This window comes from Megalops cyprinoides, chromosome 1, assembly GCF_013368585.1.
Source record: "Megalops cyprinoides isolate fMegCyp1 chromosome 1, fMegCyp1.pri, whole genome shotgun sequence".
Taxonomy (NCBI): Eukaryota; Metazoa; Chordata; class Actinopteri; order Elopiformes; family Megalopidae; genus Megalops; species Megalops cyprinoides.
Window position 1 is genome coordinate 33880418 of NC_050583.1, and position 60948 is coordinate 33941365.

The 60948-nt window shown below is 41.2% G+C and overlaps 4 protein-coding genes and 3 long non-coding RNA genes across 9 annotated transcripts; all 7 read right to left on the reverse strand.

The window, feature by feature from the left end:
- Window positions 1-22494: 22494 nt before the first annotated feature.
- On the reverse strand, window positions 22495-24964 carry crp1 (C-reactive protein 1). Of its 2 annotated transcripts, none has more exons than XM_036534509.1 (3): window positions 24877-24964; window positions 24380-24455; window positions 22495-24033 (listed from the first exon to the last, which is right to left on the reverse strand). In XM_036534509.1, the coding sequence occupies exons 1-3, from the start codon at window positions 24877-24879 to the stop codon at window positions 23429-23431; spliced, it is 684 nt and encodes a 227-aa protein (XP_036390402.1). In that variant the 5' UTR covers window positions 24880-24964; the 3' UTR covers window positions 22495-23428. The 2 variants fall into 2 exon arrangements, with proteins under 2 accessions (XP_036390402.1, XP_036390395.1); XM_036534502.1 differs by having other exon boundaries at window positions 22496-24036.
- A 6802-nt stretch (window positions 24965-31766) lies between these two features.
- LOC118792501 (STIP1 homology and U box-containing protein 1-like) lies at window positions 31767-36917 on the reverse strand. Its single transcript, XM_036550371.1, has 8 exons — window positions 36619-36917; window positions 35341-35581; window positions 34861-35059; window positions 34364-34529; window positions 33872-33959; window positions 33466-33522; window positions 33148-33264; window positions 31767-31913 (listed from the first exon to the last, which is right to left on the reverse strand). The coding sequence occupies exons 2-8, from the start codon at window positions 35452-35454 to the stop codon at window positions 31788-31790; spliced, it is 867 nt and encodes a 288-aa protein (XP_036406264.1). The 5' UTR covers window positions 35455-35581; window positions 36619-36917; the 3' UTR covers window positions 31767-31787.
- Window positions 36918-39571: 2654 nt separating this feature from the next.
- Window positions 39572-40655, reverse strand: LOC118771789. The gene is made up of 3 exons (XR_005004625.1): window positions 40513-40655; window positions 40208-40288; window positions 39572-40016 (listed from the first exon to the last, which is right to left on the reverse strand). It is a non-coding gene; the product is annotated as an uncharacterized LOC118771789 (long non-coding RNA).
- Window positions 40656-43508: 2853 nt separating this feature from the next.
- LOC118770648 lies at window positions 43509-44595 on the reverse strand. Its single transcript, XR_005004563.1, has 3 exons — window positions 44453-44595; window positions 44148-44228; window positions 43509-43954 (listed from the first exon to the last, which is right to left on the reverse strand). It is a non-coding gene; the product is annotated as an uncharacterized LOC118770648 (long non-coding RNA).
- A 2853-nt stretch (window positions 44596-47448) lies between these two features.
- LOC118772851 (hepcidin-1-like) lies at window positions 47449-51790 on the reverse strand. Of its 2 annotated transcripts, none has more exons than XR_005004712.1 (3): window positions 51761-51790; window positions 48088-48168; window positions 47449-47894 (listed from the first exon to the last, which is right to left on the reverse strand). XR_005004712.1 is itself a non-coding variant. In XM_036521488.1 (3 exons), exons 1-3 carry the CDS (start codon window positions 48468-48470, stop codon window positions 47805-47807), a joined length of 249 nt encoding a protein of 82 aa, XP_036377381.1. In that variant the 5' UTR covers window positions 48471-48537; the 3' UTR covers window positions 47449-47804. The 2 variants fall into 2 exon arrangements, 1 of the variants encoding a protein (XP_036377381.1); XM_036521488.1 differs by lacking the exon at window positions 51761-51790 and adding an exon at window positions 48393-48537.
- Window positions 51791-54929: 3139 nt separating this feature from the next.
- On the reverse strand, window positions 54930-56088 carry LOC118772862 (hepcidin-1-like). Its single transcript, XM_036521504.1, has 3 exons — window positions 55927-56088; window positions 55622-55702; window positions 54930-55427 (listed from the first exon to the last, which is right to left on the reverse strand). The coding sequence occupies exons 1-3, from the start codon at window positions 56002-56004 to the stop codon at window positions 55338-55340; spliced, it is 249 nt and encodes an 82-aa protein (XP_036377397.1). The 5' UTR covers window positions 56005-56088; the 3' UTR covers window positions 54930-55337.
- Window positions 56089-58986: 2898 nt separating this feature from the next.
- Window positions 58987-60126, reverse strand: LOC118772891. The gene is made up of 3 exons (XR_005004716.1): window positions 59983-60126; window positions 59679-59759; window positions 58987-59484 (listed from the first exon to the last, which is right to left on the reverse strand). It is a non-coding gene; the product is annotated as an uncharacterized LOC118772891 (long non-coding RNA).
- Window positions 60127-60948: the final 822 nt, after the last annotated feature.

The following is a 60948-nucleotide window of genomic DNA, read 5'->3' on the forward strand; positions in this document are numbered from 1 at the left end:
TTATAATAACATATACAATACATAAATATATAATGAATATATAATGAAAATGTGCTCTTAAGGCTTTGTGTTCATGCTGCATATGGGAAAATCTAAGGCAAGAGTGATTTGGTGAAGGAAGACCAAATTGTCAATCAGGAACACATGGATACTCTGCACATCTGTCAGTTTACTTGTCAGATTGTTCCAGCTGAGTTGGCTGGCTTAATAAAAAGCCTGGATGCAGACTCCCCCACTCTGGGGCTTGTAAGACAAGCAGACAGGAACATATTTTCACTCTTTTCTGTACATTCAATGTTTGAATCTTCACCCTTGTGTCTCCACGTGGGAATGCACTTCACCCTTGTCAAACAATCGACCACACCTTCTGTCTCTAGGTGAATTCTTTGTTTGCAGTCCCCTGAGTGGCACTGCCATTTGCTTCTTGGCACTTCTCTGCACCTCCATCAAAGCCCTTGCAGTCTGTGACAGGGTGCTGTGCTTTCTCACTCAGGTGAGGAAACGTCACTCATTGAAACCAGCTTTTACAATGACCATAAGTAGTTATGGAATGCTTTGTCTATAGTTTCCCCTTATTTGTATGGTACATATACAGTATCACAGCAAAAGGACAGCAAAACCGTTCTTTGATGTATCCATTGGGCATGTGTAAACAAAACATCTTGATTTCTTATTCCACAAGGTCACAATAGACATGACGAGTCTATGTCTGTCCCAAAGTTTCCCGAAGGTAACGTGAACACAACATATCAGTACAACTGAATCCAGACTACATACCAAATTAGGTCCAGAGTGTTATGTCCGGTGCTCAACCCACTGCAGCACATGCAGGTTAGATATTGGTCATAGGCTGGTATCCCACTATACAAAGCTGAGATGTGTAACTTTCCTTTGTTGGGGCATAACGGCATCATAGATAATGCTCATGTTCTATTCTAAGGATGTCTTATTCACTTCTCTTTTTTATTTGTAAGCTGCACCTCTTACACTGTTGTCACGCATGGTCTTCTGACTCCTCTTTCCACTCGATCATTTAAAAGTTTCCCCCTCAACCAACCCGAGAGAGCATGCAAACATTTTAAAAGGGTGCAGTTTTTGACCCATTTGGGTGCAAGCAGACGGAAACCCTGCAGGGCCTTACATGTATAAATGCAACAAACAACAATTATTTGTGTAGCTGTCGAATCTCTGTGCACCTGGGTAGGTAGTGTGTGTGCGTGTGTGTGTGTGTGTGTGTATGCGGCTCTCTACTGAGTTGTGTCTCACAGCACGGAGCCCCACACAAGGGTATGTCAGGTGGAAGGGAAGGGAGATGTTGGCTTTCTGCTCCGCTTGGGCTGACAAACACTGCCCTGCCTGCCTGGCACAGGACCCAGCCCTGCAATCTCCCAGGGATGTGATTAGTGCAGTGGCACTGGGGCAGTGGATAGGTTACTGACATGAGCTGCGAGATCAGAACCAGAGGCACTGACTGATGCGTGTCTTATAGTTCAGCCTCACTATGTGCCTATCTCTCCCTCTCTCTCTCCCTGTCTCTCTCTCTTCCTCTCTCTCTCACTCTCTCTCTCTCTCTCTCCCTCTTTCTCTCTCTCTCCCTCTTAGCCTCTGGCTCGCTCTGGGTCGACTTCAGGTTCTTCATTTCTTTCCTCTGGTCCAGTAGAAGGCGTCTGCAGGGCCCTTTGGGAAATGTCAGGGTCCATGTGCTATCGAAGTCGGGCCTTCAGAAGCGATCAGGCCCGCTGTCAGACAGAGAAGAGGAAATGGGGAGTGACAGGCTGCTCCATAGGGCCTAACCATCTGTACTAAATGTGACAGCAGGGGGAGCGGGCCGAGAAGATGCCTGACAAATCAGGAGAAATAAGAGTAGTGAGAGCGAGATGGAGAGGGGAGAGCGGGAGAGACGGCCGCTCCAAAGACAGGGCACCAGGGAGGAGACGTCGGTTTCCGTGCAAAAGTTTGACAAAAGGAAAGTGGAGATGGGAGGCTACGTTTCGCAAGTCTTAACGGCGCCGCTCAAAAATCTGTCTTCCTTCCATTCACCCTGCCCAGCATCTTCATCGCCACGTTGGCTATGTCTTGCGAATTGCAGAGGTCTCTTGTCTTCAAGCTCCACAACATAGACTGGCTAAAAGCCTCCCCATCTCCCTTGCTGGACTTCACTCACTCACTCGGCTGTAGTGTACAGTGGACATGTTTCTACACCCAAACCACAACATGTATATACCTGATTTGATAGAAGGAAACTCCAGACAATGCATTTAGATTTAAAGATAATTTTTCTGCCTTGCAGTCCAATGGAGGGGGGTATGCCAAAAACCACAAACACAGAAGAGAGCATTCATTTGGGATCTACTCTCTGTTTTGTTTGGAAGCTTCAAAGAACAACTATCATGATCAGTGCCATGTAATGTTATAACATCATCTCCTTAAAAGCCTCTGAGAATTTAAAATAACATAAATTGTACTGTTTAGGCATATTTGGACCCGACTGCATATATCCAGCTACTCTTTTCAAAAACATAAATAATCTAATGAAGAAAATACATTATATACTGAAAGCATTAAAAATAAAATAAATGATTTTGGCCCCAAAATTTTAATTGCAAATAACATTGCCAACAGAAACAACTTAATTTCCTAAAGTAACCATATCTGAGAAACCCTATCACTGTATACTATATGATAGAATGGTTTGCACATGAACAAATCTGGATGTGTTTGGAACAATTTTCATGTTTTTCTGAACCTGTGGACATGGGTACAAAACCTGGGGCCAACTTGCACCAATTATTTCTAATAAAGTGCCATGACTGTCACAAGGTGAAAGAGAGGAGGCCATTGGGATGCTGAAGGCAGGAATGTCAATGTCCAAGGGGTTGCCCAACACGTCAGCATGCACCAGTCAACAACGTCATATCTGTAGTCACAATACAGACAGGTTTGGCTGCTGACCAAAAATGACCAAGAGGGACATGCATTACCACCCCTATGCAAAACGGAAGCACATTGTTGGCCACCTACCCTTAAGTACTGTAGAGACACCTGGACATTGCTGTAGGTAAACCAGCTCCTCCACAGTAGGATGACAAGAATCTACACACTAGGATAGGGCAGCAGCTCATGCCTGGACACACACAGACACTGAAACAGGAACCGGCCCAGATAAGCTGCTGCAATATAGTGTTCAGCAAGGAGTCGATCTGTTCAAATAGCAGATGGAGAGTGAGCTGCAGATGTGGGGAGAGAAACATTCAATATTGAACAAAGGGATTGCTTTGGAGGTTGAAGGTGTGATGGTGTAGGCTGCAATACAGTATGGATGTAGATCTCACTTAGTGTTTTTTGGTGGTTCCTTCACTGTGCAATGCTGTAGAAACAATATGCTGGGTCCTCACATTGCATTTTACTTTATATGAAAGAATGGCCACACAGCGCAAGCTAATTCTGTTGTGATGGACCGGCCCACTCCACAATTTGGGAAAGTGGTCAGCCTCACAGTGATGGATTTTACTGATGTGTAACTGATACATGATGTACATGTTTATTGTGCTACTGTGAACAGGTATGTCAAGAGAAATCAGTGCTGACTCAGTAACCTGACAATGTTGTATCACAGCAAGGTGATACAAACCAGAGTGGTCCCCCCTGATCCCACAAGGTTTACAGGGGCCCTGTTCCATGGCGGAAGAGACTGTGCATGAGAATGTGCACATCATTAAATCCCTGGCGCATGGGTCCCTTGAAATGAAAAAAACATCTCTGTGTAAATACATGTCTGATCATGGGAAGAACAGGATCACTGAAGGCGAAGTTCCTTATGGAGAGGCAGCTGGTGAGGCTGACAGGAGCACTCCATTTTCACAGGGAGAAAGGAAGCTGACGGCTGCTCCTGTATTCCTCCTCCAGGAGCCCAGCTGTGCACCCCCTTTCCCATGCTTGGGGGACCAGCCTGACATAGTGCCCAGAGCCAGGGAGGGACTGAGGACAAACAGACAGGGGGGGGCAGTGACATTGGATGCTACTGGCCTGAAATGAACCACAGTCAAACTGACCACTCCATTTTCAATTATCCACTGTGTTATTGAAATTTCAGGCCTGGGGAGGGATGATAACATGGCAGATTGAATGCTTAGCTATAACAGAAGTCATGTGGAAGTCATAACGGGGCGGCAGTGTAGCATAGTGGTTAAGGAGCAGGACTCGTAACCGAAAGGTTGCCGGTTCGATCCCCGCTGGGACACTGCTGCTGTACCTTTGAGCAAGGTACTTAACCCACAATTGCCTCAGTAAATATCCAGCTGTATAAATGGATAACATTGTAAAGAACTGTAACCTATGTAAGTCGCTTTGGATAAAAGCGTCTGCTAAATGAATAAATGTAAAATGTAAATGTAAATGTGCACGACCGGGTGGCTCAGCAGGGCAGAATCTATCCTGATGTGTTTGTGACGTGAAGCAACTTGATAAACAGGCATATCTCTGGACAGGTCTCACAGGGTCCTTACCCTAAATCTACCTCCTAATGCTGTGAGCCAGGCAAACAGACATGGAGTACTGTGCTAATTTTAACATCCAAAGCATGACAGGTGGAAGGGAATTGAACCAATATTCTCCCAGAGTCCTGGCTGACACTCTAACCACAAGTGGCACAGACTTTAAGTATTAGGGAGGGCTGGATTGAGACGACTCCAGTCAGGATAATGATCAGACCGAGAAGAAGCAAAATAGGGCAGAGCATCACCATGTTCGGAGAGGAGAGGTTGGCACAGCCTCTCGGGACATGTGCTCTCACAGAGGGGAGAGGTGGGCTGACGTGGAGGGGGGGCAGCTTGGACTTCCCAGCTTTGCTTGGGTGAGGTGAATGCTCTTTTAGCTTTTTCCAGCACCTGGGTTCGTGGCCTGAGGTTGAATAGATAGCAGCCCCTCTCTCAGCCAGTGCTCCCAGGCACATTAACTAAACTCATATCGCTCTCAGCCACCCTGAATTATTGAACAGCCCCCCTCCCTACTTCTTCTCTCTTTCAAAGGAGTACAACTCTAACATCCCACCCAGTTTCACCAGCACACTGCCTCACAACAAACAAGAACAGACCCGGATGCAGGCTTTGAAGGCCGTTGTTGCACATTCCTGCCTCTGAAGAGAGAGCCATTAATATCAGCCAGATAATGTTGGCCCAATATTCCTGTGGAATATCAGGGACACTAGATTGCTGCCCTATCTTTGCTCTGCCTCTACACATTTACTTACAAGAGTGTGTATGAGATAAGGTCATCCAGTTTGGACCGTCTTCCCCCACTGAAAGCCATTTTCAGTTCAGGTTAACTGAGACCATCAGGTCTCCTCACTGTTAAAGTTATAGCACATGTTTAAATATATTAGGGATGACATTGAATAGAAATGCTTACAATAAATGAAAATGGCCCACAAAATGTCACATTGTTATTCCCCAGCACAATTTTTTTTTTTTTTTGCATTTCAAATGTTTACGTTTTTAGACACTATTGAGTTCTCAAGCCACTCTGAGAATAGCATGAGTATCTGAACAAATTTTAATTTCAAGCTTCCCTCTTTGTTTTTCATTTTCAGCTTCTCCTCCTGGATTATCTTTTCTCATGACCCTACTTTTATCTCACTTCTCCGCAAATTCAAATCATCTGCAGAGAGGAAAGGAAAAATAAATAAATACGCATGAGACAAAGAGTGAAAAAAAAACCACAAACAAACAAAGAATTCCATCTCAAGATACCTTTATCTGTTGTGTGCACAAAACGGTGGGCCAGCTTCTCTTGATTACTGTTTATGGCCTCAAGCTTTGATTTTCTTTTGAGTGAGAGGATATATACTCAACGTGTACATTTCATCGCAGACCTAAACTTTGCTCATAGCTTCAATATTTTAGACTCTTGAAAATGACACCAATTTATTTGCCACAAATGCAATTGCTTCATGATTTTTTAAAACAATGACAATTTTGTTCAAAGCTGTTCAGAGCACAAGTTTTTTTTTAACAATTGAGCTCAATAAATATGCTTGCTGTTCACTAAACAGGGATACATATAGCAAGACTTGTCATTTCATTCCTAACCATCCCAACCAGGTAATTTTTGGAAACATGTCAATGGCTTTGTCTGTTGTGTCTTCTCCAAACATTCTAAACTGGAGAGATGAGCGCTTCCACTATGAATGGGAAACAGTTTCATCCACAGCTGAGAAATGCAAATAACCCTGAGCTACAAAATAGGTTAGACTCTGACAGCAGGCTGAGTGACTGAAAGGCCACAGCCTCAGAGGAGATCAGAGGAAGATTGACACATTTTCATCTTTCTGCTTGATGCATAAACAGAATTATGCCATGGATGATGGATGAGTTATGGAAATACTCCAAATATAAAAAAGAGGCATGAGCAAACCAATGATAGAAAGGCCGTAAAGTGAGCCTAGCCGGGATGTTTATTTTGAAAAGGCCAAACGTCAAGTCGCAGTCCAGCCTGGGCCATGCTTCACGCACAATTGGTTCATTTCGCCTTATCTCCTCAAGTGCGGAGAGGACAATCACCCACTTTCCAGCTGAGCACTCCTCAAGAAATGATTGTTGATGACAGTTCGCTATATATTTGTGATATTTACAAGTAGCAAGCCATATGGGGTATATTGTCGTGACATTTCTGAACATACGGTAAATATCATAAATATAATATACTGTAAACCATACTGCTTTGAGATACGCACTCAATATCTGTTTTTTTAAAATACAACATAAAAAACATAACATCAGCATTTAACTCTGAAACATTTGCAACTATTTGATGTGACATGAAATTTGATATCATTGAAAATTTGGTGTGGCGATTGGGTGTAACTACATGGACTTTTGATAATAGCTTCAATTTTACTTTCTTTCTTCCTTGTCTTTGCTCATTTTACTCCAGTGGCACATGAACCCTCACAGAAATGAAGTTAGGACTGAACCTCAACCTGTTTTAAACAAAGTTCTATAAATCTTCCTGTTTGACAAATAAAAATCCTAAAGAACAGAGGCAAAATAAGTTGCACATGATCATAATTTGGAGAAAAACCATGAGAGTAATTTACACAGTAAGAGGAGCTACAAACTGCACCCAAAGTCAGTGGCGGCTGGTGAGCTGGAAACAGGGGAAGCTGAAACTTTACCTTTAAATCTATCATTACTTTCAACCTGTTCCCCTTTATCCTCCTTGATTAACAATAAAACAAATAATTCACAGAATAATTGACACCAATGCGTAAACAGAGTAAATGATTATGCTCGCGAAACAGCGCAGATTGTTTGTAGTTTGTGCGCTATTGCGAAAGCTACAGCATGAGGTTGTTTAATTAACAAGGATGTTTGAACAATTAAGGCAATTTGAACAATTAAGTGGCAAGTAATCCCAAAGCTTTCTCTTAAATGTTTCACATTATAGCTTTCTTGTGTTACAAAATTCAAATTACAAAACGGAGCTAAATTTAGTTAGATCGATTTAAATTACTGAGAATAAACTTTTAGGTTAGGTTGAGTGCAATGAGCACTGTGATGTGTCATGAGCATTTAACGTAATTTAAATCGATAAATGTCATCCTTGTTAATTCAACAATCTCGCGTTGTAGCTCTCGCAAGCACACAAACTACAGAGAATCTGCGCTGTTTCGCGAGCATATCACTTACTCCATTATATATAATGGAGTAAATGTATAATATACTCCGATTGGTGTCAATCATTCGGTGAATTATTTGTTTTATTTTTAATCAAGGAAGATAAAGGGGAACAGGTTGAAAGTAATGACAGATTTAAAGGTAATGTTTCAGCTTCCCCTGTTTCCAGCTCACCAGCCGCCACTGCCCAAAGTTTGTGTCATCACAGGTGGACTACCACCACATGCACGAAAACCTTTGACATCCATTCATTCTGGGTCAAGGCATCAGAGCTTTCCTGGTGTACATCAGATTAGGGCCTGTGATGGGTAACATCTGCTGTTGGGCCCGCCCTCACCCAGGCACCTGCGAGTGTCACCTGGCAGAGAACTGAGAGGAGGAAAGAGGGAAAGAAAGATGAAGGGAAACAGAAGACTCTGTCAGAGAGCATCAGGACTACTGCCCATCAGTCCACTGACCTGGAGGGACAGACTGGGATAGCCTGTCTCAACATCACACCGGACATAATGTGTGTGTGTGTTTTACTGGTGGGTAATACTGTGTGAGGACACTGGTTGATGACACTTCACTGGAGTCCTGAGTCTTTGACATTCATTCTCTCATGAAGCATCCCACAGAGGAAGCCTCCATAGCACAGCTGTGACCAGCTCCTGTTTGCATTCTCTAACACCGATGGAGCTAAGACCCATGCCTCAGTAGACAATGGCAGCCTGATGACGCCTGTGCTGAATGGACTCCTCTCACTGGATGGAGTGCAGGTTTACCTACTCCCCACACCATCTTTTTTGCAGAAATAGGGAAATAGATCAGAACAGAAGTAATTCACAATGACACTGTTGTTCAACAACCATCACACACATATCCATCATAGTGATTATAGCATACACTGCAGATACCTCACTTCTCTCTCAGCAGAACACATGAACCTGAGTAATACCCCATTGTTGAACAGCCCTTATTGAATTGCTTTGTATCACAGTTCTTTAAAAAAAAAACACTTGCTATCAGTGTCTATGTTAAATGGCCCTGCTAATATCATGGCCACATAATGTGGGGTTATGATGGGGGCAAATGGGATATGAACAGTGCTGGTCTGTATGGTAGCTGTGCAGCAGCACCAGAGAGCTGACACCTTGTGCTCTCACGCACTGGGTAGTGTTATTGTGTGGCTCAGCTGCAGCCAGTGCTGTGGCACTCAGTTCCCACCCCTCCCCTCGTCTGACCCCCGGCTCTGAGGGCCTCAGCTGGGGAGCAGCGGTCTGGAGGAGAGGCTGGTCGGTCCGCATCACTACCGGGAGAGCCAGCCTGGCTGACCAAGCGGGAGGAATGTGGGCAGACAGGCCCCAATCGCCAGCCCTCATCCCATTCCCCTCAGGTCCCCTGGCCTTAAAAATACAAGTCCGTGTTTTAGCATACCATATGTTCACCCCCACACCCCTTTGGCAAATAAACAAGTCAAGAAGCTATAGCTAGAGGGAGTTCAGCTCTCTCTCTCCCTCTCTCTCTCTCTCTGCTCTGCGCCGATGTGAATTCATGATGCTTCCCTATGCATCAGTGCAGACTGGAATCACTAATTGGATGCTCAAGAGTTGTATCGGTCCCATTACAAACCAAAATGAAACAATGCTTTTACTTACGTAAGCTGCCACTTGCGTACACGAAAGACATCCATGACCTTCAGGTGACATTGTGCTGAGCTGTGGAGCAGGCCCCCTGAAAGAGGGTGAATGAAGGGTAAGCTCAGACAGATGGGCAGTGTGTTGTTCACTCTGGACCGGGGGAAAAATTATTTCCCCTTTGGACAGATAATTGACCAGCAACAGACAGCTGTGCCCTGGGCAGGCGGGCACAGGAAGTGACATCACACACGCTTAATGACTTTCGTTGCACCTCAGGCCTCCTTGTTTCACTGAGCTGCCAAACCACAGCAGAGACAGCTTGCAGAGATAGTAAGGGCAGGGCCAATGGTGATATACCAGCCATTACATGATGACAATATTACAGAATTTCCGTAAATGATTCATCCAAGTCAGTTTTAAATACAAACTAATGGAAATGTCACAGGAACAGAAACAGTCTATATGACAGGAGACTGACATTAAGCACTGTACTGACAGGGAAGCTTAAATCAAGACATCGGATGTGATAGTCTCACCAGATATAAAAAATAAGTGTCTCTACTGACTTTAATAATTCTCTGTGTGGTTCAGCAGATGTAAACAAGATGTTACATTAGTCAGGGCCAGTGAAGCTCAAGTCTAGCAAGCAATAAATTCTTTTAAGGACACTGCATTTCTGTGAGCATGTTGGGTGAAGTGACCCAAAGCCTCATGCCTTATTTAAAGAAATTGTGTGCTTTCCCACTGTCTCCAAAGTGCCTGTATTTCCACTCCTAAAATGTTTATGTCTACGCAATAAATGAAAAAGCAATACAAGATTTATGTGGCTTGCTCATTGTAAACCGCCCAGACTGATCTTTTTATCCTCTTTTCCTTGATCTGGACGCACCGTGACTATGTTTCACAGTACAGTGACATGAATCTCAACTGCCCATTTGAAAACTGTATTATACGTCAAAGCTGATACGATGTCACTGTCACCTTGGTGCAAGAATCAGAGCTAAAAAAGAAAGTTAAGTAAGGGGGAGTGGGTATTTCGAAATTTGGGAGCACGACATGTTGATAATACTCCTCTTTCTGTCCATCCCCTTCTCTCTCCCCCCCTCATGCCTGACTGCCGCGCCCCCCTCCCGTCATGACAGCCTGCCTCTCTGACTGGTCCATTGAGTCATCATTGACCCTCCGTGGGATTGGATCTGCCAGGCCAATTGACCAAATCACTGATCTTTAAAAGCAGCTCTGGGGGGCTGAGAGGTTCCTCCTCTCTCTAATCAAGGAGCAGGCAGGCAGGCAGCCGGGTCGCCCCTCCGACGTTAACAAGAGACGACAGCTCCTCGCCGCTTGGGGCAACGACCAGCTCGGCTGTCGAGACCGTAGAGAGAGTCCGCGAGGCACGCACTGAGGCGAGGCTTGCCGTTTCTGCAGGGGAGGATGGGAGGAGAAAGGGGGTGGTGGTGGGGGGGGGTTGGTGAGGGCGGGGGGCAGGGAATATACGGCCAGCTCCCTCCCAACCCAGCTCTCAGAACCTCCACACGCTCCACCGTAGCCGTCCACCCCCAGGGCCCACTCAGCGAGCACTGAGGCCCCCCCCCCTCCATATCTCCTCTGGAATACAGTTTAACTTCTGTCATTCGGATGAAATGGGTGACTCACTTTCCCTTGCAGGAAAGGATGTGACAGGCTGGTAATGGACAGGACAAAGAGGGTATTTATGAAGTATTAGTAAACCTTAATAATTCAACGCTTGCCGACCTGAGGAGAGCCGGGCTGCCTGTCTGCCTGTCTGCCTGGCTTGCTGTTCGTTCTCGTTTTTTTGGGGGACACGGCCTGATGCAGGTGACATCAGCGCAGACATGTCCCTGGAGCAGAGGATGAGACAGGGTGCCTTGTCAGAGACTGACCCACACACAGCAGGTTAAAGCTGTGTCTAACCTGTCCGCTGCATAAAAAAACATATCTTTTAGTCTTGACTGTTACAATCTCTAACAGTTTATAACATCTACATCTATAATCTTAAACATCTGAATATATTACAGAAACAAGCAGACTCAAGCCAGGACCTTAATAATCAATGGAAAACCCTGTCTTTAGAAAAGAAACTTGAAACTTCAGACCGTGCAATTTCCCTTTTCAGTTTTTTTTTCAGCAGTCGTTTTAACAGCAATTATCTCCATCCTTAACCACAAGCCCTTGTTCTAACTGCAGAGCACCTGCTTCTGCCAATTAACCCCCCAGAGTCCAGCGGCTTGGAGACTCAGTGTCAGATAGACAGGCGGCCCAGGGGGTCTTTGTGACTGGGTCGCTCACAGCTGGTGTGCTGGTCAAGCCTCATATTTGCGTAGCAAAATGTCAGGATCCTCCCTCTACAGGGAAAACAAAACAAATATATCATGAGCCTATCATCGGTGGGTCACAATAGCAGATGAGAAGCTGAGACTTCAGTAATTGGCTGCCCTTACCGGTGTGTTCAAGAGGGTCAAAAATCCCAGAGACATGTGTCAGTGTGATAACCATCCCAAGACAGCACTGCAGTTTTGACGGGGTTAATATCTACCCGCCCTTCGTCCCATTTTATCCTCCCTGACCTCTCTGCCTCCAGTGCCGGGAGAGACATGAACTGTGATCAAAATTGGCACTGTAGGGGCTGGAGTTGCTGGTGCTTTGCTGGTGGTCTCTATGGCCTATTAGTGTCCTGCTATTGGCCTGTCAGGAATTTGTAGCACTGACAAAACAGGCCCTGTCAAATTAGTGAGCTGGAGATGTATATATATATATATATATATAAATATATATAAATAAAAAAACGGAGAGCACCGGTGCTAATGTGGACGCTAAGCGAGGCTGACAGCCCGGCCAGTCAGGAGGAGAGGGAGAGGGAAGAGCGGATTGAGCAGTGGCTGTCCTAAGGAGACTCGTTAGCTGCGACGCCCAGCCAACACACAGCCGCAGCCCGGGCCTCCTTCCAGCAGAACTGAACCCAGCAGGGACGGCTCCTTGTCAGGTCCCAGATCAGGTGCCCTGAGTGGGGCTGTCGAGTCCCGCACCTGAGAGACAGAGGCCTCCGAAATGCTATTTGTGTCCGCTCGGCCTCTCTCCTCAGAGTGGGTGTAGTGCTGTTGTGAGTGTCACGGTGAAATAGTGAGGTTCTGAAATGCGGTGTGTGTTGGTAGGGTCTCCCCTTTAAGCAGGGAAAGTCTGCACTGATCTCTCAAACCTTGACCCTCTCTCAGAGGTCGCTCCCTCTGTCATCATGGGAATCAGTCCACCTGTCCTATAACTGACATCCTGTCTAAACCTCTCTCAGGGCAGAGCTGCAGGAAGCAATTTGTGAAATTTCATGTAGAGAATTTTTGATCCTATACATAAACAAACAAACGCAACGCACGTCAAGATACCATTACCACAAGAAATCACCATGAACCCCACTTCGGTGCAATTCAAAGAGAGCTCTGAATGATCCCAAATCAAACACGGACAGGGTCAGGAAGGAAGATCAGGATTAAACCCGGTCAGAAGCATGGTAGGCCCTTTATTGTGATCACCCACAGGACAGAACATACTGATCATACAATTAATGAGCTCTGGTTGGGGTCACCAGGGTTGTTTCACTGATCCAAAGCTTAAAGATCCTGAACTAAGTCTTTGACAGGGGTGAAAAGAGAGTGAAGCTCCATAAACACATTATCTGCACTGACCTGAACAAACCACGGCATTTTTCTACAGAGAGCAAAGTCTTTTGGTTGATGCATACCAATAAGTGATTAATAGCACGCGGTAGCTCCACCCACTAAAGGGTTCACAAGGCTTCACTCTCCAATCACGACAGACCAGACCAAGGACGTGAAATCCACAGCAACAAAACACTGAGGTAGCCACGATTCCTGCTGGAATGTTTTGGGGCAGGTAGCAAGAGCAGGAGAACTGTGGCCCTTGGTGACAGCCTTGGCACGACCAGAGAAGGCTGCACTGGGACGGGGAGGTCGCAGCGGCCGCAGCGTGGTGAGGGCTGTGCCCGGCGCTGAGGGCAGTTCCCGTGCCGGCGAGGAGCCGGGGCGGCTGCCTGGCAGTGGCTGCTCCTCTCTGTCTCTGCCAGTTGTGGAGACTGAGAAGCTGATGCACAGTGGCAGCTCCCCCCTCGCAGCCCAGAGCCAGCCCAGAGCCACTGCAGATGATAGTTTTAATTGCTTTCAATCTTTCAGGCTAGTCCCTGCCAAGAGGCGGAGAGTGTGTGTTTCTGTGGGTGTGTGTGTGTGTGTGTGTTTGTGTTTGTGGGGGTAATGATGGTAGGGAGAGTAATGAGGGATTGAGGAGTTACTCAGACATGCCCAATCACCATGTAGTTCCTTTGTTCTTTTTGCAATGCAGAGAATTTCAAATGCTGTCAATGAGTAACACAATAGGGGACAATAGGGCATTGACAGAGAACTTACTGTATATGTGAAGTATATGCTGTGCAAAAAAATTCATATATTGTGCAAAAACAAACAGAAATGTATTTTGAAATGACAGAATAAAAAAAAAATTAATCCATTAATTAAAACAAACAATTTTAACAGAGTGAAGAATCTTAAGTATCTGTATTCTCTGCAGCTATGCATAATTAATAAATGATACAATCAAGCTGAGACCTAAAACACACACACATTCATAAAAGCATTTCAGTCCCCCTAAACTACAAAACAAACCACTGAATAATTTAAAGTATCTGTCGGGTTGACATGACTGTCTGTAAAATCACAGTATAATTAAAAAGGACAGTTTCCCCCTTTCCCTCTCAGAATGGAATATATTTACGAGGTGTCTTATTGCCTTACTTCAGCCAGTGCATGGATGAAATATTTGGTACATGTCAGGTGATTCAGACCTGAACCTGAGAGGAGCTTAGTAGGCCACATCAAAGCATGAACATGACAGACTGCAATGAAAAAACCCCACAATGAATAGGAAGTGCATTGGTTATAGAGATGGTTTTGTTTCTCTAAAGGATTTTAGTCATGGGGAGAACTGGGCTGGCAAAATAGGGGAACCAGAGTAAAAGCTTATGGTCATGAACATGTGTGGTTTCTTATAAAGTGCCTGAAAAAAAGGTTTGTGCCTCTGCCCACCTGCCCACACAGACAGACATACATGCACATGGACACAAAAACATATATGTGCTTGCACATGTACACGCATAGACACACACACACACACACACACACACACACACGCGCACACACACACGCGCGCACACATACACACACATGCGTGTGTGCTCTCTTCAGGATGGAGGACCCTGTGGCCCCAGGGCATATTAAGATCGAACATTCCCACAGTGCATAATCTCCATCCATTTAAAAATCTGTAATATTTAATCAGTGGGCTCGGCCTGCCTCCCAGCTCCACAGGCCATGGCACAACTCATATGTTCAGGAGAGGGGGCAGCCTTGGGGCGACTGAGGGGAATTCAGTGCTAAAAGCCACACAGCACTGAAATAAAGTGCTTTCTCCGTGGCAGGGGGGAAGGGAATCACACGCCTTATTTATGTGTTTGTCTCCCCTCCCCACCATAAAGTTTGGGTTCTCTTTTGCTTCTGACTTTATGGTTCACAGAGTAAACCCAGACTGCTGAAGCACTGCAAGAGACTATTCGGTGATTTTGAGATTTTGTTACAACAGCTTCCAAATGAACATCCTCTGCTAAGATAAAGTGTCTTCAAGGCTCTGGTTAGGTCCTCAACCATTTTGCTTGCTGTCCCTCTGTCTACGAACAATTAGGCTTCACTGGGGTCTTGTAATTTGAACCTATTTTTTTCTAAAAATAAAAAAACTAAAGCGTCATCAGCTTAACCATGAATTCAGGATGCCTCCAACCTCACCAACCTAAAAATACAAACAAAAGCAAAACATACACAGGCAAAATAGCCCAATCACATTTTAGAACTGTTGTTCCATTTTGTATTGATTAAGTGCGTCGATGGGGCATCGAAACAGGTGTCAGGTGTCAGAGACATCCATGCAACACAGCAGTACAAATGAAAGCACTGATGAACCAACATGCTCCATTGTCCTGAAGGCTCTTTTCACTTATGACGCCCTTTAGCCTGGACAAACACAAACACATATGCTCACACTGCACAAAAGGTCACCCTTCACACAAAAGGTGTGAAAGGAATGGAAGGGAAAGGGTACAAGAGGCCTGTGGTTTTAACACGGATCGAAAGGAGAGGTACTCAAGCGTGCAGCTGGCGGAAGGAGAGGAGGAAGGTCACTAGCTGGGGAGAGAGAGCAGCTCCAGAGAGGCAGAGATTTTGTTTTTTAAGTGTAACATTTACGTTGCTAAGTTGTGAGTGGCGAAAGTGTCAGACGTAGGAGCCTGTGACAGGCAGGATGTCCTGATTCATTGTGACTCTAATGGGAGCCACTGGTGAATTTTTCATTCAGCCCAGAGGGACAGACCCGGCATATTGTGGAGTTTATACCATACAATTTTGCCTTGAGACAGTAGGAATGGGTTTCTTTCTCTTTCTCCTTCTCTCATTCACTCTCTCTCTCTCTCTCACACACACACACACACACACACACATACACACACAGCTGTCCCGTTAGTATTTTCACCCGTTCTCTATTATGGTATTTGAATAGACACTCTTGGAAATGGATGTTGGAGGCCTAGGCAGAATACTGGCACCAACTTCCTTTCTTGTTCCTGAAAACATGAGAATGCTTTATGCAATCAGAACTACTTGTTTCAAAGACGTGTTTCACTTGCACTTACTTTAAAAACATCTTTCAACATGCAGATGTTCAATCATAGCCAGAGGCATTGTGCAGACTACATGTCAACTTGCAGAAAATTTTTGCTCGATCAGACCTCACCAAGTCTTTTTTAGGTTATGATGTAAGAAGGGATGTACCTGTGCTATTAACAAACCTCAAAATTTTGTTAACTAAACTGTTCATTAAATCTTCCCCTGTAAGATAAACTAAGTTAAAAATGTTGCATAATGTCCTTCTCTCAAGACAGTTACATCAGTGTATCAGATTAACAATGGTGCATCAGGTTTTGTGGGCATGGTCATAGTGGCTATGGAACATTTTTACCATAAATTTCTTTCAATAGAACACTGGCTAAATCAGCCAGACACACTATTGAGCAGCCTCTGGCTCTCTCCCCTTTCACCTCCCATAAGCACAGGGGTGATGTACCACACTGAACTCAACAGTGCTGAATTTAACTACTTTAATTTCAATCAAAATATCATACATGCTGAACATTCCTCTGGGTGATGAGATAATGTCAGTTTGAGCAATTTTTAAATGAAAGGCCTTGAAATGAATAAAGAATCTCTGAAGTATAAAAACTACAACATCATGCCTCTGAATGACTGAATTGCAACTTAACAGTTGCAGATCCAGCAGATTTACAGTTTTTACCATATAAATGTTTAATGTAGCTGCAAAGCAATGGTGGGAGAATTTTTAGAATGAATGGTTTCCACCACATAGAGCATATGTATGCATAGTATGGAACTGAAAGAAAAATTCCCAGTTGCAAACTACTGCAAACCGCTGGACTCTGAATCATACCAAAAATGATCCAAAAATGATCAATCTAACAAATCCCCCATTTGAAATACTCATAGTATTCATAGTAAATAAACATGAAAAATTTGCCCATCTCTAAACTTATATGAGAGTCTATGGTATTACACCAATAGTACATGAATGAAGCTCATGCCAGTAACATATGAAAACAGAAGGACACTTGATGGCTCTCAAGCCCTATGTTCATTCCATCTGAAAATGATTAGCAAATTTTCTATTCTTCTTGAAAGTATCCTTCTTGTCTGGTCAGTGGGCACATAGCTTAGCACTCCACAGAAGTGATGCAGATTGGATCCATTGTTAAAGTGGAAGAATTAAAATGATAACCCATCAAAATGACTGTTCAGCTGCTAATGTTAATTTTACAATAACCATTGTTGGTTGGTTGTTAACCCCCCCCCCCCCCCCCCCCCCACATGTTCCATGTTAATATAACTTGCTGCATAACAACTAGTTATGCTAAATGCTAAACTTTGTTTGAATACAGACTTCGATTACACAATGCATTACTTTTCATTGTGTTTGCAGTACTTCTTTACGTATTATAGTATAGTAAAGATAATATACTGTTGGACATACAACATGGCATAAACAGGCTAGTTTGATAAAGTTGGGGTTATCTGATAGCTAGGTATACATCCACAATTAAGTATTTTTTAATTACTGCTAGTGGTAGTGGTAATTTAAATGGATATTATGAACACATTAAATGCTAAAAATAAAAGCAAAATTTAGGCTTTTTTATAGTAAGGATGTTTTGAGAAAAAGATGCACATGAAGTGAATATACACAAGAAGAATGGTGTTGCACTGAGACTTGCAGAACTGGTGGTGGGACAGTCCAGCATGTCAATGTACTTCGGTGTGTACTACATGTCACAATGTAATTGTGATCCTCCAGCAGGTTTTGCTAGATAGGTCCATAGTTAATGTGTCTAAATCCTTAAGTATAAAAAAGAGGACCACATACTCAGAGCATTAGAGGACTACAGGTATAGTGGCTTATTACAGTTAATAATTTTGTAGGACAGAGTAGTAATGTCATTTTAAAAATGGAATACAAAAGTGAGAAATATACCATTTGGAAAAAACTAAAAAATAATAAGCAAGATGCAATACATGTTACATGTACTTCACTTTTAGTGAAAAGGAGCATGTGCTAAATTAGTAAACAATTAATAGGGTGGTGCTAACCTAAAAGGATGTCATTTATTGATTTCTTCTATTAAGAGAAGCACATATGTGACTTGGAGGTTTACACAAAGTTAATCCAGTCCAATATTTGTTACCAAAAAATACAATGTACATCCACCAAAGACTGACTAAGATTGAATTATGAATGATACAAGGTCTGAATTATAAATGAAATGTAAATTGTGTCACAATTAAGCAATATCCTTAGTATACTGGCAAAAAAGACACCATGTGTTTAATCATCATAATCATTTTCTGACGCACACATATAACTGCAAAAGAAAGATATGGGATATCTTTCCTTAAAAAAATAAAGCGAATGGAATGGAGTGTGTGTGTGTGTGTGTGTGTGTGTGTGTGTGTGTGTGTGTGTGTGTGTGTGTGTGTACTGTATATGTTTTCTACATCATGGTCCTGGGGTATCTGTGTGATTGCTCATGACCCAAAATAGAGAAACTGAAAAAAATAAATTTCAAAATATTATACATATTATACACATATATAGCCTACACATTATACTCATATACATAAGTACATAGCTGTGTTAAGTATGTGGTAATCGTGGTGCATCAAGTTGTTCCTGAAATAAAAACACAAGTAATCCCATCGAGACAGATGAAAATACTTTCACACGTTGGACTTTTTCGTTTTTTGAACCTATGGCTTTATTCAATTAGTCATTTAAGTCAATTTTACTTAAAAATCGAATTAAGGGTTTAGCATATGCGTGGTTATATTTTAAGTTGGCTCCAATCGTTACTCTGGACAAATTGTGTGCTGACTTTAGAAACAGTGTTTTCTGAGGACGAGCAGAGGGCAACTTAATATACAGATTTTTAGAAAAAATAAGGCGAAGTTTCTGCAGGAAAGATAAAAAATTATCCATCTGTTTTATGCGAACATGCCAGAACTCACTCGGATAGCTCGTAGCAGTGTCTTGCGTATGCAAATATGTTTTGCCTGGAAATCTATTTGGAGTTGCTCGAAGGAATCCAGAACGGGCCTCCTTCTGTCTCCCCCACCGGCTCGCGCAGCTCTCTCTCCTCGTCTGTCTCCTTTCGCGTGGAAGACATTTCACCAGCTCTCACACGCAGGCACATGCAACGAGCCGCACCGCCAGAGACAGTTCGGCCATCGGGGATTATGCATAGCTAACAGTCGCGCACTCTTGCCTCGGTTCATAATCACGACAGATTTTTTTTTTTTTGCTTTTGCCAACCCAGTTTCAAGAGTGCATAGAATAATACTATGCCTGACACAAACGTAGTTTTACTACTCTAGAAAATATGAAGTGTACATACTGCATGTTCATAAAACAAAGGATGACTACACAAGCGTACGCAACTCTTGTTTGACCACACAGGCTACAACAATGAGCAAAATATCCGTGTTGCTCTCCGTCAAAGGAAAGAAACACAAAGTTCTGCAGCTACAATCTGAATTCTGAAACGCCTCATGTCCTTTCGTAATACCGTACTTCTTTTGTCTGCAATTTTTATTTGCAGTGGATCAATCTGCAATTATTATTATTTTTTATATAATTATTATTATTATATTTATTATTTTTTTTTTACTTTTTTTTCTAATCTTGTACTATTAGTTAATAGTATTGGGAATGTAAGGCACCAACATAAATTGTTTGCGTTTAAACCACACACAACAAAAGCTGATAACAAATTTATCAGTGTGCCCCCACTGTGACTGTTCAAAACAGGTGTGACTACAGAACAAATCTAATAAATCAGTGAAGAGAGAAAATACAACGTTTACATTGATATGTCACACATTGGCTTTTCCATGCCCAATATGGAGGAGTGCAGCTGATACTACCTTGAAATTTTACCAGTAAAATATAATTTGAAATAAGGACTGCAGACATAAAAAGGTTATTTAAATGACAAAAATTAAGGAGGAAGTTTTCTGACAAATCCCAAACAAACAAATAAACAAACGAATAAAAATTTACATTAATATGTTGTGCTTGTAAGTTAAATATTTTTCTTGTACTTTCACATCAACTGATTCAAAATCATTTTTACAAGAACAAGAATAAATAATTATCAAGGAACTTAAATGAAACCTGGAAAATTTGAATGGTTTGAACATTTTTAATCTCTTACTGTTTCATGTTACTGGTCTATGAATACAATCAATTTACTGTGTGTATCTTGTAGGTAAATTTGTGTCTTTTTAAAAACCGGGCTTTCTGTGTTGTGTTTTGAAAATGCTCCCATTGTGAATAATGCTGTAAAGGCGTCATTGACTGCATAATTTATTGGTGTAGATTGTAGCATTAGACATATAATTAGAGAACCTGAAGCTATATACAATTAGATAACTCTCTCCTTTCCAGGATAGAAAGGTTTCCCCATGTTAAATCCAGTGATGTGTTTTTAGACTTCTGCTAATGAAGGTGCTCCTATAGCAGAAGAGACGTCAGGGGAAAAGGGAAGGGGGGTTCCTAGATGAAACAACTTGTACAGTACTTTTTATTGATATTTTAACTGCCTCCACAATTTCAAAATCCAGATTTTGCTTGTTTGCTTGATCTGCTTGATTACTCAGCTGTCCAAATATGTCTTTGTATAGTTTTGTCTTACCAAGGTGTATATTCAAATCTGTTCATATTTACTCACACTCACCGACACAGACCTATTTTTAGTATGGCCATAAGAAAAAGCCAAGATAGGAGCGCACGTCAGTGTGTGATGTGCGTTCGCTGTATGTGTGTCGGGCAGGTTGCATGTGCTCATGGTCTGGGGGATGGCATACGCCAGAATTCAGGAAGGCAAGAGAACAATCGCAGGGCCCACACTGGACCGCAGGGCCAAGGAGCTTGTATTGGCAGATGGCAGAGAAAGGTGTTACCACACAGTGAGTGAGCATGGAGATTAATGCATTGCAACATTCAAGAAGGTGGAACATTTGGCTGCTGACCTGCAGTCAGAACTCGTTTCCATCCCTTCCTATTGAGATTCTGAAGAGGCCGATGTGGTGATTTAGGAATAATAAACATACACATTCGCAGTGTTCGCTTTTTCCCCCTGCGAGGACTTGGCTGTTTGCAGATTTGCAAAAAAGTGGAATGATTTTATTTTTCTTTTTTTTTCTGGGAAGCAGTCAAGATGGAAGACTACAGTATCAAAACTAATGACTATATACTTTGCTTATCACAGTAAAAAAAAATGGCAGAATTAAATTAAACTGGAGTGCATTATTATTCCCCTTTCTGGCTTTGCTTTCTCAAGAATATCTATGAAGAATGTGGGAACATAGGTTAGAGCATCACAGCACGGGATAAGATTAGAAATTATTTTTGGGATTTCATGAAACAACTCCACAGCATGTTGTGGACACATTACCTTTGCAGGCCATCATGTGAGTGCTATTTAAACTCACCCTCTGCAGGTGCATCAATCCAAGCATCTACTTTACATACACTGAAATATCACAGTTCATTTGACAACCAAAAGTCCACTACTTCATTTATTTATCATATGGCTCTACAGTCTACAGGCTTTTATCAGAAATAAAGTGCCATCAGCATCACTAAACAGTAATCAGTCATATTTTAAGTATTCAAATGTTTATGGGAAATGGCATGTTACCAAATGGCAACATTGTATAATTAAAGGAGTATTTGTCTCCAAAAAGAGGTACTGTGCAACATGAAATACTGTGCAACACGACGGTTGTAATTTGCTTGTAGCTGTTTTAGGTGTGATCACAAAAATTCCCCATAAATTTCATTATAGAACAATGCTGTTATCATAATTATTCGTCTCACGTGTTACCCTCAATACTCACCCAAAAATTTATCCATATTTGCATTTACACTTTCAAAAACTCTTGCATTTTATAATATTTTGAGTCCTTTTAAATTGGCTAAATACTGGTGTTTTCATAAAAACAAATGAAGTGAAAACATTAAGAAATTGCCTTTTTGAAAACGTGCTTCTCCCTCACAGTGTAATGTTACTTCTGGCTGGAAAAAAGTAAATCAATTATGAGAATTTTTAGAACTGTTTTATCTTCTGAATATCTGTTTAAGAAAATCCAAGAAATGATTTCAAAACTAAATTATGAATTAGACTATACTTGCACATAGTATTTGGATTGTGGACACTTACTGCCATCTTGCGGTAGAAATGTGAACAATTCCTTCATCAACGATATGTGAAACTTCACCATTATATGTTATTGTATATGAATGATCTTAGCATCTTGATTTGATAAATCTTTCTTACAAAAACATCGGCATAGTGTCAGAAAACAGGAAACACAGGCCAAGCCATTAGAAAGGTAGTTAGTGTTAGAATTTATTCATTCGAGTGACTTTTTTTTTTTTTTTTTTTTTTTTACAAAGTAACAAATTAACATAACATTCAGTTAGATCAACATTTTTTTTCATACAGTAAGGCATATAATATGCCTTAAAGGGTAGTACAAATGTATTAACCTTAATCTGAACGCTTAATTTTCCAGTCACGGGTCCTAATCCAAAGTGGAGGTCTTCTCCTTACCGCAGGACCACAGAGACAACGCAATACTCCTTTCTGTCCTGCTTTCAAAATATCCCTTCCTATATGTATTCGTGTAGTTTCATGTTTGTAGGATTTCACTCCTTGTCCACGAAGTAGTTATTTGTTACCTTGGTTATTTTGACTGATTATTCAGATGTAATTTTCTTTAATGGTGTTCCTTCATATGCTGCTCATCTTGACTTCTCTGTTCAAAATTCACAAGGTTAACTTGCCCCTGCTTGCTTTTACTCTTTGTTACTTCTCCGCAACCTACAATTTCATTCCAAACACTCATCTAAAATATCATGCGCCTGCACACTGACCTTTTTGGACAAGTCTTCCATTTCTTCATTTCTACATTCTACATTCTGTTCGCTGCAGTTGTGGAAAAAACTAGCCTGAAACATAACTGTGCATTCAAACTTTCTCGTTCAATACCTTCAGATTGCTTGGTCCTTCGTCTTTCAAACAGATATGAAGGTCTACTCCTCTTCTGATTCCATTTGAACAAGTTTAATACTATCGATTTAATTTAAACATTTTTGTGTTCATTTTGGTTGATATAGTTTGTTTTTGCACGTAATAACATAAGCATTGTGATTAAGTAAGTGATTCATGCTATTATTTGTATTATTATTATCTTGCTCATTTTAAAAGGAATATAAGACCTGAATAAAGCAGAAGCACACCCATTTAGTAACCTGGTTTTTCCAAATGGGTAATACCACCTAAAACAAATTCATTGCTGATTATTCTTTACAGGCACAAAACGTTCATGGGCAAATCTTTACAGGTTCATGTACTGCCATCATCTAGAGCATAACTTGGTTATTTCAATCGGAAGCAACTAAAACATTCCCATTGATGTGGTACACAATGGTGTTCCAGTCAAAAATGTTGCCTTTGGTGACGCGTTGACCAGAATGCAACGCCGTAATCTGGCTTTCTGAGAGGACAAAGTCCCACATGTAAACATCAGAAATCTCGCCAACAAAACTCTGAATGGCTTCGTAATCCCCCAGGTACCTGTCGGGGTCCTGGCCGAGAAGGACGACGCCTTTGCCGCGAATCGTGTGCCCGGCTTTGTACACCTGTCGCGCGCTCCTCTTCCCGTCCACCCAGAAGGCAGAGAGGCCCGTCTTCGATTCCCACGTGAGGCACAAGCTCGTCTTGAAGGTGCTGAGCGGCGGGAGGTGAAAGGACGCTCCGCCCCCGCTCAGGTAGAAGGACACGCGCCCGTCCTTCTCGCGCCACACGTTCAGCTCGTCGAAGTCCGCGGTGCGGTACGCGAAGAGGATGATCTCTCGCTCCCCCTGCAGCTCCGTGGACAGCCGCATGCACAGCGTGAAGGCGTTCAACTCCAGGGGTTTCTGCGGGGTCAGCCTGACATAGCTGTAGTCCGTCTCGTACGGGAAAATCAGAGATTTTCCACTCAGACCTGCTGAAAGAGCGCAACCCAACACAGAAACACCTCATGTGAAACACCCGTGCATGGCCCATCAATCTCTGGACAAGAGCGTTGCTTGTATTCCTATAGGCTACAATCCCAGATAACCAATTCAATAATCTATGGATGAGTGAATGATGTCTGAACGAGTGAAAAATTAAAACAAACAAAAGAACATTTTAAGCAAAAGGTATTATTAAACTTTTAAAATTAAGTTCAATTCATGTTGTAAACCATTAGACCGTTACACTATTCTGAGGAATTAAGAAATGTTGAATGAATTTTATTTAAGATGAGATGGCCAGATGGACAATATAAAGGCAGGGGAGTGGTATACCTTCAGAGGCTGAGGAGAAAGTAAAGCCACAGAGGAGAAGAGGGACCACCAACACCCCCAGTTCACTGTAGGGAAGCTGCCAACACAAGTGAGAGAAAGATCATTCTGCGTACTCTCTCAGCATCAAGTGTACAATATGATAATTAAAATTTCAGACTGAAATAAAGGTACAAAATGCTAAGCAGGAAATTTGATTAAAAGAATAGTTCTTAGTATTGCTACAATATCAAATGTAAGTATAAAAAGTATACACACAGTAACCACACTGGAAAGAGGAATAGTGGCACAGTGTGGCACTTCAAAATTAAGCCAAAGAGTGTCACCTTTTCTAAGCAATACAATGATGCCTAAGCATATTGTGGTGCTGCAAATGTGGAATAACACAATAGATCATCAAGAGTTTCGTAGGCAACATTAACTTAAGTATTTAAACTTAAATATCTGCCTTTATGAGGGAGAATTTCTAAGAAAACCGTAATGTAACAATTTTGCCCTACCATCTCAATGTTGTGATCTCTCCAGCAGGTAAATACAGGCACAGTGCAACTGGTCTTGTTCTGTATCACATTGGGTCTGACTCCTCTTCCCTCCTTGCACAGAATATGACATCACATTCCCAGTGGGTTTGCTTACAAAAGATGGCTGTCTGTGCAATGGAGGATGGACAACACTGCCTCATTTGTGCAGCACAGGGAGACACACAGTTGTCAGATGTGGACTGAAGGTCACTGTTCTTTGGCATGTGATTCAAATATCAAACATGATGTCATGGTATGGTTGTCAAGGTTTGTGAGGAAAGGACCTGGGCTCAGACAATACAGGCAGTGTTGCTGACTGTTCTCAAAGTCAGAGAATAGTCTGAGTCAGTAACTGAAAATTCGGTAGTAAACAGACAATATCCAAAATGGCAGGCAAAAGTCAGAATCGTGATTACAGGCAGAGTTCATTCCTGAGAAGACAAACAGGCAATCATGACAGGCAAACAACAGGCAGGAATCAGGGTCAATATGGGCACAAAGTAGTCAGGCAAACAGGTCAGCAAAAATCCAGGGCAGTAGGCAAAAGGGTAAACCAAGACAAGCAGAGTCAGCAACACACAGTTACGGAACAGGCTTTCTAACAAAGGTAGGAACAAAACCGGTAAGGCACTGAAACAATCTGGCATTGAACAAAGAAAACAGCAGGGTATTCGTAGGCAGGCAGATGATGAGGGGAGGAGACACAGGTGTGCGGAACAGGATTCAGGTGATGGGCGTGGCAGAGTAACAGGAGGCGGGGAGGCAGGCAGGACAAGGAAACACATGGACCCGTAAACAAAAATAAAACCACCTGCACACAAAAAAAAAAAACAAGACACATCCACACAAACAGACAGGGAGAAACCAAGCAGCTCAGGCTGAAGTGCTGACAATGGGAGCTGTGTACAAACTAGAATAGGCTACCTAACTCAAAGACATAAACATTATTCTTGGTGGGATTCTAAATAAGAACCCATTTTAAGATGATGCTCTGTGTATAGCCTGAGCAAGAGATTCTCAGTGCAATAACCATGGAAAAGAGGGGTTGTAAGGACACAGGCCAATATTGGAACAATTTGTGTTGCTTATGTAAAGTTCTGAACGTACAGCTGAAGTGTGTATTATAAATATTAATAAAATATTAGAAAGAGTTACAAAAAAAAAAAAAACCCTACTGGTGTCAGTTTGACATCTATGTCCTGTCTCACATCTGGTCCTCATGGCATGGAGTATGCAGAGGTTTGGCAGCGCTCTGCCCAGCACTGCATCACACACTCCTGTCCCTACAGGAAGTGTCCATGTGGGGGTCTTTAAATCTATGAAGAGGAGTTCCAGGGCTGCAAGGAAATTACCACAGCTTCAGAGACCATTTGAGACATAATTCTGCATTGGGTAATCAAAGCCTATGATTCTCACACCTTGTAACAGGCACATTTATTCTAAACTTCAAAGCACATTCATGAAAAACAGTAGGACACTCAAAGATCAAAGCTGATGGCAAAACCTTGCCTGAGTTCTGTGAATGACTGACACATCACATTGTATACGTATACTACATTTTTTGTACGCGACACTTTAAGACTGTAGTAGTCTTACACATGCTGAATGACATCCCAAGTCTCCCTGCATAATCAAGACAGAGGAGGGATAGGGAATGAAGACATCTTTCAGAATTATCCATTAAAAAATCAATGAAATTCAGTATATTGTTTTATATAATTTAAAAAATTGACCAGTAATGACTTGTACTAAAAGTGGATGTAATGGTGAATTACTGTCAATGATTTGTCACTTCATTCTTGTACTTGCCAATATTACAATATATTTACACAATTATAAAAGTAACAGTTTTGAAATCTATGCCCATAGCAAATGTGCTCATAATCCAGCTGCGGATTTGTTTGAAGTTGGTAAATTCATGTTTTCAAGACTACATAATGTGGGGAGAAATCATGCAGCAAATGAAAGAATAATGACACACCAAATGTAAACCTTGTGACTGAAGACAAACGGTGACATACTTCTCCATCAATAAAAGTAATAAAACAGACTGAAATCATTCTTGTTTGTAATAAATTGTCTTTATTAGCTTGCCATTGTGCACGCAATTTAAATATCAACTCCATATTAGAGGGTGACACAGCTCACTGCATCAATCCACTGCGTGACATTCAAAGTTAGCCCAGATCGACCACTGTGCATCAGGATAGCCAGCATGTACAGTTCTGCTAGCTTTACAGTGAGGAGGATGCAGATTCCATAAATGACCTGTCACAAAAATGCCATACTCTGTCAGATACCACAACTTCTATACCAAGACGTTCGTAACTGGAGGAGGTATCAACATTTCACTCATTCTGAGGATTGAAGTAGTTGTCCAAGAGAAAGCATTTGCTGTAAATCCTAATCTAATTTGAGGTACTTCACTGGCATCTGAAACATAAGTCTGACTTGTATGAGGGCTCTACACACAGACCACCTGCAAAGTAGCCATTTCATAAGCAATGGAAAACAAAGCCCTCCAGAGAAATGCCACTGTCTTAGACCAGTAACATTAGGTTCCATGGCAACTGATGCCACCTGACCAAAACCTGCCCGTATCAAAGGGAGGAATATTTACTGAAAAGACTGTATACAGGGCTGTAAAGCACATTAACTGAATTTTTTCCAAAATCACACTGCAAAAAAGTACATAAAACCGCAAACTTGAGTGGGTGAATGTCAGGATACAACAAACACACACTGCATCTGCAACTCAATCACATTAAAACCTGAAACTTCCCAGATTTATGCTGAATATCATTCCCCTTTCCTGCTGCTGAAACTCCTGGCATGGGATGAGAGGAGCCATCTATGAGTCATCACTGGGATTCAAAGACAGAGGATTCAACTCCTATTAGCAGACTGGGTGTGCCAATGTTACACCTCTGCTAGTTAGTCTTCAGTTTATTCAGAGGGTCTGAACTTCATACCTTTTAATATCCATTTAGATAGAAGAGCTAAGTGCTCTTGTAGCCTGTTGACGAAAATACTCAGCCTACAGGAAAATTATGTCCATATTGCTACACACATGATCAAGTGTGGCCCCTGCCCATACTGATGAGGCCTTCACAACTGCTGAGAAGTCAGATTAATATCTGAAACTATGAGAGTAACTCAGACTAGAGGGAACAATGGGACATTTCTGTGTACAATATCTAGGCTATATTTATTACAAGATATTTACATTCATTTCAAATACCCTCAAAATCATCACAATCTTGTAGGATTAAGAATGGATTTTCACAATCCAATGTATTTACAAAGCCAAACCAAATGAACCTAAAGCTCACCAAACATTAACAAACCCCGGGAATAAGCATTTGCAGAAACTGATTGAATTGTAAATTTTACCACTACACAGTTCCATAACTACTGATGTAATGCACCAGCTGTTTTATGCATTCCCTCTGCTTTTTGAGAGGCTAAAAATCACAAATTAAGTAATTACAGCCATTTAGGAATAAAGGGAACACAGCCCATTAACGCCACACAGAGAAATTTCCCCTGTTCATTAAGCACATCTGTTTAACTCTGATCACTTTTTGGAGGAGGACAATCCTCATTTGTGCGGAGTAATAAATATACAATCTGCCATCTACAATGGAAAACTGTACTGTGGAGGATGGCCTGTCATTAAAGAAAAAACAATTACCTACTAGTAAGTAGTTAATTAACTACTAACAAATGCTCTGAGGCATCAGCATCAACAAATATACTTCAGCACACAATCATCCAGAGGAGAGACCCACCTTCGACACTGTACATAAAGTTCTACACAACCATACACAGAGGTACAGACATTTCAGAAATCAAAGAGCTAGGAGGAGGCCACATCACCACACAGCTGGACAGTGAGTGAGTAAACATAAAGCAGAGCTTCCTCAACTTTGGCCTGTGGCTGCCCTGTGTATTTGTGATTGTTCCTATTAACCAAAGAGACTGAAATGTGCATTTAGGCCTTTTCATGATTTTGTCCCAATACAGACTTTAAGTGAGTGCAGGTTTGGTCTCTGAGTGCTTTGTTTTCCACAAGCAGCCAAGATAATTAGCACCAAGTTAGTTACTAACCAGGAAGCCACACTTTCAGCATTTACAACCCTAGTGTGATTTTATGTCATTCACTCAATCAAGCCAATTCAACCCCAATGGCATTCTTTGCCACAGACAGAGCACATTACAAAAAATTAATGTGCAAGTTCGCTCAGAACCTTTCTGATTGATTAGCAGGTCAATAAATGAAAACGGACATTCATTCTTTGCAGCACGTGTGCATCACAGAGTTGATTATCACATTATGTGACCTCAGAGGACAAATCACTCAAAGTGCTTAATTCAGGACAATTACCAACTCGTTACATCTGCGGACTTGCAGAGAAAACTAGCATGTACAGGGAGGCCTGAGGCCTGCTTGGTAAGCCCTGATACAAAGCACGTTTGTGAATGAGGGGGAAAAAAATAAAGAAAATAAAGACAGATAAAGAAAGGAAAAATAAATTTGGGGATGGAAGGGATTTGCGTCTCAGACAAAACTTGAACACACTCACTCAAAGGTTGCACTATAGTCAAAAAGTGTCACTATAAAATGGCATTTCTTAAATGCCTGTGAAATGAGAATAGCAAAACACAGCATAAGAAAATACAATCTACCACAGAGGTGAAACAGAGCTGGGGTTCTGAACCACCTCATCCACAATCAGAGATCCATTCAAATGTTTCTGTGTACCTCAAATATTCCAAATCAAATATTTAAAAGGCTACTTCTTTGCTCTTTGCAGGCAGGTCTACGTGATTGCAAAATCTTCTGTAGCAACATCCTAAACTGATTTAGTTTTGGTATGCTGGTGAACGATAAGTAGAATTTGGATCTTAACTGGGACTATAATTTACATATAATCACAAAACAGCCCTTCCAACATTGGTTTGACATACATATTAAGGCAAATGTAGACACAATTACAAATTCATTCAACAATGCACCATACACCTTGCCTCATCACTTTGCAATATTTATTTTAATAACTTACTGCACAGAATTTTACCTCCTGGCAGAGTTTTAAATGGCAACATTAATTGAAAGAAATGTGACTTTAAATTTTAAAGAATGAAGTAAAATGTTAAGTTGATTTTAGGGTTGATATTAAAACACAAACTATGCTTTCACAATGCATATCTGCTTTTGAACTATGGAGGGGCCTCTAACCCTCAGACTGTGATTCTTTAAAAAAAGATGCCTTAGAAATGAATTGAACCCCAAAAAGAAATCAAAGGTTTACTGTAACTGTTCCATTTTAATACTCAGCATCTGTAAGAGACAGAGAGATTTGATACAGAGTCAGAACTGAATCCTCTCAACAAATGCCTTCCCAATGTAATGCAAATATCTTGCTTCTCTCATTGCGAGCCTGTCCACCTCTACTGATCCTGTAAAAAAGCAGTCCTGGTTTCAATGCATAGCACTTGCAGGGGTAGGGTAAAATCATAATGAATGCCACTGACACAATGCCATCTACTGAGGAATCATACATCTAATCCCTTGCTCCTCAGAATTACGTAAATATTTTTTTCTGTCTAGCATTATAGAGGTCAAACTGTATGCAAACCTATACATATAAAAACTAAGGTCAATATGATTGGTTTCCGCTGCAATCTAAAATCACCTTTAATGCATTGTGCAGGCTTGAAAGAACACACAATTACTCAGACTGTGGCCCAGGGAAATCTGCAACACTGTAAGCTGAGGAAGAGGCCATTTTAGCATGCGTTTCTGCTGGCTTCGCACTGGATCAGCAGACACAACATGGTTCGAATTGTAACATTCAGCTCATTTCTCACACACCTTTACACGGTTCACCAGCCAGACACACTAGGGGTAAGTGTGTGATGATTTCCATGACAACAAGCAGAAACATATTCCTCATCAATTCTGCTTCCTCCGTTATAAAAGCTACCCATATCATGTCCCGGTTGAGACAACGCAAATCAAGATCCTTGAACAATCTTCTTCTTCATAATGATAAAACATTTATCCAGGAAAAAACAAATGCAGTGAAACAACCACGCTAGAGACGGAGAGGGAGAGGGAGGGAACTGCATGATGTCATCTTCCTCCGTCCTTTTATTGACAGTGCCAAGACAGATTTGGCTCAGGTGAGCTGCACATACCTAGCACAAGCCTGGCCACTGGAATGCTACACCTCACGGGGATCAGCCTCACCTCCTGTCAGGCCAGTGGGTAAAGCATTAGTCAAACCTATTCCCATAATGCACTTCTGCTTTTGCATACATATACAATCTGTTTTAAAAGCTTGATTTTTTTTAAGTGTTGCAGAACACTATTTGATTGCAATATTATTTGGAATTGTTTTTGGTACTTCAGGCGAAGAGGATCCTGTCTGTATGCAAGGAGTAGGACAGCACCACCAACAAAAGAAGTGGTACACGATTTAAAAAAAAAAAAAAAATTAAAATAATATTGGAACCAATAGGAAAAAGTAGAAGATAAAATGGTCAGTGTGTAGAAGAGGACCATTGCAGGGCAATCTGTAAGGTAACAGGAGGAACTGTGAAGAAAGAGTGGGAGGTACTGGGCCACTGTGTGTGTGTGTGTGTGTGTGTGCGCTGTGTTCTGGGGTGGCAAGGGCTGGGGCACACAAACCAACAGGCTGAGAGAAATGGAGGGAACAATGGCAAAGTGTTGATGAGGGTCACAGTCGGGCTTCCGCGCTCCTGTTCGGCAGTCTGTTGCGTGGCCCCTGTGTTTAAAGTGCAAATCCAGGAGAGGGTACTGTTTTTTTGTTGTTGGTTCTTTTTTCTTTGCTTTTTTTAAAAAAAAAATCTATTTCCCTGGCTCAGTAGTCCTCCACCCAGCCATTCTCCAGGATGAAGGCGTCTATCACCTCCTTCATGGCCAGGTTGGGGATCAGCTGGTCCTGGGTCAAAGGGCTCCGGGTAACAGGGTCAAAATGTCCAACTCGCTGAAGCACAGAGCAGAAATATAGGTGTCATAAACGGCGGAGAAACTCAAAATTATTTAATCTTAACAGACAGCAAAATGAAGTGGCTTCGGTTAGCACAGCTGCAACACGATCACTGTCAGCACCCTTATCTCAAAAGTCACAGCTGCTGACGTCTGCTCTGATGTCATCTAATCAATGTCAAAACAATGTTAGTCATTAAAAACATCCTGAGAAGCTAATGATTAATGCCAACGTAGGCTGTTAGGGGGTTTGTACAGCATACTGATTTTCATTGCACAAGCAATTCTTATTTTTAGCTTTAGTCAGTGTTTCTCAATCCTACTCCTGGAGCCCCCCTGTCCTGTCGCCCCTGTCTTCTATCTATCTTTGTTCCAAACACACCTGATTGAAATGACTACCATGCTCTTGATTAAATCAGGTGTGCTCAGGTGTGCCACAGTTCAGTCAGGTAGGTAGAGCAGGGAAAGATGGAAAATGTGCAGAGTAGGGGGGCCCCAGGAGCAGGATTGAGAATCAGTGGTTTAAGTTGATGCATCATGTCCCCAGTGATCCAAAAATACACAATTTTCCTGCCAATCACTACTAGCTTGGTACGTATCTAAGTAGGTAACAGGCTAGCTCATCAAATTATGCGCAACAGTTTGCATTGACAAGTGTATTGAACTTAATAATGAATCATCAATTACTGTACTTGGTAGTGAATAAATGGGAGAAAATCATCATTTATATTTTAACTGGTTTTGAGGGTTTTTAATATCTTTACATAAGTGGTCTATGAATATGATGTACACATATAACTTAGCAAAGCACAGCTCAAGCCCTGAGCTGCTGGGCAGTGTTTAAAGAAGTTCCAAATTTATGTTGAAGTTGTAATGTTATGTTTAAGGTGTAAAAAGTACTACCTGAAAGACCACACCATTTTAAACATTATTCATTCATTTTGCAGATGCCCATAACCAGGGTGTATTAGATGGCTTATAATTTTATAAAACGATTAAACAGCTGGGTACAAACAAGCAATTCAGGTTAAGTATCTAGTTCAGCAGTTAAAACAGCAGTGCACCAGCTGGGATCGAACCTGCAGTCTTCTGGTTATAATCCCAGTGTTCTACCCAACACTGCTACCTGCAACACAATGGAATTCAGCCCCAGAGGACCTCTGCAAAGAGCATCCCCTCCCTGTGTGACGTTGAGTACCTTTCCCTAGTTCAGAGGTTCAGCTGGGGCTTACCTGTAGGTGCTCCTCGATGTCTTTGCGGTCATAGGTGATCCCACTGGGGGTGATGCAGGGCTCTCTCATAAGCTCAAAGCTGATCTTTCCACACAGGTAGTCTGGAATCTCGCGCTTCTGTGAATTTGAACACAAAAAGGAGCCTCAGAACACTCTCCCCTGTGTGGCTGGATCAGTGATACAGCGCTGGGAAGGAAGCTTATGGAACAATGCTGCTTATTCAAAGGCAAGAATGCTGGGTGAGCAATCTGGGGAAGGAACAACACAGCTGGCCCGTACACTGAGCTAACAGAGGGTGTCACGCTACCGTACACTCACCTTTCTCTTCTCATCCACCTGAGAGAAGAGCTCATCCATGTCTGACAGGTACTTATCCTGCTCAGCAGAAGAGAACACCAGTCACTGAAACAGAAGCTAGGAGGACATTCACAATGAAAGGACTAAGACAGCAACTCTACCCCTTGATGGCAATGGAGGTCAGGACTAACAGCAGAGCCACAATGCAAACCAAAGAACAACAAACCTCTCAGCTACAATCACCCTGAAAGGGCACTGCGTTCATCTCAAGAGGCAAGCTGCCGTGTAAAGCGGTTGTGCAGCTGGACCAAATCAATTGTGCGGCCCTGATGTACCAAACAGCCATGCATAAATTAACAGAGGCCCTGAAAAGAATGGCCACTGCTTTTCAGGCTACAACACAGCTACGAACACACTCAAGACTCACATGTTTTGACTGGATCTTGGCTATTTCATTCCTGTTTCTGTTGTCTTCCAAACTGTCCTCTTGCTTCTCCCGGAAATTTTCCAGCTCCCTGAGTATATGTCCAGAGACAGAGCACCAATGCAATTGCTGCAGATCTTGACTTTCTACATACACTCTAACTTGGACTATTTCCAACTGCTAAGACCACTATAATGTATTCTGCTTCGCATTTAATATGACCTCACATTCCCAGATAACCTTCCCCATATTGTCAGAAGGCTCATCCTTGACTATTAAGTTACTCATTTATTCTATTTAAAATTATATTTCAGACACCTAGGTGCAGACTGTAACATATAACAACACTGCACATCTCTTCAGCTGTTTTATCTCAAAACAACCACAAATCCAACACTTACACCACAGTAAATGGTTCCGCATCAGTGCTATACAGTTCTGCTGTCCAAAATGCATTGTTTTAGCAGAACACACAAGAACAGAAGGCCTGCTCACCTCTCTTTCTCTGCTAGGATTAGTTTGGTTAGATAGGCATGCAGCTCGTTCTCTTGGTTGATGCGCTTCTCCTCGATGCTGTTCCAGCGTTTCTTCTTGGCTATCCTGAGAGCACTGGGGATGTCATCCCCGAAATTCAACCGCTGCTCTTTCGCTAGGTTGTAGGCTGACAATACAAAACAGGGCAAAAAAAAAGCAAGACACGCACTTCATTCATTCAGAATTATTGATTTAAGTCCATGAATTGTTCCCATTACTACTAATGTTGTGGAGGTTTCCATGCTTATCGTTTTAAGGGTGCTGAGTTCCATTAAGGATCAAAAGGTAATATATGGAACAGGCTCTGATAAAATCTAAGAAGCAACAAAAAAACACGACTTAATCACAAATACAGAGCTCCCAAATATCCTCTTTACAGACACATAATGTCACATTGGTAATTTTGGGGGGAAAAAAAGTGCCATAGAACAGAAGTGTAGACTGGATGCCGGTCGGACCTCTTTGCAGGTTGCCAATGGCTTCATCATAGTTCTCCAACTCCAGGTGACACTGGCCCAAGAAGAAGTGTGCCTTGACTGACTGGCTGTCCAATTCCAGTGCATGCTTACAGTCAGCCAAGGCCTTGTCGTACTGCTGCAGTTTCACGTAGCACAGCGCCCGATTAGTGTAGTACACAGCTACTGAGGGGTTCCGGTTCTGGGGATGAATAAAACCATTTAAAAAGAGTGAAACAAAGTTACTTTGTGGAGAAGGTGCAATTACTTTAAGAATGGACATTCATTAAGAATGTACATCGGACCCATCCTAAGAAAAGACAGTAATGCCTGAACATTCTGGATCACCAGCATTTAGGTAACCATTAGAATTAGTGGAGAATGGACAGCTGAGCATCTGGGGCAAATCAGCTCCCTTCCTCCCCTACAGCGCCCTTCTGGACCGCAGCCTCAGAGGCCCTCCCCTCCCGCTGCAGCACTCACGATGGCTTTGCTGTAGCAGACGGCGGCCTCCTGGTACTTGCGGCTGAGGAACAGGCGGTTGCCCTGCTCCTTCAGCTCCTGCGCGGAGGCACTCTTCTCGGGGCTGCCCGCCATCTTCTCCGCCAGCCCCGCGGCGCCCTCTCCCCCCTGCTTCCCTATCCTGCTCCCCGTGTCTCCGGCTGGACGCCCGCCGCTCCCTCGAGCCGCGTCAGGTGGGGAGCTCTGGCCTCTCCTCGCAGAGCTGGAGACAGAGCGGCACCACAGGTCACTGACGGCAGCTCACAGCAGCAAGATGCACTGAAGGGCGGGAGCATCAACATACTGGAGCGCTAAAGAACCTGTGAAAACTGGTCCACTAGGCAAGCGTAACAATGTGGATGATCCAAAGGCAGGAAAAACGTAAATGTTCTATGTTACCCAATAGCATAAAATAACTGGAGTGTACGAGTTTGTAGCTGTCGTTTAGTGGGATGATAACATCAGAGAGCTTTCTGCAATCTCTACAAGCAGCACGAAAACGTACAGTAACGATGCAGCTAGTTTTTCTCTTCTTCTTCAATCGGGGGTAAAGGCTGTCAGTCCTGCCACTATCCGCGTATACCTGGAGCGGCAGAACCGCCTGGGTCTCCATCACTGATGCAACGCGTCCAGCATTCTCTCTCTATCACAGAGCATCAATACGATAACGGGCCGTTCAGCGTTCACAACACTTTGCAGATAAGAATATAATACATTTACAAAACAGCGCTTGCTAATTTGAAAACACATCATTCATTCAGACATAAATCGTTATTCCATACAAGCAATGACAGGTAGCTACAACCAATGTTTCAATTGTAGATAGTTGTTGCCAGCAGGACAACAAACAGCCTAAGTACTCAAGTAACTCACTTATCTAGCTTTCCAACGTTGAGTGTACCGTGCAGACCACTCTGCAGGATTAGCCAACTAACAGGCTATGGAAGAAAAGACATATAACTTAACATGCGAATACATAAATAGCCATTCAGCTTGCTGTATTTGCAAGCTAGTCTACCTCACTAGTTACCTGATTTTAGTCATTATCTACGTTAGCTAGCTAACGATAACTAATTTAATAGCGTTGTTTGTATACCTATCAGCAGTAGGTAGCTAGCTGGAAATTAGCAAAGAGCTAAATGTAGTGGGTGTTTTGATAAATTATTTCACTCAGTCAGGTTAACCGATACAGCTAAACCGATCAGCTCATAGAAACAGACCATGTTTAGCTATCAACCTTGCTACCGCTCCAAAACTTACCGGACAGAAACAGAAGCCTTCGCGGCTGCCGCAGCTCTTTCCTGCGGCTACTGTCAACGGGCAATATCGAGGTCCTGTTTCAGTCTGTGTGGCCTCAAAAAAGTATAACAGATGGGGTTTCTTTCCCTAACCCCCGCCTTTGTTACAACAATAATACAGTTAGTGTCAACAACACATAAACAGAGGTAACTAGTTGTAAAGAATCGTCATGCTTGATGGTTTTGCCCGTGTTGCTGACTGTTACATTCGCAACACTACCTAGTTAGCTAGCTAAGTTGTTTTGATGATGACGCAGCCGCTATCGGAAGTCCTCCTCAAAAAACAGTGAGGCCAAATGTGGACTCGGAAGTACATCACTGGCTATTACATCGATTTTAACCAGCGATTGGGACGTGATTTGATCGAACAACCCAAAATGGATTTTTTAAAAATATATATATTATTTTTTTATTTTATTTTTTAAAAGCAATTTTGAGTCGAGTTAAGAGAACCACTGACTGACTCTGTGATGTAATTTACTGTCTCGTTAACGCTAGTGATTTCGGTTCAATGGAATGCGGTGATCCGCCACACAAACACAATCGATCAACACGAACGCGACACGAATAGTCAACCATGATGTAGCTACCTATGCATACTTGGAGGGCGTAAACAACCAAACATTTTGTTTCACTGCGCCTTTGTTTATTGCTGTTTGCTTGTATGCACAGGCCTACTTACCTCTATGCTTACTTAGCTAAACGCAAACTTTTTTGTCTATTTAGTTTGTTCTTTGCCATAGGAGAACCAACTAGTTATGCCAATAAAGCAGTTTGGATTGAATTGAACTGAACTGAGTTGAATTAAACATTGTTGTGCCTCTAGTTCTAGGCATTCTGGAGCCATCTTGTGTATTTGTTATATTGCATTTGCTACTTTGAGCTAGTTAATTGTGGTGCCATGGTTACGGTAAACTTTGACCTTCAGAATAGATAGCAGGTAGTATTTGATTGTTCTTCATTAGAAGAGCACATAGTTGCATGTGCATGAGTGATTTTTTTTCTCTTTTTTTGCTTTATTGGCTTCCATCCATTCCATTTTATCTTAGAAAACACTAAGTATATGGTATAACAGTTTGGTTTTTGTACTACGTTTATTAATACTACTTTAGTGAAATGATATTAGCCTAACATAATTTATATTCTTTATGACCCTTATCAGTGCATTGTAGATGAAGAGCATAATTAGCACTCAGGTCCCCTTGGCTTTATGTATAGCTAGTTTTAGCTGTATATAGCCTCTGATGCTATATGGTAGCCTTTTACAAATTAAAATGGTGTTCAGTACAACACTGTTTATAGTACATTATTCATGTTCATTTTACTGAGCCTTTGAATACAGCTTATAGCTAGCCATACTATGTGCTTGTGGTCCTGCTATTATGCACTCATTAATTAAGTACCCACGAAGGTATTTTAGCATTACACAGGATTCTACTGGAATTTATACAGTGTTCCTGCATATGTTATACAGATATTAAATGTCTTTTTTTTATAATTTTACCCCATCTGCATGCCTGTGTAGACAAACACTGGAGCATAGATGTTCATACTATCTCCCATGTGGTTTATGAAGGTAGTGTATCTGCCTGCATAGCTGTGTAGGGGAACACACAGAATGTGAGGGCAGAATAAACATTCTACTTTATTTTTGGAATTTGCCATGTTACGCGCAGTTCAACTTCTAGCGTGCGTAAATGTACCTCCAACTTTGACCTGTTGGTGGCGCCAAGGATTCGGGGGAAAAAAGATCACAACGCTAGGCCAAAGGGTTCAAAAGTTATATGCAAAAATGTACCTTGAAATTTGGCCTGTTGGTGGCGCTACAGAGATAGATAGATTGACCCCAAATTTGATGCCTGGATACTTTGGACTGTACTCTATCAATTTGCCAAATTTCATCAAAATCCACCAAGGAGTTCTAAGGGCTGCCATAGACTCCCATGAAAGGAAGTATAATAATACTGAAAAATTCTAACAATTACAATAGGTGCCTTGCACCTTCGATGCTTGGCCCCTAATTAGTACTAATTCCAGAAATTGGACACACAGCTGTAGATTGAAAGAGTTTTGATCACAAACCAAACACAAGGTCTCAATTATTACTAATTCCATTTTTTGCTCTGGTTAGGAGAAATTTTCATTGCTGCTGTGCCTTTGGGGAAAATCACCTGGTTCAGTAAATATTGGTGGTGAGCTAGTTTGGGAAATTCCACCTCTTCCTTGCAAGCATGAGAAATGCAACAAATTGTTTTGTTGTTGTTTCCTGTGCTTTGCCCATTCAAATGATGGCACTTCATGTATTTTCCCTGGTTGAGTGTCCCTTTTTGGGGTCTCTTTTGCCAATTAAATGACAGCAGTGTATTTAACTGACAATAATGTACTTCTTCTAGCGATCTTCTGGCCCCTTTTGTGACTTTATGACCCTTGATATTCAGGAGCACCTTTTGGGGTTTTCCCTCATCCTTTGATGCGCTCCTGTGGCACTTCTTTGTTAAATTACATAACAATGTGATTTTTACAGTGGTTGAGAGATGGCCTTGAATCATCCACCTGTATCTACCCACTGAGACTGCTCTGCAGTTAAGCTACCATGTGCACACATCCACAGTAATGAGCCCTGTCCAGCTGTGGATAGTTAGTGACTTGGACCTTCAGTTTTCACACACTTCAAAAGATTGGCGTATAAGTTGAATGTCTGTGGCAATCTAAAAGGGTAAAGCATTTCCTCAGCGGAAGATATTTTTAAACCGTTTCACATATTACGTGTACACAGTAGGTTGAGTTACCATACTCGTGCAGCCCTTCATCAGAGCAAGGAATATTGAACCACATCTTTTTCAGTTTTAAGCTTTTGCGTTTATTTGACAATATGTGAATGACAAATAAGCACCAAAAGTACATTTGATGGCCCATGTATGTTGTATTTCACCTTGCTGAGTACATTTATCAACAAAGAGATGATAAAAATCAGACGCCCCTCCAGTTCAGGGGTCTTTCTAGCCCTGACTCCTCGGTCAGTCATTGACGTTAAGAGAGATGCGTTTTGAGATTTTGATGAAAATAACACTTGTCAACCAGAACAGATTTACCATCGTTTAATGAGTAGGTACTTGTGGGCATCAAACCAGATGAAACAATGTTTACATTTCACTTGCAAGACGTGGAGCTTTTATTTTATGATGCAGCAGAGTGCACGTCGGCTTCCCTCGTAAATACTCAGATCCTAAGATATGCTTTCTTCTGGCTACTACAGAAGCCACAGCCACCTCAGAAAGAGCAGCAGATTCCACAGTGTCCATTCTTGCAGCAGAATCTGCACGATCGGCCGCTCCGCTTTGCCCTGAAGTTCGACTGTTCCTGAATGAGAGAAGAAATGAGAGATTCTTTCTGTTACCTGTCATGTTATGTGAAGCAATCTTGATGGTCGACAGCATAGCAGCACTTTACTTTGAGGTATGTGGAATTCGGTACAATAAGGTTAAATGAAAAAACCCCGTGTAGATCACTGTCTTAACTGTGATTGCCAACCGCTGAAACTGATTCATTACCATCTGACTCTTCTCAGCTGAGAAAATCATGACGTCATCCATCTGCAGTTCTTCATCACCAACCTCTTCCTGCCTGCTGCTCTGTATTGAAACAAGCGTCAAAGCGCAGACAAAGACAGTGAGATAGAGTAACAACACTTCAGGACAGGGACAGTAGTGTCACATTATTGTCTTTTGCATTTCTAATGCAGTGTATGTAATTAATTCAGTTCTGTTCTCCCTTTAACATGAAAATTAACAAGTCAAACAAAACTCCATGCTAGAGCATGTGTTGGCTTCTAGTTTCTAACTCTGACTGATCTCACCTCGGAACGCTGTGCAGTGGTGCAGTGGAGGACACAGATACTGAGGACCACAAAAGTCGCCAAGGAAACAAACTTCATTTTCAATTCAGTTTTTTACAAGATAGCAGTGATGACTGTTTGGGTTCTTGTTCTTCCTTCTGGTAACAAGTACTGTAGATGTGAGCTCTGACATACGATGCAAGTGTTTTAATACTAGCATACGGTAAATATTGCTTCATGTCCCTTGCAAACCTTTCTATTCCTGTTATCTCTACTTTGGAACTTTTCAGCTTTTTAATAATTAACTTTGTGTAATTCTCGGAGATCATTAGCATCAAATCCAGCGGTGTCTAATTGATTTTAACTTCTCTTATTTTAATAATTGGTGAGAAAAAACGTCCTCCAATGTGCTCTGATACCTTCATGAAGCTGATCTCATGCTCAACATTTTTTTTTTAAATCATTTAAAACAATCACCCCATAGCTAGTCACACTAATAAGGTGCCTTTGGTTTGTAAATGACTGTTAATTGTATACTTCAGAGGTTAGTTGTGTGCATCAGAAATTGACATGTTATCAAAGGATGTCAAATTTGGTTTAACCGTAAATATGTCCATCTAGGAAATGCTGCTACATGTGTCTTTCCTTTAACAATCCCAGTCCAGCACTGTTATTAAATCAATGCACAGTCAGTTTCCAGACTCCTTTCACCAACCTGTTTCACCTTAAGATGCAACACCTAAATTTTAGATGGAAGAAATTGGACACACAGCTGTAGATTGAAAGAGTTTTGATCACAAACCAAACACAAGGTCTCAATTATTACTAATTCCATTTTTTGCTCTGGATAGGAGAAATTTTCATTTCTGTTGTAACTTTGGGGAAAATCACCTGGTTCAGTAAATATTGGTGGTGAGCTAGTTTGGGAAATTCCACCTCTTCCTTGCAGGCACGAGAAATGCAACAAATTATTTGTTTGTATTACGCAAGAAGAAAAAAAAAGGGCTAGTGGTATTGGTAACCATTACAACCATTTGTAGGCATACTGTATATACATTAGAAGGAAAATTATGAGTTAGAAAATAGAGGAAATATTTTCATTTTAATCATGTTAAAGACATGACTCAACTACCATATCACACTGCACCCACTCCCCCCAAAGACAAAAAAAAAAATCAGTATTAAATATTATTTGTCATTCTATGACATCACTTTTACATTGGTGAAATTCAGCAGACGTTCTAATCCAGAGCAAGTCCAGACATCAAGCACAAAGGAAGATATCCAGCAAAAGGACACATCTGGCACAAAGGAAAATCTGAAGATGTTTTGGGTGTTGACACAGAAAGCACGAGCAATGCAATCCCATACTAGCCGAAGCTATTGGCCAAGATTTGTATGTGTAGCTGTAGGAGGAGGCAAGTTCCGAAAATTCGATGGAATAATGATAAGAAGAAATAGGCCTAATAAGAAGAACAGTAGGTTAGCCAAAATAACAAGAAGAAAAGTAAGTTGTGTTTTTTCAATCCAGCTTCATAAGGACATACATAAAGAAACAAAAGCAATAAAAAACAACAGTAAGTAGCTATATACATTCTGAGTCACTGCTATCAAATATATGCGATTATAAATTGGTTCATACTTGTTACGGATGAAAATAAAATCTGCTTTCAAGAATCATTTGCTCAAATTTGCCCTTGTCTGGTTAGTCAGCTGAGCTGAGAGCAATGATCACTGATGACTGGCCACATGTGAGAAATAAATAATCATTTGTTTATTGCAGATACACATTATGTGTTATGTGGCTGCTTTTCAGGTTTTCAGGATCTCGTGGAAAGTGCACAGACCCCAACGCAAAACCCCTACAGAAACTCATCTCAATACGCCAGTACCACAGCAAGTGAGACAATGCGAATGAAACGACCCGCAGAAATACAGAGATATTCAGAGGCTTTTCAGAGAAGGTTTGATAAAAGAGGAGTCTCTTTTGTCAGGACAGAGGGTGCTGAAGGATCCGTTTCAAAGTGCGGAATACACAATCCTATTGTTTGAAATATCAGGTTATGGTCAGCTAAATGCACCCGGTGTAGTTGTCTTAGATGAAGCCATGTTTGCCTCCGGTTGATTGAGAGGCTGCATACTATAGCAGCCCCACAGCTCTACGTGCGTACCGAGACCCATACCTGCTCAGAGGTTAATTTGTAAGAATGCTCCTCTCCAAGTGGCTGTCAGTGGTAAGACCTAGACTCAAGGTGTATTGACCACTGTTTATATATATAACGGAGGGAACTTCCATAAAAGAAAGGAGATCAAAGGTTGCATAAGGAGATGCCTCATGATTCAGCTATAACCGAAACGAGTCACTTCCTGTGCTTTGCCCATTAAAATGACGGTACTTCATGTATTTTCCCTGGTTGAGGGTTTTCCTTTTTGGGGTCTCTTTTGCCAATTAAATGACAGCAGTGTATTTAAATGACAATAATGTACTTCTTCTAGCGATCTTCTGGTCCCTCTTTTTTGACTTTGTGACCCTTGATATTCAGGAGCACCTTTTGGGGTTTTCCCTCATCCTTTGATGCACTCCTGTGGCACTTCTTTGTTAAATTACATAACGATGTGATTTTTACAGTGGTTGAGAGATGGCCTTGAATCATCCACCTGTATTTACCCACTGAGACTGCTCTGCAGTTAAGCTACCATGTGCACACATCCACAGTAATGAGCCCTGTCCAGCTGTGGGTAGTTAGTGACTTGGACCTTCAGTTTTCACACACTTCAAAAGATTGACGTATAAGTTTGAATGTCTGTGGCAATCTAAAAGGGTAAAGCATTTCCTCAGCGGTAGATATTTTTAAACCGTTTCACATATTACGTGTACACAGTAGGTTGAGTAATACTTGTGCAGCCCCTCATCAGAGCAAGGAATATTGAACCACATCTTTTTCAGTTTTAAGCTTTTGCGTTTATTTGACAATATGTGAATGACAAATAAGCACCAAAAGTACATTTGATGGCCCATGTATGTTGTATTTCACCTTGCTGAGTACATTTATCAACAAAGAGAAGATAAAAATCAGACGCCCCTCCAGTTCAGGGGTCTTCCTAGCCCTGACTCCTCGGTCAGTCATTGACGTTAAGAGAGATGCGTTTTGAGATTTTGATGAAAATAACACTTGTCAACCAGAACAGATTTACCATCGTTTGATGAGTAGGTACTTGTGGGCATCAAACCAGATGAAACAATGTTTACATTTCACTTGCAAGACGTGGAGCTTTTATTTTATGATGCAGCAGAGTACACGTTGGCTTCCCTCGTAAATACTCAGATCCTAAGATATGCTTTCTTCTGGCTACTACAGAAGCCACAGCCACCTCAGAAAGAGCAGCAGATTCCACAGTGTCCATTCTTGCAGCAGAATCTGCACGATCGGCCGCTCCGCTTTGCCCTGAAGTTCGACTGTTCCTGAATGAGAGAAGAAATGAGAGATTCTTTCTGTTACCTGTCATGTTATGTGAAGCAATCTTGATGGTCGACAGCATAGCAGCATTTTACTTTGAGGTATGTGGAATTCGGTACAATAAGTTTAAAAGAAAAAAAACCCCGTGTAGATCACTGTCTTAACTGTGATTGCCAACCGCTGAAACTGATTCATTACCATCTGACTCTTCTCAGCTGAGAAAATCATGACGTCATCCATCTGCAGTTCTTCATCACCAACCTCTTCCTGCCTGCTGCTCTGTATTGAAACAAGCGTCAAAGCGCAGACAAAGACAGTGAGATAGAGTAACAACACTTCAGGACAGGGACAGTAGTGTCACATTATTGTCTTTTGCATTTCTAATGCAGTGTATGTAATTAATTCAGTTCTGTTCTCCCTTTAACATGAAAATTAACAAGTCAAACAAAACTCCATGCTAGAGCATGTGTTGGCTTCTAGTTTCTAACTCTGACTGATCTCACCTCGGAACGCTGTGCAGTGGTGCAGTGGAGGACACAGATACTGAGGACCACAAAAGTCGCCAAGGAAACAAACTTCATTTTCAATTCAGTTTTTTACAAGATAGCAGTGATGACTGTTTGGGTTCTTGTTCTTCCTTCTGGTAACAAGTACTGTAGATGTGAGCTCTGACATACGATGCAAGTGTTTTAATACTAGCATACGGTAAATATTGCTTCATGTCCCTTGCAAACCTTTCTATTCCTGTTATCTCTACTTTGGAACTTTTCAGCTTTTTAATAATTAACTTTGTGTAATTCTCGGAGATCATTAGCATCAAATCCAGCGGTGTCTAATTGATTTTAACTTCTCTTATTTTAATAATTGGTGAGAAAAAACGTCCTCCAATGTGCTCTGATACCTTCATGAAGCTGATCTCATGCTCAACATTTTTTTTTTAAATCATTTAAAACAATCACCCCATAGCTAGTCACACTAATAAGGTGCCTTTGGTTTGTAAATGACTGTTAATTGTATACTTCAGAGGTTAGTTGTGTGCATCAGAAATTGACATGTTATCAAAGGATGTCAAATTTGGTTTAACCGTAAATATGTCCATCTAGGAAATGCTGCTACATGTGTCTTTCCTTTAACAATCCCAGTCCAGCACTGTTATTAAATCAATGCACAGTCAGTTTCCAGACTCCTTTCACCAACCTGTTTCACCTTAAGATGCAACACCTAAATTTTAGATGGAAGAAATTGGACACACAGCTGTAGATTGAAAGAGTTTTGATCACAAACCAAACACAAGGTCTCAATTATTACTAATTCCATTTTTTGCTCTGGATAGGAGAAATTTTCATTTCTGTTGTAACTTTGGGGAAAATCACCTGGTTCAGTAAATATTGGTGGTGAGCTAGTTTGGGAAATTCCACCTCTTCCTTGCAGGCACGAGAAATGCAACAAATTATTTGTTTGTATTACGCAAGAAGAAAAAAAAAGGGCTAGTGGTATTGGTAACCATTACAACCATTTGTAGGCATACTGTATATACATTAGAAGGAAAATTATGAGTTAGAAAATAGAGGAAATATTTTCATTTTAATCATGTTAAAGACATGACTCAACTACCATATCACACTGCACCCACTCCCCCCAAAGACAAAAAAAAAAATCAGTATTAAATATTATTTGTCATTCTATGACATCACTTTTACATTGGTGAAATTCAGCAGACGTTCTAATCCAGAGCAAGTCCAGACATCAAGCACAAAGGAAGATATCCAGCAAAAGGACACATCTGGCACAAAGGAAAATCTGAAGATGTTTTGGGTGTTGACACAGAAAGCACGAGCAATGCAATCCCATACTAGCCGAAGCTATTGGCCAAGATTTGTATGTGTAGCTGTAGGAGGAGGCAAGTTCCGAAAATTCGATGGAATAATGATAAGAAGAAATAGGCCTAATAAGAAGAACAGTAGGTTAGCCAAAATAACAAGAAGAAAAGTAAGTTGTGTTTTTTCAATCCAGCTTCATAAGGACATACATAAAGAAACAAAAGCAATAAAAAACAACAGTAAGTAGCTATATACATTCTGAGTCACTGCTATCAAATATATGCGATTATAAATTGGTTCATACTTGTTACGGATGAAAATAAAATCTGCTTTCAAGAATCATTTGCTCAAATTTGCCCTTGTCTGGTTAGTCAGCTGAGCTGAGAGCAATGATCACTGATGACTGGCCACATGTGAGAAATAAATAATCATTTGTTTATTGCAGATACACATTATGTGTTATGTGGCTGCTTTTCAGGTTTTCAGGATCTCGTGGAAAGTGCACAGACCCCAACGCAAAACCCCTACAGAAACTCATCTCAATACGCCAGTACCACAGCAAGTGAGACAATGCGAATGAAACGACCCGCAGAAATACAGAGATATTCAGAGGCTTTTCAGAGAAGGTTTGATAAAAGAGGAGTCTCTTTTGTCAGGACAGAGGGTGCTGAAGGATCCGTTTCAAAGTGCGGAATACACAATCCTATTGTTTGAAATATCAGGTTATGGTCAGCTAAATGCACCCGGTGTAGTTGTCTTAGATGAAGCCATGTTTGCCTCCGGTTGATTGAGAGGCTGCATACTATAGCAGCCCCACAGCTCTACGTGCGTACCGAGACCCATACCTGCTCAGAGGTTAATTTGTAAGAATGCTCCTCTCCAAGTGGCTGTCAGTGGTAAGACCTAGACTCAAGGTGTATTGACCACTGTTTATATATATAACGGAGGGAACTTCCATAAAAGAAAGGAGATCAAAGGTTGCATAAGGAGATGCCTCATGATTCAGCTATAACCGAAACGAGTCACTTCCTGTGCTTTGCCCATTAAAATGACGGTACTTCATGTATTTTCCCTGGTTGAGGGTTTTCCTTTTTGGGGTCTCTTTTGCCAATTAAATGACAGCAGTGTATTTAAATGACAATAATGTACTTCTTCTAGCGATCTTCTGGTCCCTCTTTTTTGACTTTGTGACCCTTGATATTCAGGAGCACCTTTTGGGGTTTTCCCTCATCCTTTGATGCACTCCTGTGGCACTTCTTTGTTAAATTACATAACAATGTGATTTTTACAGTGGTTGAGAGATGGCCTTGAATCATCCACCTGTATTTACCCACTGAGACTGCTCTGCAGTTAAGCTACCATGTGCACACATCCACAGTAATGAGCCCTGTCCAGCTGTGGGTAGTTAGTGACTTGGACCTTCAGTTTTCACACACTTCAAAAGATTGACGTATAAGTTTGAATGTCTGTGGCAATCTAAAAGGGTAAAGCATTTCCTCAGCGGTAGATATTTTTAAACCGTTTCACATATTACGTGTACACAGTAGGTTGAGTAATACTTGTGCAGCCCCTCATCAGAGCAAGGAATATTGAACCACATCTTTTTCAGTTTTAAGCTTTTGCGTTTATTTGACAATATGTGAATGACAAATAAGCACCAAAAGTACATTTGATGGCCCATGTATGTTGTATTTCACCTTGCTGAGTACATTTATCAACAAAGAGAAGATAAAAATCAGACGCCCCTCCAGTTCAGGGGTCTTCCTAGCCCTGACTCCTCGGTCAGTCATTGACGTTAAGAGAGATGCGTTTTGAGATTTTGATGAAAATAACACTTGTCAACCAGAACAGATTTACCATCGTTTGATGAGTAGGTACTTGTGGGCATCAAACCAGATGAAACAATGTTTACATTTCACTTGCAAGACGTGGAGCTTTTATTTTATGATGCAGCAGAGTACACGTTGGCTTCCCTCGTAAATACTCAGATCCTAAGATATGCTTTCTTCTGGCTACTACAGAAGCCACAGCCACCTCAGAAAGAGCAGCAGATTCCACAGTGTCCATTCTTGCAGCAGAATCTGCACGATCGGCCGCTCCGCTTTGCCCTGAAGTTCGACTGTTCCTGAATGAGAGAAGAAATGAGAGATTCTTTCTGTTACCTGTCATGTTATGTGAAGCAATCTTGATGGTCGACAGCATAGCAGCATTTTACTTTGAGGTATGTGGAATTCGGTACAATAAGTTTAAAAGAAAAAAAACCCCGTGTAGATCACTGTCTTAACTGTGATTGCCAACCGCTGAAACTGATTCATTACCATCTGACTCTTCTCAGCTGAGAAAATCATGACGTCATCCATCTGCAGTTCTTCATCACCAACCTCTTCCTGCCTGCTGCTCTGTATTGAAACAAGCGTCAAAGCGCAGACAAAGACAGTGAGATAGAGTAACAACACTTCAGGACAGGGACAGTAGTGTCACATTATTGTCTTTTGCATTTCTAATGCAGTGTATGTAATTAATTCAGTTCTGTTCTCCCTTTAACATGAAAATTAACAAGTCAAACAAAACTCCATGCTAGAGCATGTGTTGGCTTCTAGTTTCTAACTCTGACTGATCTCACCTCGGAACGCTGTGCAGTGGTGCAGTGGAGGACACAGATGCTGAGGACCACAAAAATCGCCAAGGAAACAAACTTCATTTTCAATTCAGTTTTCTACAAGACAGCAGTGATGACTGTTTGGGTTCTTGTTCTTCCTTCTGGTAACAAGTACTGTAGATGTGAGCGCTGACATACGATGCAAGTGTTTTAATACTAGCATACGGTAAATATTGCTTCATGTCCCTTGCAAACCTTTCTATTCCTGTTATCTCTACTTTGGAACTTTTCAGCTTTTTAATAATTAACTTTGTGTAATTCTCGGAGATCATTAGCATCAGATCCAGCGGTGTCTAATTGATTTTAACTTCTCTTATTTTAATAATTGGTGAGAAAAAACGTCCTCCAATGTGCTCTGATACCTTCATGAAGCTGATCTCATGCTCAACATTTTTTTTTTAAATCATTTAAAACAATCACCCCATAGCTAGTCACACTAATAAGGTGCCTTTGGTTTGTAAATGACTGTTAATTGTATACTTCAGAGGTTAGTTGTGTGCATCAGAAATTGACATGTTATCAAAGGATGTCAAATTTGGTTTAACCGTAAATATGTCTATCTAGGAAATGCTGCTACATGTGTCTTTCCTTTAACAATCCCAGTCCAGCACTGTTATTAAATCAATGCACAGTCAGTTTCCAGACTCCTTTCACCAACCTGTTTCACCTTAAGATGCAACACCTAAATTTTAGATGGAAGAAATTGGACACACAGCTGTAGATTGAAAGAGTTTTGATCACAAACCAAACACAAGGTCTCAATTATTACTAATTCCATTTTTTGCTCTGGATAGGAGAAATTTTCATTTCTGTTGTAACTTTGGGGAAAATCACCTGGTTCAGTAAATATTGGTGGTGAGCTAGTTTGGGAAATTCCACCTCTTCCTTGCAGGCACGAGAAATGCAACAAATTGTTTGTTTGTATTACGCAAGAAGAAAAAAAAAGGGCTAGTGGTATTGGTAACCATCACAACCATTTGTAGGCATACTGTATATACATTAGAAGGAAAATTATGAGTTAGAAAATAGAGGAAATATTTTCATTTTAATCATGTTAAAGACATGACTCAACTACCATATCACACTGCACCCACTCCCCCCAAAGACAAAAAAAAAAAATCAGTATTAAATATTATTTTTTATTCTATGACATCACTTTTACAATGGTGAAATCCAGCAGATACTCTAATCCAGAGCAAGCCCAGACATCAAGCACAAAGAAAGATATCCAGCAAAAGGACACATCTGGCACAAAGGAAAATCTGAAGATGTTTTGGGTGTTGACACAGAAAGCACGAGCAATGCAATCCCATACTAGCTGAAGCTATTGGCCAAGATTTGTATGTGTAGCTGTAGGAGGAGGCAAGTTCAGAAAATTGGATGGAATAATGATAAGAAGAAATAGGCCTAATAAGAAGAACAGTAGGTTGGACTTTTCAAGCCACAATAACAAGAAGAAAAGTAAGTTGTGTTTTTTCAAGCCAGCTTCATAGAGACATACATAAAGAAACAAAAGCAATAAAAAACAACAGTAAGTAGCTATATACATTGTGAGTCATTGCTGTCAAATATATGCCATTATAAATTGGTTCATACTTGTTATATTACGGATGAAAAGAAAATCTGCTTTCAAGAATCATTTGCTCAAATTGTCTACCGCCTGTGTAGTCAGCTGAGCTGAGAGCAATGATCACTGATGAATGGCCACATGTGAGAAATAAATAATCATTTGTTTATTGCAGATACACATTATGTGTTATGTGGCTGCTTTTCAGGTTTTCAGGATCTCGTGGAAAGTGTACAGACCCCAACGCAAAGCCCCTACAGAAACTCATCTCAATACGCCAGTACCACAGCCAGTGAGGGAACGCGAATGAAATGACCCGCAGAAATACAGAGATATTCAGAGGCTTTTCAGAGAAGGTTTGATAAAAGAGGAGTCTCTTTTGTCAGGACAGAGGGTGCTGAAGGATCCGTTTCAAAGTGCGGAATACACAATCCTATTGTTTGAAATATCAGGTTATGGTCAGCTAAATGCACCCAGTGTAGTCGTCTTAGATGAAGCCGTGTTTGCCTCCTGCTGATTGAGAGGCTGCATACTATAGTAGCCCCACAGCTCCACGTGCGTACCGAGACCCATACCTGCTCAGAGGTTAATTTGTAAGAATGCTCCTCTCCAAGTGGCTGTCAGTGTTAAGACCTAGACTCAAGGTGTGTTCACTACTGTTTATATAACGGAGGGAACTTCCATAAAAGAAAGGAGATCAAAGGTTGCATAAGGAGATGCCTCATGATTCGGCTAGTGCCGAAACGAGTCAGTTCCTGTGCTTTGCCCATTCAAATGACGGCACTTCATGTATTTTCCCTGGTTGAGTGTCCCGTTTTTGGGGTCTCTTTTGCCACTTAAATGACAGCAGTGTATTTAACTGACAATAATGTACTTCTTCTAGCGATCTTCTGGCCCCTTTTGTGACTTTGTGACCCTTGATATTCAGGAGCACCTTTTGGGGTTTTCCCCTATCCTTTGATGTGCTCCTGTGGCACTTCTTTGTTAAATTACATAACAATGTGATTTTTACAGTGGTTGAGAGATGGCCTTGAATCATCCACCTGTATCTACCCACTGAGACTGCTCTGCAGTGAAGCTACCATGTGCACACATCCACAGTAATGAGCCCTGTCCAGCTGTGGGTAGTTAGTGACTTGGACCTTCAGTTTTCACACACTTCAAAAGATTGGCGTATAAGTTTGAATGTCTGTGGCAATCTAAAAGGGTAAAGCATTTCCTCAGCGGTAGATATTTTTAAACCGTTTCACATATTACGTGTACACAGTAGGTTGAGTTATCATACTCGTGCAGCCCTTCATCAGAGCAAGGAATATTGAACCACATCTTTTTCAGTTTTAAGCTTTTGCGTTTATTGGACAATATGTGAATGACAAATAAGCACCAAAAGTACATTTGATGGCCCATGTATGTTGTATTTCACCTTGCTGAGTACATTTATCAACAAAGAGATGATAAAAATCAGACGCCCCTCCAGTTCAGGGGTCTTTCTAGCCCTGACTCCTCGGTCAGTCATTGACGTTAAGAGAGATGCGTTTTGAGATTTTGATGAAAATAACACTTGTCAACCAGAACAGATTTACCATCGTTTGATGAGTAGGTACTTGTGGGCATCAAACCAGATGAAACAATGTTTACATTTCACTTGCAAGACGTGGAGCTTTTATTTTATGATGCAGCAGAGTACACGTTGGCTTCCCTCGTAAATACTCAGATCCTAAGATATGCTTTCTTCTGGCTAGTTTCTAACTCTGACTGATCTCACCTCGGAACGCTGTGCAGTGGTGCAGTGGAGAACACAGATGCTGAAGACCACAAAAATCGCCAAGGAAACAAACTTCATTTTCAATTCAGTTTTCTACAAGACAGCAGTGATGACTGTTTGGGTTCTTGTTCTTCCTTCTGGTAACAAGTACTGTAGATGTGAGCTCTGACATACGATGCAAGTGTTTTAATACTAGCATACGGTAAATATTGCTTCATGTCCCTTGCAAACCTTTCCATTCCTGTTATCTCTACTTTGGAACTTTTCAGCTCTTTAATAATTAACTTTGTGTAATTCTCGGAGATCATTAGCATCAGATCCAGCGGTGTCTAATTGATTTTAACTTCTCTTATTTTAATAATTGGTGAGAAAACGTCCTCCAATGTGCTCTGATACCTTCATGAAGCTGATCTCATGCTCAACATTTTTTTTTTAATCATTTAAAACAATCACCCCATAGCTAGTCACACTAATAAGGTGCCTTTGGTTTGTAAATGACTGTTAATTGTACACTTCAGAGGTTAGTTGTGTGTATCAGAAATTGCCATGTTATCAAAGGATGTCAAATTTGGTTTAACTGTAAATATGTCCATTTAGAAAGTGCTGCTACATGTGTTTTTCCTTTAACAATCCCAGTCCAGCACTGTTATTAAATCAATGCACAGTCAGTTTCCGGTCTCCTTTCACCAACCTGTTTCACCTTAAGATGCAACACCTAAATTTTAGATGGAAGAAATTGGACACACAGCTGTAGATTGAAAGAGTTTTGATCACAAACCAAACACAAGGTCTCAATTATTACTAATTCCATTTTTTTGTTGTGTTTGTGGTTAGGAGAAATTTTCATTTCTGCTGTAACTTTGGGGAAAATCACCTGGTTCAGTAAATATTGGTGGTGAGCTAGTTTGGGAAATTCCACCTCTTCCTTGCAGGCACGAGAAATGCAACAAATTGTTTGTTTGTATTAAGCAAGAAGAAAAAAAAAAGGCTAGTGGTATTGGTAACCATCACAACCATTTCTAGGCATACTGTATATAAATTAGAAGGAAATTTATGAGTTAGAAAATAGAGGAAATATTTTCATTTTAATCATGTTAAAGACATGGCTCAGCTATAGTACCAAATCATACCGCATCCAGTCCCCCCAAAGAAAAAAAAATCAGTATTAAATATTATTTTTTATTCTATGACATCACTTTTACATTGGTGAAATCCAGCAGATACTCTAATCCAGAGCAAGCCCAGACATCAAGCACAAAGGAAGATATCCAGCAAAAGGACACATCTGGCACAAAGGAAAATCTGAAGATGTTTTGGGTGTTGACACAGAAAGCACGAGCAATGCAATCCCATACTAGCTGAAGCTATTGGCCAAGATTTGTATGTGTAGCTGTAGGAGGAGGCAAGTTCAGAAAATTGGATGGAATAATGATAAGAAGAAATAGGCCTAATAAGAAGAACAGTAGGGAAGCCACAATAACAAGAAGAAAAGTAAGTTGTGTTTTTTCAAGCCAGCTTCATAGAGACATACATAAAGAAAGAAAAGCAATAAAAAACAACAGTAAGAAGCTGTATACATTGTGAGTCATTGCTGTCAAATATATGCCATTATGAGTTGGTGCATACTTGTTATATTACGGATGAAAAGAAAATCTGCTTTCAAGAATCATTTGCTCAAATTTGCCCTTGTCTGGTTAGTCAGCTGAGCTGAGAGCAATGATCACTGATGACTGGCCACATGTGAGAAATAAATAATCATTTGTTTATTGCAGATACACATTAGGTGTTATGTGGCTGCTTTTCAGGTTTTCAGGATCTCGTGGAACGTGTACAGACCCCAACGCAAAGCCCCTACAGAAACTCATCTCAATACGCCAGTACCACAGCAAGTGAGGGAATGCGGCAGTGTAGCATAGTGGTTAAGGAGCAGGACTCGTAACCGAAAGGTTTGCTGGTTCGATCCCCGCTGGTACACTGCTGCTGTACCCTTGGGCAAGGTACTTTACCCACAATTGCCTCAGTAAATATCCAGCTGTATAAATGAATAACATTGTAAAGAACTGTAACCTATGTACGTCGCTTTGGATAAAAGCGTCTGCCTAACTGAATAAATGTAAATGTAATGCGAATGAAACGACCTACAGAGATATTCAGAGGCTTTTCAGAGAAGGTTTGATAAAAGAGGAGTCTCTTTGTCAGGACAGAGCGGTGCTGAAGGATCCGTTTCAAAGTGCGGAATACACAATCCTATTGTTTGAAATATCAGGTTATGGTCAGCTAAATGCACCCGGTGTAGTCGTCTTAGATGAAGCCATGTTTGCCTCCGGTTGATTGAGAGGCTGCATACTATAGCAGCCCCCACAGCTCTATGTGCGTACCGATACCCATACCTGCTCAGAGGTTAATTTGTAAGAATGCTCCTCGCCAAGGGCTGTCAGTGTTAAGACCTAGACTCAAGGTGTGGTCACTACTGTTTATATAATGGAGGGAACTTCCATAAAAGAAAGGAGATCAAAGGTTGCAATAAGGAGATGCCTCATGATTCGGCTAGTGCCGAAACGAGTCAGTTCCTGTGCTTTGCCCATTCAAATGACGGCACTTCATGTATTTTCCCTGGTTGAGTGTCCCGTTTTTTGGGGTCTCTTTTGCCACTTAAATGACAGCAGTGTATTTAACTGACAATAACGTACTTCTTCTAGCGATCTTCTGGCCCCTTTTGTGACTTTATGACCCTTGATATTCAGGAGCACCTTTGGGTTTTTCCCTCATCCTTTCATGCGCTCCTGTGGCACTTCTTTGTTAAATTACATAACAATGTGATTTTTACAGTGGTTGAGAGATGGCCTTGAATCATCCACCTGTATCTACCCACTGAGACTGCTCTGCAGTTAAGCTACCATGTGCACACATCCACAGTAATGAGCCCTGTCCAGCTGTGGGTAGTTAGTGACTTGGACCTTCAGTTTTCACACACTTCAAAAGATTGGCGTATAAGTTTGAATGTCTGTGGCAATCTAAAAGGGTAAAGCATTTCCTCAGCGGTAGATATTTTTTAAACCGTTTCACATATTACGTGTACACAGTAGGTTGAGTTATCATACTCGTGCAGCCCTTCATCAGAGCAAGGAATATTGAACCACATCTTTTTCAGTTTTAAGCTTTTGCGTTTATTGGACAATATGTGAATGACAAATAAGCACCAAAAGTACATTTGATGGCCCATGTATGTTGTATTTCACCTTGCTGAGTACATTTATCAACAAAGAGATGATAAAAATCAGACGCCCCTCCAGTTCAGGGGTCTTTCTAGCCCTGACTCCTCGGTCAGTCATTGACGTTAAGAGAGATGCGTTTTGAGATTTTGATGAAAATAACACTTGTCAACCAGAACAGATTTACCATCGTTTGATGAGTAGGTACTTGTGGGCATCAAACCAGATGAAACAATGTTTACATTTCAGTTGCAAGACGTGGAGCTTTTATTTTATGATGCAGCAGAGTACACGTTGGCTTCCCTCGTAAATACTCAGATCCTAAGATATGCTTTCTTCTGGCTACTACAGAAGCCACAGCCACCTCAGAAAGAGCAGCAGATTCCACAGTGTCCATTCTTGCAGCAGAATCTGCACGATCGGCCGCTCCGCTTTGCCCTGAAGTTCGACTGTTCCTGAATGAGAGAAGAAATGAGAGGTTCTTTCTGTTACCTGTCATGTTATGTGAAGCAATCTTGATGGTCGACAGCATAGCAGCATTTTACTTTGAGGTATGTGGAATTCGGTACAATAAGTTTAAAAGAAAAAAAAACCCCGTGTAGATCACTGTCTTAACTGTGATTGCCAACCGCTGAAACTGATTCATTACCATCTGACTCTTCTCAGCTGAGAAAATCATGACGTCATCCATCTGCAGTTCTTCATCACCAACCTCTTCCTGCCTGCTGCTCTGTATTGAAACAAGTGTCAAAGCGCAGACAAAGACAGTGAGATAGAGTAACAACACTTCAGGACAGGGACAGTAGTGTCACATTATTGTCTTTTGCATTTCTAATGCAGTGTATGTAATTAATTCAGTTCTGTTCTCCCTTTAACATGAAAATTAACAAGTCAAACAAAACTCCATGCTAGAGCATGTGTTGGCTTCTAGTTTCTAACTCTGACTGATCTCACCTCGGAGCGCTGTGCGGTGGTGCAGTGGAGGACACACATGCTGAGGACCACAAGAATTGCCAAGGAAACAAACTTCATTTTCAGTTCAGTTTTCTACAAGACAGCAGTGATGACTGTTTGGGATCTTGTTCTTCCTTCGGGTAACAAGTACTGTAGATGTGAGCTCTGACATACGATGCAAGTGTTTTAATACTAGCATACGGTAAATATTGCTTCATGTCCCTTGCAAACCTTTCTATTCCTGTTATCTCTACTTTGGAACTTTTCAGCTTTTTAATAATTAACTTTGTGTAATTCTCGGAGATCATTAGCATCAGATCCAGCGGTGTCTAATTGATTTTAACTTCTCTTATTTTAATAATTGGTGAGAAAAAACGTCCTCCAATGTGCTCTGATACCTTCATGAAGCTGATCTCATGCTCAGCATTTTTTTTAAATCATTTAAAACAATCACCCCATAGCTAGTCACACTAATAAGGTGCCTTTGGTTTGTAAATGACTGTTAATTGTATACTTCAGAGGTTAGTTGTGTGCATCAGAAATTGACATGTTATCAAAGGATGTCAAATTTGGTTTAACCGTAAATATGTCCATCTAGGAAATGCTGCTACATGTGTCTTTCCTTTAACAATCCCAGTCCAGCACTGTTATTAAATCAATGCACAGTCAGTTTCCAGACTCCTTTCACCAACCTGTTTCACCTTAAGATGCAACACCTAAATTTTAGATGGAAGAAATTGGACACACAGCTGTAGATTGAAAGAGTTTTGATCACAAACCAAACACAAGGTCTCAATTATTACTAATTCCATTTTTTGCTCTGGATAGGAGAAATTTTCATTTCTGTTGTAACTTTGGGGAAAATCACCTGGTTCAGTAAATATTGGTGGTGAGCTAGTTTGGGAAATTCCACCTCTTCCTTGCAGGCACGAGAAATGCAACAAATTGTTTGTTTGTATTACGCAAGAAGAAAAAAAAAAGGGCTAGTGGTATTGGTAACCATCACAACCATTTGTAGGCATACTGTATATAAATTCGAAGGAAAACTATGAGTTAGAAAATAGAGGAAATATTTTCATTTTAATCATGTTAAAGACATGACTCAACTATAGTACCAAATCATACCGCACCCACTCCCCCCAAAGACAAAAAAAAATCAGTATTAAATATTATTTTTTATTCTATGACATCACTTTTACATTGGTGAAATCCAGCAGATACTCTAATCCAGAGCAAGTCCAGACATCAAGCACAAAGGAAGATATCCAGCAAAAGGACACATCTGGCACAAAGGAAAATCTGAAGATGTTTTGGGTGTTGACAAAGAAAGCACGAGCAATGCAATCCCATACTAGCTGAAGCTATTGGCCAAGATTTGTATGTGTAGCTGTAGGAGGAGGCAAGTTCCGAAAATTCGATGGAATAATGATAAGAAGAAATAGGCCTAATAAGAAGAACAGTAGGTTAGCCACAATAACAAGAAGAAAAGTAAGTTGTTTTTTCAATCCAGCTTCATAAGGACATACATAAAGAAACAAAAGCAATAAAAACAACAGTAAGTAGCTATATACATTGTGAGTCATTGCTGTCAAATATATGCCATTATAAATTGGTTCATACTTGTTATATTACGGATGAAAAGAAAATCTGCTTTCAAGAATCATTTGCTCAAATTGTCTACCACCTGTGTAGTCAGCTGAGCTGAGAGCAATGATCACTGATGAATGGCCACATGTGAGAAATAAATAATCATTTGTTTATTGCAGATACACATTATGTGTTATGTGGCTGCTTTTCAGGTTTTCAGGATCTCGTGGAAAGTGTACAGACCCCAACGCAAAGCCCCTACAGAAACTCATCTCAATACGCCAGTACCACAGCCAGTGAGGGAACGCGAATGAAACGACCCGCAGAAATACAGAGATATTCAGAGGCTTTTCAGAGAAGGTTTGATAAAAGAGGAGTCTCTTTTGTCAGGACAGAGGGTGCTGAAGGATCCGTTTCAAAGTGCGGAATACACAATCCTATTGTTTGAAATATCAGGTTATGGTCAGCTAAATGCACCCAGTGTAGTCGTCTTAGATGAAGCCGTGTTTGCCTCCTGCTGATTGAGAGGCTGCATACTATAGTAGCCCCACAGCTCCACGTGCGTACCGAGACCCATACCTGCTCAGAGGTTAATTTGTAAGAATGCTCCTCTCCAAGTGGCTGTCAGTGTTAAGACCTAGACTCAAGGTGTGTTCACTACTGTTTATATAACGGAGGGAACTTCCATAAAAGAAAGGAGATCAAAGGTGCATAAGGAGATGCGTCATGATTCGGCTAGTGCCGAAACGAGTCAGTTCCTGTGCTTTGCCCATTCAAATGACGACTTCATTATTTTCCCTGGAGTGTCGGGTTTTGGGTCTCTTTTGCCATTAAATGACAGGTATTTAAATGACAATGTACTTCCTGTGCTTTGCCCATTCAAAATGACGGCACTTCATGTATTTTCCCTGGTTGAGTGTTTCCCTGGTTGAGGGTTTTTTTGGGGTCTCTTTTGCCACTTAAATGACAGCAGTGTATTTAACTGACAATAATGTACTTCTTCTAGCGATCTTCTGGCCCCTTTTGTGACTTTGTGACCCTTGATATTCAGGAGCACCTTTTGGGGTTTTCCCTCATCCTTTGATGCCTCCTGTGGCACTTCTTTGTTAAATTACATAACAATGTGATTTTTACAGTGGTTGAGAGATGGCCTTGAATCATCCACCTGTATCTACCCACTGAGACTGCTCTGCAGTTAAGCTACCATGTGCACACATCCACAGTAATGAGCCCTGTCCAGCTGTGGGTAGTTAGTGACTTGGACCTTCAGTTTTCACACACTTCAAAAGATTGGCGTATAAGTTTGAATGTCTGTGGCAATCTAAAAGGGTAAAGCATTTCCTCAGCGGTAGATATTTTTAAACCGTTTCACATATTACGTGTACACAGTAGGTTGAGTTATCACTCGTGCAGCCCTTCATCAGAGCAAGGAATATTGAACCACATCTTTTTCAGTTTTAAGCTTTTGCGTTTATTGGACAATATGTGAATGACAAATAAGCACCAAAAGTACATTTGATGGCCCATGTATGTTGTATTTCACCTTGCTGAGTACATTTATCAACAAAGAGATGATAAAAATCAGACGCCCCTCCAGTTCAGGGGTCTTTCTAGCCCTGACTCCTCGGTCAGTCATTGACGTTAAGAGAGATGCGTTTTGAGATTTTGATGAAAATAACACTTGTCAACCAGAACAGATTTACCATCGTTTGATGAGTAGGTACTTGTGGGCATCAAACCAGATGAAACAATGTTTACATTTCACTTGCAAGACGTGGAGCTTTTATTTTATGATGCAGCAGAGTACACGTTGGCTTCCCTCGTAAATACTCAGATCCTAAGATATGCTTTCTTCTGGCTACTACAGAAGCCACAGCCACCTCAGAAAGAGCAGCAGATTCCACAGTGTCCATTCTTGCAGCAGAATCTGCACGATCGGCCGCTCCGCTTTGCCCTGAAGTTCGACTGTTCCTGAATGAGAGAAGAAATGAGAGGTTCTTTCTGTTACCTGTCATGTTATGTGAAGCAATCTTGATGGTCGACAGCATAGCAGCATTTTACTTTGAGGTATGTGGAATTCGGTACAATAAGTTTAAAAGAAAAAAAAACCCCGTGTAGATCACTGTCTTAACTGTGATTGCCAACCGCTGAAACTGATTCATTACCATCTGACTCTTCTCAGCTGAGAAAATCATGACGTCATCCATCTGCAGTTCTTCATCACCAACCTCTTCCTGCCTGCTGCTCTGTATTGAAACAAGCGTCAAAGCGCAGACAAAGACAGTGAGATAGAGTAACAACACTTCAGGACAGGGACAGTAGTGTCACATTATTGTCTTTTGCATTTCTAATGCAGTGTATGTAATTAATTCAGTTCTGTTCTCCCTTTAACATGAAAATTAACAAGTCAAACAAACTCCATGCTAGAGCATGTGTTGGCTTCTAGTTTCTAACTCTGACTGATCTCACCTCGGAACGCTGTGCAGTGGTGCAGTGGAGGACACAGATGCTGAGGACCACAAAATCGCCAAGGAAACAAACTTCATTTTCAATTCAGTTTTCTACAAGACAGCAGTGATGACTGTTTGGGTTCTTGTTCTTCCTTCTGGTAACAAGTACTGTAGATGTGAGCTCTGACATACGATGCAAGTGTTTTAATACTAGCATACGGTAAATATTGCTTCATGTCCCTTGCAAACCTTTCTATTCCTGTTATCTCTACTTTGGAACTTTTCAGCTTTTTAATAATTAACTTTGTGTAATTCTCGGAGATCATTAGCATCAGATCCAGCGGTGTCTAATTGATTTTAACTTCTCTTATTTTAATAATTGGTGAGAAAAAACGTCCTCCAATGTGCTCTGATACCTTCATGAAGCTGATCTCATGCTCAACATTTTTTTTTAAATCATTTAAAACAATCACCCCATAGCTAGTCACACTAATAAGGTGCCTTTGGTTTGTAAATGACTGTTAATTGTATACTTCAGAGGTTAGTTGTGTGCATCAGAAATTGACATGTTATCAAAGGATGTCAAATTTGGTTTAACCGTAAATATGTCCATCTAGGAAATGCTGCTACATGTGTCTTTCCTTTAACAATCCCAGCACTGTTATTAAATCAATGCACAGTCAGTTTCCAGACTCCTTTCACCAACCTGTTTCACCTTAAGATGCAACACCTAAATTTTAGATGGAAGAAATTGGACACACAGCTGTAGATTGAAAGAGTTTTGATCACAAACCAAACACAAGGTCTCAATTATTACTAATTCCATTTTTTGCTCTGGATAGGAGAAATTTTCATTTCTGTTGTAACTTGGGGAAAATCACCTGGTTCAGTAAATATTGGTGGTGAGCTAGTTTGGGAAATTCCACCTCTTCCTTGCAGGCACGAGAAATGCAACAAATTATTTGTTTGTATTACGCAAGAAGAA

Excerpts from the sequence above, each read along its gene's own strand:
- crp1 (XM_036534502.1), bottom strand. Across the intron at positions 24,037-24,379 it reads TTTCTCCTCAGCCTCTGAAG|CAGGTCTGAGTGGAAAATCT; the intron begins GTATACCACTCC and ends GCGCTCTTTCAG.
- LOC118792501 (XM_036550371.1), bottom strand. The coding sequence starts at position 35,454 with ATGGCGGGCAGCCCCGAGAAGAGTGCCTCCGCGCAGGAGCTGAAGGAG. Across the intron at positions 33,960-34,363 it reads ATCCTAGCAGAGAAAGAGAG|GGAGCTGGAAAATTTCCGGG; the intron begins GTGAGCAGGCCT and ends ACATATACTCAG. Across the intron at positions 31,914-33,147 it reads ACATCGAGGAGCACCTACAG|CGAGTTGGACATTTTGACCC; the intron begins GTAAGCCCCAGC and ends TCTGTGCTTCAG.
- LOC118772851 (XM_036521488.1), bottom strand. The coding sequence starts at position 48,470 with ATGAAGTTTGTTTCCTTGGCGATTTTTGTGGTCCTCAGCATCTGTGTC. Across the intron at positions 48,169-48,392 it reads CCACTGCACAGCGTTCCGAG|AGCAGCAGGCAGGAAGAGGT; the intron begins GTGAGATCAGTC and ends GTTTCAATACAG. Across the intron at positions 47,895-48,087 it reads CAGCTGAGAAGAGTCAGATG|GAACAGTCGAACTTCAGGGC; the intron begins GTAATGAATCAG and ends TCTCTCATTCAG.
- LOC118772862 (XM_036521504.1), bottom strand. The coding sequence starts at position 56,004 with ATGAAGTTTGTTTCCTTGGCAATTCTTGTGGTCCTCAGCATGTGTGTC. Across the intron at positions 55,703-55,926 it reads CCACCGCACAGCGCTCCGAG|AGCAGCAGGCAGGAAGAGGT; the intron begins GTGAGATCAGTC and ends GTTTCAATACAG. Across the intron at positions 55,428-55,621 it reads CAGCTGAGAAGAGTCAGATG|GAACAGTCGAACTTCAGGGC; the intron begins GTAATGAATCAG and ends TCTCTCATTCAG.